Here is a 72,089-nt window from a genome sequence, read left to right as displayed (position 1 = left end):
AGGAGCTGGGCTTCAGCTCAAATTCGCATAATGAAGTATGCAAATTTCCTCAGGCCCTGTAGGTACAAATGAGGTCACATTCATGACCTTGTTTCTCAAGTTCTTGCCAGCATCCTCCCCTGCAAAGTGCCTGTGCCCCATGAGAATTTCTGGGAGCGCCTGGGGGGTGTACTCATGAACACGCAAAGGTCTACTGGATGCTGTGCTTCCACCGGACCACACTGTGGTAGATGTCTTCCACTTGCCCCTCCAGACCACCTCCCCACCCTCCGGCCATGCCCAGTGTCCTGCAATGCTGACCTTTGTGAATGGGCTCATCCAAGGCTACTTTGCCCTGGCTTCTGGTCAGGTTCAGCCAATGGAAGGCACTGGGAGCAGGAAGTTATTGCTTCCTCGAACTTGCAGTGAGTTGTCTAATTCTCCTAACAAAGGCTGCAGCTCTGACCAGGTGGCCGTATTCTAACCACTTCAGCACTTGTGCCTTCAGGTCTAGGAGAGATGAAGCCTGCTCACCCTGGGATTCCTCACCACTTGTAAGTTTCCCTTCATACTGCCCATGTGCGCTTAGTTGCTCAGTCGTGTCTGACTTTTTTGCGACCCCATGGACGGTGGCCTCCCAGACTCCTCCTTCCAGGGAATTTCCCAGGCAAGAATACTGAAGTGGATTGCCATTTCCTCCTCCAGGGGATCTTCCCAACCCAGGGATCAAACCCATGTCTCCTGCATTGGCAGGCAGATTCCTTACCACTGTGCCACTTGGGAAGCCCCTCACACTGCCCACATCTTTGTACGTGGTCCTTCTTCAAACTCTCCTCAGTTTGAGATGCATTTGCTTCCTGTTAGAACCCTGACCACTGCTGTTTCCACTGGATATACGTCCTCAGAACCACCCCACCTCCCTATGGGCATCACCAACAATTCTACCCAGTCCTGCCCAGTCTAGTGCCTACAGCAGCACGGGAGAGAGGCTGTGCCCTACTCTGTCCCTCTGTTAAAGTGGGTCTGAGCAATGTACCTCTTGCACTCCAATGTCTTCTAGAATTTTAAGTTGAAATAGCTCTTTTTTGACCTGCATGAGGCTGGAGGAGGAGTCCTGAGAGGTCTGAGTCTGGGAGCTGGGTCTGCTACTAAATGGCTCTGTGTCCTTACGAATGTCACTCTCATATTTAGCTCTCAGTTTCCTCATCTGTAATACAAGAGTTGGACTTAGTGTTCTTTTTTTTTTTTTTTTGCATTGCTCATTTTCTCTCTTTTTAAAAAATTCTATTTATTAATTTTAAAATTTATTTTTGGCTGTGTTGGGTTTTTGTTGCTGTGTAGAGGCTTTCTCTAGTTGCAGAGCACGGGCTGTAGAGCACAAGGGCTTAAGTAGTTTCAGGACGCAGGCTCTGTAGTTGTGGCACATGGTCTCAGTTGCTTTGAGGCATGTGGGATCTTAATTTGATCTCACATGATCTTGAGCAGGGATCAAACCTGTGCCCCTTGCATTGGTAGGCAGATTCTTAACTACAGGACCACCAGGGAAGCCCCTGGTCATGGTCATTTTCATTTATTCATTTTTTGGTTTTTAATTGAAATGAAGCTGTGTTCGTATCTGATGTATGGCAAAGTAATTCATATATGAATATGAACATACATATTTTTTCATTATAGGTTATTATAAGATATTGAATATAGTTCCCTGTGCTATACAGTAGGAACTTGTTGCTTATCTGTTTTATATATATAATAGTTTATATCTGATGAAATTAAAAGATGCTTGCTCCTTGAAAGAAAAGCTATGACCAACCTAGACAATGTATTAAAAAGCAGAAACATTACTTTGCCAACAAAGGTCCATCTAGTTAAAGCTCTGGTTTTTCCAGTAACCATGTATGGATGTGAGAGTTGGACCATGAAGAAAGCTGAGCTCTGAAGAACTGATGCTTTTGAACTGTGGTGTTGGAGAAGACTCTTAAGAGTCCCTTGGACTGTAAGGGGATCAAACCAGTCAATCCTAATGGAAATCAATCGTGAATGTTCATTGGAAGGACTGATGCTGAAGCTGAAGCTCCAATACTTTGGCCACCTGATGGGAAGAAGTGACTCATTGGAAAAGACCCTGACGCTGGGAAAGATTGAAGGCAGGAGGAAAGGAGACGACAAAGGATGAGACAGTTGGATGGCATCACCGACTCAACAGAAATGAGTTTGAGCAGGTTCCAGGAGTTGGTGATGGACAGGGAAGCCTGGTGTGCTGCAGTCCATGGGATTGCAAAGAGTTGGACCTGACTGAGCAACTGAATTGACTGATATCTGATGATCCCAAACTGTTGATTTATTCCCTACCCTAACTGTTTTCCTCTTTGGTAATCACATATTTGTTTTCTGTGTCTGTGTGGACTCAGTGATTCTTTAGCTGCCTTGGGCCTTCAATATCACTTTAGCCAGAGTGTTTCCTGTTTGATCTATTTTTAGAATTTGGGCTTTCATGAAGATTTCCTTTAAAGCAGGGGTCCCCAACCTCCAGGCCTCGGACTGCTACCTCCACTCAGATCAGTGGCAGCTTTAGATTAGAAATAAAGTACACAATAAATGTAACATGGTTGAATCATCCCCAAACCATCCCCCCATCCAGCCCTGGTCCATGGAAAAATTGTCTTTCACGAAATCTGTCCCTGGTGCCAAAAAGGCTGGGGACCACCATTTTAAAGCGTGAATTCCAAGGCTTTAAAAATGCTTGACAAAAAAGTGGGCTAGATAACTCTAAGATTCCTTCCAGTCTCAACATTTTTTTTTCAGTCATGTCATGCAGCTTGTGGGATCTTAGTTTTCCAACCAGGGATTGAATCCTTCCCTCAGTAGTGAAAGCACAGAGTTCTAACCACTGGACTGCCAGGGAATTCCCAGTCCCAACATTTTTGAGCATAAAAATCAACCTTTCCTTCCTCACCACTGTGCCACAGAGGGTCTGGTTCCAAGAATTAATGGAAAACTGATGGTTAAAGGCCCATCTCCTGCCAGGCTGTGTCATGGCAAATCGACCATGACCCTGTAAATGGCTTGCTCCCATCCCATCCATCTTTGGCATCTTCTCACTTACTTCTTGTTTACTTCTGCCAATATTCCTAGGCAAAGGGGGAAAAAACTGATTTAAAACCAATTGCATAAAATGCAAACCAGCCCAGCAAACGCAAATGTGGAAAAGATGGCAGCTTTAAATGAACTGGCTGCCGAGGTTTGCAAAGGCATGGTCCACAGCAGTGGAAGCTGGCACTCCCTCGGTGGTTTGTCCCAGACATGTGGTGCTGGAGAGGATTATAGTGCGGTGATTAATAGTTTGTGTAGCATCTGAGCCTGCTTCCTGATTATGGGGAATCTGCTCTTGCGTGAGGGTCTGGCTCTGGAGCCCAAAGGGGTGAAAAAGCTCCCCTTGAACTCTGGTAGGGGGAACAAAGACACATGAACTAAGAACAACCCATCAGAATCTCACTTGATATTTTCAATCCAGGCTGAACGATGTAATGGAAATTCCTTCTGATGGGACTGATGGCTAAGGCATTCAGTGTCTGGTGGCATTGGTAGTACCCGGGCTAGCAGCGGCCACAGTGCAAGCAGAGGGTCTAGCATCCAGTTACCTACAGTCCGTTTTGAAAGAGGCCAGATGTTACAGATGATGTGAAGGGATGTTAGTTTTTCCAGAGTTTCTGCATCTTGCCAGCCTGTGCCTTTTCCAACATTCCCCTTCTTTCTGTGGTTTCTGAGTTTCCTTGACATTCAATCTCCTTCAAACTCTCCCAAGGGATTCCCCTCTCAGGCTCTTCTCTCCATCTTCTCAGCAGATGTTTAGGCAGCTCTTGTTGCCTCTCAGAAGAGCAAGCAACACCTCTTGTGCCTTTCTCCCCACCTGCATCTTTCTACTGCCCATTTTATGCCCCCAACTGTGCCCATACAGAGCAGTGGGTACTCTTATCTTGCAAATGAATCTCCCAGAGTGAGCCTTCTTGTCACACATGTGTGTGCTGGTGGTGAAGACTGATTCATCTTACATGAAGAAAAAAGGCGTGGGACCTCCCTGGTGGTCCAGTGGTTAAAAATCTGCCTGGCAATGTAGGGGACATGGGTTCGATCCCTGGTCCGGGAAGATTCCACATGCTGCAGGACAACAAAGCCCTCGTGCCACAACTACTGAGCCTGTGCTCTAGAGCCCAGGAGCCTCAACTACTGAAGCTCGCACACTTTTGAGCCCGTGCTCCACAACAAGAGAAGCCACTGCAATGAGAAGCCCGAGTTCTACAACTGGAGAGTAGCCCCCGTTCACCACAATGAGAGAAAACCCTGATGCAGCTATGAAGAGCCCCGTGTGCTGCAACGAAGACCCAGCACAACCACAAGTAAATTAAATAAATAAACGAGAAAGTGGAAAAAAATTTTTAAAGAAAAAAAGACCTCTGAGTGACCTGGCAAAGATAAGCTTTCATTCATTTCCTTTTCACCCCCTTTCTGAACATCGCTGCTCCAGGTCTGTGGTAGACCCCATGGGGATACTGAGAAATAAATGGGTGTGTAAAATAAGGAAAAGGATGTGGGACTTTGAATTGGGAGACCTGGGCTGGGACCCTGGCCCCAGGGTCACTCACACTCTGTAAGAATTGGGTAGGTTCCCTAACCTCACTGAGCTTCAGTTTCCTTATCTATAAAGTGGGCTTATCAATGCACATATTCTATGGATTGTGGGGAAATTTGTTAGATGCATCTAAGCATTCATCAAATTTACCAGTTTGTAGGAAAACACCCATACATGTGTGTTGCTGCCAACTGAAAACCCCGCAGATGATGGAGGGGCTTTCCACCTCTAATCACCCTTAGTGGTGGGGGAGACACACTTGGGAGTTGGCTACCTGGCAATGTGGGGAAAACTATTTGCAATTATGTCATATGTTAATTTATATCAGCCAAATATCTTCTTATATTTCTTGACAAGAATGCTTGTAAAATAGAGTGGGCAGAGATGCTGAACAACTAGGACAGTTGACAGAAGAGAGGGTGGCCAGAGGGAAGAGAGTGCCAGAGGAGAAAGGATATGGTCTTATTCCTCAGGATCCAAAATATCAGCTGGAGCTCCAGCCATTATATCCTTGTTCCAGAGAGCAGGATGCAGAAAGGGATAACCATTGCATGTCGTTGGCCTTCAAAGAAAAGTCTCAGAAGCTACCACACAACACTTCTACTAGCATCTCATCGACCATAACTCAATTACATGACCATATCTAGTTGCAAGGAAGGCTGGGGTATTTAGCTTTATTCCAAAGAGCCAGTGAAAACTTTGTGACCCCACAGATTGTAGCCTGTCAGGCTCGTCTGTCCATGGGATTCCCCAGACAAGAATACTGGAGTGGATAGCCATTTCCTTCTCTTGGGAATCTTCCCAACTCAGGGATCAAACCTAGGTCTCCTGCATCACAGGCATTTTCTTTACAGTGTGAGCCATCAGGGAAGCCCAAATGAAAACTGGGATTTGCCTTACTGTGAAAGAAGAGGAGAGCAATATTAGTGTTATGCATCAGTCGGCAAATGCTATAATAATTCTGCATAACAAATCACACAAAACTCAATGGCATACAACAACAAACATTGATTTTTTTCTCTCAGATCTGTAGTTTGGCTGGGAAAGCTCTGCTTGAAGCCACAAACCTCCCTGGCGCGGATTAAGCCTTCAAATTGGCTTACATCCACCTTCCTCATTTTCCTTGGACTAGCCCTGCCAGGGCACGTTCCTTTCATGGCAAGTGGCAGGAGCCCAGGAAGTTGAGCAGAGACCCTTGATGCCTCCTGAGGCCTCGTGAGTACCTCTTGCCCACACTTCATTGATTAAAACTGGTCACGTGGCTATGCCAACATCAAAGGCAGAAGTATATTTCCTTCATGCTAATGTGTACCACCGCAGAGTCACGAGTTAGGATGCAAGTATAAAACTCTAATACGTGAAGGGTCTGAAACACAGTAAACAATGATTCATCCCATGACAGAGAACAACTAACATTGCCAGGAAAGGCAGTATCCGTGGTTTTGGTCCCCTGAGACCTCCCAGGAGCCTACTGATGCTGCGGTTTCTCTAACTGTGGTTTCATGCTCTACTTTCCTACTTCTGACGGCCCCGCTTTGCAGGTGGGAGAACAAGTCCAGCCTCTCGTATAAGCTTTCCTGGCCACACTTCCTGGCTTCCCACCTCACCAGCTACCCTGTAGTTGTTTGCTTGGAGGTCTTGCAAGAGAAGCAGGGTCTCCACGGGGTTCAGGACTCCCCTGTGTGGGATGCCATCATTTTCCCTTACTCCAGTTCCCAAGGGGCCAGCCAACGTCAGATCCATTTCTCCTGTTTAGTCCCCCAAATGCAAAAGCTTCCTAGAGCTGCTGTCTCATAGAATAAGGGTTGACAGTACATCTGGCAGACAGTGAAGGCCCAGTTATCCAAACCCTCAAATCACAGAAAAGCTTGTTTATCTTTCCTGGGGTAAGACGGAATCTACAGAAGTGAAAATTTAGAACTCAGATGAGCTTTTCAAAGTGTGACATTTCCAGAGTTTACATTCTCAATAAATCAACCTGCTAAATTGTAATTGGTTGGGCTTAAGGCAAAATTCCAAAAGGTTTGGTCAACATTTTGGCACAAATAACCTTCTGTGTATCTCAGTATTGCCACTCTACTTAGTCCATTTCCATTAGTAATGTGAACAGCATTTTCTTGAGTACAGCCCAAAGTTAGCGCATATTCGGGAGTTGGTTAAAACAGCCATTTTCCATAAAGGCTGTGACCTCTCTCTTACCACCTTCTCCTTGTAGAGACTTTTTTGATGTGGTTTTTGCAAGCTGATTTCTAAACGTCCCTTCACAAAAGTTATCTATAAAACAAGCCATATTTTTATTGTAAAGTTAAATATCCACCTGCTTTATGGCCCAGTAGTTCTACTCCTAGACACTTTTACCTTAGATAAACAAAACTTATATCCAGCCCACACAAAGAAATCTGTGTAAATGTTTATAGCAACTTTATTCTTGGTAGCCAAATGCTGGAAAAACCCAATGATTCATCAATGGATGAATGGATAAACAAATTGCGGACTATACACACAATGGGAAACTCTTCTGCAATAAAAAGAAAAGGATTACCAATATATTAAACAACATAGACGAATCTCATAGACATTATGCTGAGTGAAGGAAACAAGACACAGAAGATTAGGTACTGTTTGATTTCACTTATATGACAATCTTGATTTGTCTGGGCTGCTATAACAGAATACCACAGACTGGGTGACTTAAAAACAGCAGAACTTTATCTCTTATAGTTTGGAGGCTGGGAAGTCCAAGGTAAAAACACCAGCAGTTTTGGTGTCTGGTGAGGGCTTTCTTCCTGGTTGATAGAGTTCCCATGCTCTCACTCTCTTACATAGGATGGGTGAGGGAATCTCTCCAGGATCCCTTCTATACGGGCACGACCATTCATGAGGGCTCTACCCTCATGACCTGATCATTTCCCAAAGACCTCATCTCCTAATACCATCAACAGATGAATTTTGGAGGGACATAAACATTCAGTCTGTAATAGACACTAGAAAAAAGAAAAAAACAGTTTATGGTGATAGAAGTTAGAAGAATTGGATTGACTGGAAAAGAACAAGAAGGAATTTTCCAGGAAATAGAAATGTTTTATGTCTTCATTGGTGTAATGGTTCCACTCTGTAAATATACGTCAAAACTCATCAAACTCTATAGGTTAGATCTGAGCATTTCACTGTGTGTAAATTATATCTTGATAAAAAAGATTTTTTTAAAAAATCAGGCTATTCCTCAAATGGTCTAAGAGTGAACTTGGGAGAACTGTGTCCTGAACATTTACAGAGACATCAAAGACCTTTGAGCTGGAGAGATGGTTGAGAACGTGGTCGGCAACCAGCTGGAAACATTTTCATTTTATATCATCAGTTAATCATTTAGGAAAAGGTTTTCCAAAAATGGAGAATGAGGCCCATTCAATTAGTTTCTTAAAATAATTCTACAAGTGAAAGTGTTAGTTACTCAGTTGTGTCCAACTCTTTGTGACCCCATGGACTGCAGCCTGCCAGCCTCCTCTGTCCATGGAATTCTCCAGGCAAGAAGAGTAATGGAGTGGGTAGCCATTCCCTTCTCCATGGGGTCTTCCCAACCCAGGGATTGCACCCAGGTTTCTTGAATTGTGGGCAGATCCTTTACAGGCTGAGCCACCAGGGAAACCCCTAATTTTACAAGTGGACCTCAGTAAGCTCAAGTGTCATTACTGGTGACTTTTATGTCAAGGCCTCATGGTGCTCCCTTGCTGAGGACCAAGACAGTCCAAGCCCTCACACCTGGGGCTTGGAGAGACCATGACAATTGGGTCACAGCCCCACATGATCCATGAGATTCTAAAGGTGCCAGAGAATTAGAGGATCCTGTTAGCTGGGGGTCAGGGAGCCCGGAGTGAGACTCTGCTCTTCCAACAATCTACCTTGGATTCTCCCGGCGAGAATACTGGAGTAGGTTGTCATTTCTTCCTCTATGGGATCGTCCCCACCCTGGGATCTAACTGATGTCTCTTATATCTCCTGATTTCGCAGGCAGGTTCTTTACCACTAGGGCCACCTGGGAAGCTCCCAATCATCTATGCTGACCAGTAACTCCACCCCAGCCCTGCCAATACTCAATCAGAGAGAAGCTGTGCAGTGACCTTGGACAAGGTGTTTGTTGCCTCTCGTCGGATCTATCAGAGTCCTCAGGCTCCTAGAACAGGTTGTTCATTATGATACTCCCATGACCAAAATCCTTTTTAAACCCTGTGCTACTGTCACTGCTGGGAAAGGAGAAAATCTCCTCTGGGCTGAAGGCTTTGCTTTGTCTGATGTGGTCTGAGACTGACTAAGGCCTTAAGTTTTCCTCATAAGCTCTCTAGGGCAAGTTCTTTTGGCAAAAAGCTATACTGAAAAAAAACAAAACAAAAAAAACAGCACACTAACAAGAAACAGTAGAGAAGCTACAAAGGAAACTGGGATGTCCTTTCTCTCCTTTTTTGTCAAAATGTTCTTGCAGAGGTAGGGAGCCCACCCAAGCAGGCGGACCATCACTGAGTGCTGTCAGTTGCTAGGTGGTCCCAGCCAGTCTCCTGTTCAATCGGCCTCCCGGGATGATGGTGTACAACTCACTCTAAGGACTTGGCTAAGAGATGGCTCCCTCCATTCTTTTCTTCCCGCAGACTCCATCTTCGCAGTCCCATCCAGAACGCAGGACCATGTACACACAACCACACCTTCATACCACAACCATGGCAGTTTAGAAACTTTTATATTACTCCCCACATCACACACACAGAGACCACACATCACACACATACAAACACACACACTCTAGACACATATCTAGACACATATCTCTAGACACATATCTAGACAAACACACACACTCAGTTCTTGTCAACTCTTGTTCTGGGCAGAAGCTGAGTCGGTACTAGCTTTTGTATTCCCACAGTGTGTTTCTCAATCCCCAAGTCACAGGGAAACATCACCAGAGTGGATTGTTCATTTCCCCATCTGAACCACAAATAATTTGCTGAGGCAAACGGATGATGCTATTTTAGACAATAGTAGACAAGCTGTCCTTTCAATCATTCAACCCAATCACTCCAGTTCTGTATCATCCTGCTGATGACCACGGTCACTGGTAGAAGAAACACATTCAGCTAGAACACACCAAGGTGCTATTATGGGTTGTGAAGGTATTGAAATTATTCTATACTGGTTGCCATACACCTGCTGTCCTGTTCCACTTTAAGACCAAACTCGCTCAGCTCTGGCCCCTCTCCTGGGCTCCCCACATTCAGCAACTAAAGGGTTATAGCTTTGCCTAACAAGAGAGCCCCAAACTCTGGTCCTGGGTTGTGTTCAGCTGGGAGTTCACAATGTATCGGTTATTCGTATTTCCGTTATTCGTCATTCCCGTTCTCAAAGAATGGGTGAAAAGTAGCTTTGCCCTCTTTTCAGTCTCTTGTGATTGTCAAATATAGATTGTTTATGTATGGATTAAGTCCATCTCTGTGAATGGCGCCATAGGTGGATACTCAGTCGGATACCGCCCAGAGTCCCAGGAGGGACTTTTACCTGCCAGACCTACTCTCCAGGTGGGGCAGACGCGGGGCACAGAAAGCGCATCCAGTCCAGCAGACAAACGATGGGTCTGAGGGCGGGGGTGGCTGGACAGCAGCAGGCAGGCTCTGGGTCAGCAGTCAGCACCAAACAACAGTGGGCCCCATTGCCATGTTGAGCAATGAACATTGCTCATCCTCATCGCGCGGGAACCCAGAGAGCCTGCAGGTGGTCGAAGGTGAAGGGAGGCAGGGCCAGGCCGTCATCGGTTATTTCCTTCTCCAGCAAGTACCTATGGGATGCCTATGTGCCAGGCACTGTACTAACCACTCAGTATACTTAGAGAGCAAGACTAACCCCTGGGGGAAATGTAGGCAGCACTCATGCTAACTGCAGGGTAGACAGAAATGTAACAAGGCAATTCCAGGGACTTCCCTGGCTGTCCAGTGGTTAACATTCCATGCTTCCAATGCAGGGGGCCTGGTTCCACCCCCTGGCTGGCGAAATAAGATGCCTTATGCTGCCCAGTATGGCCTAAGGGAAAAAAAAGGCAATTCCAGTCCAAAGCAATGAGCCCCACAATAGGGGAAGTGCTGCAGAGCCCAGAGTAGGTACACTAAGTCAGACCCAGAGTGTTCAAGAAGTGCTTCTCCAGAGGGCATATGGTCTAAGCTGAGACCCTGACAATTGGGAAAGTTGTTCAAACAAATTCTTTTCTTACATATAACTTTATTTATTTATGGCTGTGCTGAGTCTGTTGCTATGAGAGCTCTTCTCTAGTTTCAGAGAGCGGGGGCTACTCTCTGTTTGCTGTACATGGGCTTCTCATTGTGGTGGCTTCTCACTGCAGACCACAGGCTCTAGAGCACACAGGCTTCAGTAATTGTAGCTCCCAGGCTCAAGCACAGGCTCGATAGTTGTGGCCCACGCATGGGCTCAGCTGCTCCATGGTACGTGAGATCCTCCCGATCAGTGATCAAACCTGTGTCTCCTGCACTGGCAGGCAGATTTTTTACCACTGAGCCACCAGAGAAGCCCCTCAGGTAAACTCTTAATGAAGAGGAAGGAACAGTATGTGCAAAGACCTGGAGGCAAGAGACAAATGGGTTTATTCAGAGAGTGGAAAGGAATTTCTCAAATTTGAATGCTTGGAGCACATGACAGCCGTGGTAGCCCACGAGGCAGTCGTGGATCAGGAGGGAAGCACATGGGCAGGCAGGTTTCCAAGGGCAACAGAGTGAGTGAGTCAAGTGCAAGGACTGAGGGATAAGCCTCCTAGCTGTGTGACGTTTGGAGGGTCATTTGACCTCCTCTACCTCAGTAGAATGGGTGTAATGCTGACTTCTGCAGGATGGAGACAGATAATGCATGTAGCACATCTAGAACTTAATGGCATGTGATGTGTCCATTCACATCAGCCATTACTGGGCCCCTAAATCCCAGGTCAGGAGTGGTTCCAGAAAGGGGGAACAGGCTGGGCCTGTAGGCCTGGACTTGCAGCTAGTCAACAGGCTTCTACCTTCAAGGAAGCACTTGAAACAAATAAAACAAATAACACAAATGAAAAATACTGGCAGTCCAGTGGTTAGGATTTCTGGGGGCCTGGCTTCGATCCCTGGCTCAGGAATTAAGATCCCACAAGCTGTGCAGCCAGTCCAAACATAAATAAATAAATTAAGACTACATTCAACACAATCACCAGGATAGGTACAATGCTCTTTCAAGTAGCATTTTGAGAGCGGCAAATTAATTTCCACAGTTTGGCTTGCCAAAGTCTTAAAACTTTTCCTGTGAAGGAAGCACAATGTCCTCCTTTTTAGAGAAAAAAGACTTCACCTGGAGAGTCCATGGCCCAGAGTGGGTCAGTTTCTCTGTTTCCTCCATCCTACCTGGGCCTGTAAGCTTGATGCCCCCTGTCACTGTGCCCAGCCAAGTACGAGAATAATAACTCCTCCCTTTCAAAGGACAGTTTTTTGAGCAACCTGACTGTAGGCACACCTACTGGCCCTTAGGGCTGCTCCCCAGAGGGCTCATCAACCTCCTGGGAGGTCCCCAAGTCACCAGGATGCGGCTGGGTATTGGGTGGATGCACGAAGGATGGTCTCTCCAGCTACAACCTGACGTCTCCTTGTTAGGGCTGCCCTGACCCAACAGCTTCCCCAGCATAGTGCTAGACACTTGAGGTTACTCAGTAACCCCTTAGTAATCATACACCTATGATGAGCAAACATACCTAGGTAGGTGTGTATTCCTATGTCATGATGTCAAGGGCAGTTCTCAGAAGGTTGTTTGAGTACTGTGAAAAATGAGCAAAAAGAGCTGGACTTGGGCAGTTGTTTCATAGTCTTGGTCAGGATGGGTCCATACAAAGAGGATTTATTGTAAGGCTTCCTTGGTGGTTCAGTGGTAAAGAATTTGCCTTCATTGTAGGGGACCTGGGTTCAATCCCTGGATTGGGAAGATCCCCTGGAGAAGGGAATAGCCACCCACTCCAGTATTCTTGGCTGGAGAATCCCATGGACAGTGGAGCCTGGTGGGCTACAGTCCATGGGGTTACAGAGAGGCCACAGGACTGACTAACACTTTCACTTTCACAGTAACCTCAGGGAGCACACCTGCTGGAGCCAGAATTCTAATCTGGTGACTTGAATCCCATCCCCCACCCCTCCACAACCCATCTCTCCCTGAGTTCTTTCATCTCTGCTTCAAAGTTAAGAATTTTTTCTGCAGGCTTTGGACATCTCCTGCTTTGCAGTAACTCATTGTTTTGGGGTTACCATGCTACCCCGAACCACTTCAACCCTGGATGATCTTACAACTCCTGTGGCCCACAATATAACACAATAGATTGGTTTCTGTGTCTCTTTCTGTGAATGCCTGAGAATCTAATTGGCTCAGCTTGGATCATCTCTTCCTTGTGATCTAATTGGTTATGGCCAAAGGTGGGTCTCCCAGGAAAACATGGTCACTCAGGCTGCCCCCACCTTTCTGGAAGGGTACAGAGTACCTCCCAATTAAAAGGTCTTTGGGGGTTACACATCCCAAATCTGCTGAACACACCGAATTCCCAATCGTGCGAGCGCCAACAGTAAACTCTTCCTCCACATGTACATTGGCCCAAGGTTGTTCATTTTAAGAAGGATTTGGGGGGCTGCCCACATAGGGCTTCCCTGATAGCTCAATTGGTAAAGAATCTGCCTGCAATGCAGAAGACCTTGGTTCAGTTCCTGGGTCAGGAAGATCCGCTGGAGAAGGGAAAGGCTACCCACTCCAGTATTCTTGGGCTTCCCTTGTGGCTCAGCTGGCATGAAATCCACCTGCAATGCGGGAGACCTGGGTTCGATCCCTGGGTTGGGAAGCTCCCCTGGAGAAGGGAATGGGCTACCCACTCTAGTATTCTGGCCTGGAGAATTCCATGGACTGTATAGTCCATGGGGTCGCCAAGAGTCGGACATGACTGAACAACTCTCACTTTCACTTTCCTCTACCCCCCACAAAATATTTAAGGCCCTGGAAGAAGAGAGAAAATTTTGAAGTAGAAGAGTCCTGATCTCTGAGATCAGTTTCTAGTGATAGAGACTCAATCAGTCAATTACACAGTGATTGAGTCAAACGTTTACCTTTGACTAGGTAAAAGTTAGACTATGGAGTAATTTTAGGGGCAGGACCGTGGGAACACAAGCTTGGAAAGTGAGCCAACAAGACTGGATCAAAATCAGCAGCTATCTTCAACCATCAAATTGACAAATATTAAAAAAAAGTGACAACACCCAAGTTTGACAGGTTGTGAGTGAACAAGCACAGTCATCTACTGCTGATGGGAGTAAAACTCAAATGGAGTGATACTGCTGTAGGCTATCTGGCAGTCTCTACCAAGAACATAAATATGAATCCCACCAATTCTAGGTCCAGGAAAGACGAAAGCCACAAAGTGTTATAAGACAATGAGGATGTGTGGATGACTTTGATGACATGAGCCAGCACTCAGAAGCATTTATACCCTTTCTACTGTGTAATGACTCCTCTCCTAACCCCATATCAATAGCATAACGGAGACCATCAATAACTTTTCCTGATTAATTGTGCCTTTCTCAAACGAAAGCAGGACATGAGAGCAGACAAAGCAAATAAGACATAAACCAACTATCCTGAGTTAGTAACTGTACTCTTTCTCAGAATCATTCTCAGTATAACCTACACAGTCCTTCCTAATAAAGATACAACTTTTATTCCATTTTTTATTCATACCTGCTTGCTCCATCCCTGTCCCCTGCCCTGCTCTCTGGACAACCCTGTGGGATTCCTCAAGTCAAATGGCACTATATTTGTAAGGATATTTATTCTCTTTTTTCTTTCTTTTTTAAAAAAGATTATTTATTTTTGGCTACACTGGGTCTTCTTTGCTGTTTGCACTGGGTTTTCTCTAGTTGTGGCGAACAGGGGCTGCTTTCTAATTGTAGTGTTCAGGCTTCTCATTGTGGTGGCTTCTCTTGCTGTAGAGCACAGGCTTCAGTAGTTATGGCTTCAGTAGTTAGGGCTCTTGGGCTCCAGAGCATGGGCTCAGTAGTCACAGCACATGGTCTTAGTTGCTGCGGGACATGTGGGATCTTTCTGGACCAGGAATCAAACCCATGTCCCTGCATTGGCAGGCTGATTCTTTACCACTGAGCCACCAGGGAAGCCCTCTCTTATTTTCTTTCTAACCAGTCAAGTGGGCTTAATGCTGCCGATCAGATTTTCAAGTCATTATTCAATTTTCCCTTCCCCGGAAGGGAGACCCTGCAAGGACGACCTTACAGGCTGACACAGGTAGAGTCTAAGATGGAGCCCAGGGAGTGATCCTAGGAGCGTTTCTTACCCACAGCCTGACCCACAGTGCTGCAAAGTCAGGCTTGTGTTTGCATCTCTAGCTTTTCCGAAAGTCAGAAGAAAGTTATTTGGTTACATTGATCACACTCTGATACGTTGACCTTGCAAAATGCCACAAGTAGGATTTCTCTGGTGATCAATCCAGTGGTTAAGAATCCACTTGCCAGTGCAGAGGACATGGGTTTGATCCCTGGTTCGGGAAGATTCCACATGCCAAGAGGCAACTAAACCCATGTGCCACAACTACTGAAGCCTGAGCACCCTAGAGCCTGTGCTTGGGGACAAGAGAAGCCACTGCAATGAGAAGCCTGAGTACCACAATGAAGAATAGCCCCCACTCATCACAACTAGAGGAAGTCCACAAGCAGCAATGAAGACCCAGCACAGCCAAAAATAAATAAAAATTTTACAAAAGAAATGCCACATGTTTTCATACCTAGAAATTTAACTAAAGTTGTTTCTGCTTTGAGTTGCATAATTTACTTGAAAATTGCAGTCTACTTATGGTTTTATCTGAAAGTTTTATGTCAACTTTTGACCCAGAATACTGGAGAAAATGATGAAATGAATGGTACTATCTTCATCTAACACATTTAACACCATGCCTGAAGCAGAAAAGATGGTCTGTCAATGGTAGCAATGTTCATTTTCCTTCATCCTTTTTTGACAAATAAACATTTTCAAAGTTTATATCTAAGTCAGAGGAGTTAGAAGAAATAGCAGTCATATCCTGTACTTGAGATAGGAAGATTTTTAAGAGACATTATAGTTATTTTCCAAAATTTCTTTTGACATTTGGGGCCAGATCATCTTTGTTGCCTAGGAGCTGTATATCATAGGTTGTTTAGCAACAACCTTATGCCAACATGGGTTTTTTAGCAACAACTGGATGCCAACAGCACCCCCTTCTTAACTGTGACAACCAAAAATGTCTTTGGATGCTGCCAAATGTCTCCTGTAGGGAAAGAAGGTACAAAATTACCCCCCTCTGAGAGCAACTCATCATTGTCAAATCATTTGTATGAGCTGTAACAGCAGGGGAAAAAATTCTATGGTCAACCACAACTGCCTTATAAAGAAGAAAATCTGTTATGCAATAGGCCTTTTGGTTCAGCTCTGATCACCTGATAGATTTAGACATGCTCAGGTCAACTTGGAGCTGGATTTGTCATCAGGCAGCCATCAAAAGTGATCATTCCCAGGAGAAGTGCTAGAGAAATCTTGACAATTAGACCACCCAGAAATGCTGGATACAATATTTTCACAAACATCTTTTAAAATATAGAGTTAAAGTAGAGGGAAAGTAAGAGAAATCTACAGAGGTTCAAGATAAGAAAACCAAAATACAGGGCTAAGCAAATGCTAAAGTTAGAACTCATCCAGAAGACACCTGCCAATCCTTGAGGGCCTAGAGCTGTGTATTGTCCTAGGTCTTGTGTACTGGCAGTAGGAGCAAGTTCTGGAATCTGTGTGGTCTGGACAGTAGGATTAGAGACTCTTTCGTCAAACCAGTACCTCTGAAAGGTAAAACTCTTGGTGGGTGAACTAGAAAAACAGGCAGGTTTGATTCCTGGTTGGGGAACTAAGAAGCTGTGAGGCCATTTAAAAAAAAAATTATCAAATCACAAATAAAGAGAGCAAAAGAAGAAGAAAAAAAGAATTATGAAAACACCACCAAAGCAATTAGCAAAATGGCACTATGTAAATAGCTATCAATAATTGCTTTAAATGTAAATTTCAATAATTGCTTAAATGTAAATGTTCTAATCACATAGAGAGGCTGGATGGATACAAAAACAAGACCCACATATGTGCTGTCTACAAGAGACTCACTTCAGATCTAAAGATACATAGAGAATCAAAGTTAGGGTTTGGAAAAGGGTATTTCATGTAAACAGAAATGAAAAGAAACCAGGGAGGGAGTTCCCTGATGATAGTAGTTAGGATTCTGGGCTTCCACCGCCATGGCCCAGGTTCAGTCTCTGGTCAGGGAACTAAGATCCTGCAAGCTGCATGGCCAAAAAAAAAAAGAGAAAGAAAACTGAAGGAACAATACTTACATTAGAAAAAAATAGAATTTAAAACAAGAGACAAAGAAAAACATTATATAATGATAAATGGATTAATACAAAAAGAAGATAGCACTGGAAAATATATATGCACCTTAAATAGGAACACTTAAATACACAAAGCAAATGTAACAATATAAAAAGAGAAATTGAAAACCACTAAAGAAAATCAAAGAGAACATTTTAAAAATACACAGAGACAAATGAAAATGAAAACAGAACAATACAAAATCTATGGGGTGCAGCAAAATCATTTCTACGAGAGAATTTTATAATCATACAACCCTACCTCAAGAAACAAGAAAAACCTCAATTAAATCATCTACTCTTACAGCTTAAAGAATTAGAAAAAGAAAAACAAACAACACCCAAAATGAATAGAAGAAAATAGATAATAATAAATATCAGAGCATAAATCTTAATAAATGAAATAGAGACTGAAAAACAATAGAAAGCATCAATGCAACTAAGAGCTGCTTCTTTGAAAAAAATGCAAAACCTTTAGCCAGACTCATCAAGAATAAAACAAAAAAGTGTAAGTCACTCAGTCATGTCTGACTCTTTGTAATCCTATGGACTATCTATAACCCACCAGGCTCCCCTGTCCATGGGATTCTCCAAGGAAGAATACCGGAGTGGGTTGTCATTCCCTTCTCCAGGTTATCTTCCCAACCCAGGGATCAAACCCCGATCTCCCACATTGCAGTCAGATTCTTTACCACCTGAGCCACCAACGGTAGCTATCAAGGGAAAAAAAAGAAAAGGTAGCTATCAAGAAAAAAGAGAGGGCCCAAATAAATAAAATCTGGAATGAGAACAAAGACTGCTACCTCTGTCTGTTGCACACGGTAGGGTGTCACTCCAGGGCCTTGTGTCAGATGTGTAAGTTCCCCCGTCTATTTACCCATTTACGTCTCTGGAGAATAAAAAAAAAGAAGCAAAAGAGGAGAAGTTAAAACTGACAGTATAGAAATACAAAATATAGTGAGATGACTATAAACAATTATATGCCAATAAAATGAACAAACTATAAGAAATGGATAAATTCTTAGAAATATGCAGTCTCCTAAGACTGAGTCTGGAAGAAATAGAAAATATAAACAGACAGGTTCAGTTCAGTTCAGTTCAGTTGCTCAGTCGTGTCTGACTCTTTGCGACCCCATGAATTGCAGCACGCCAGGCCTCCCTGTCCATCACCAACTCCTGGAGTTCACTCAAACTCACGTCCATCGAGTTGGTGATGCCATCCAGCCATCTCATCCTCCGTCGTCCCCTTCTCCGCCTGCCCCCAATCCCTCCCAGCATCAGGGTCTTTTCCAATGAGTCAACTCTTCACATGAGGTGGCCAAAGTACTGGAGTTTCAGCTTTAGTATCAGTTCTTCCACCAGTAATTAAATTGAGTCAGCAATTTAAAAAGCTCTAAGCAAACAAAAGTCCAAGACCAGATGACCTCACAGGTGAATTCTACAAAACATTGTGATTCTTCTTAAAGAAGAATTAACCTCTATCCTTCTACAACTATTTCAGAAAATTGTAGAGGAAGGAATTCGTCCAAACTCATTCCATGAGGACCACATCACCCTGATACCAAAACCAGAAAAGACACACAAAAGGAAAATTACTAGCCAATATACTGGTGAATATAGATGAAAAAATCCTCAGTAAAATAATAGACAACAGAATTCAACAAAACATTAAAGGTTCCATACACCGTGATCACCCTGGAGGAGGGAATGGCAACCCACTCCAGTATTCTAGCCTGGAGAATCCCATGGACAGAGGAGCCTGGCTGGCTACAGTCCACAGGTCACGAACAGTCAGACACGACTAAAGCAACTTAGTGTGGCACAGCACACCATGATCAAGTGGAATTTATCCCAGGGATGCAAGGATGCTTTCAACTTTTCATTATTAACATTATGTTGGCTGTGGATTTGTTAAATATGGCCTTTATGTGTAGGTAGGTTCCCTCTATACCCACTTTGTTGAAAGTTTTTATCATAAATGAATGTTGAATTCTGTCAAAAGCCACAGAGCATGGCCACAAAAATAGAATAAAATAAAATCAGACTGTCACGCAGCAATAGATAACTGAAACAACACCCAACACAAACATGTACATAAATTAATTAAAAGATAAATATGAGAATAGAAACACTATTTGTACTAGCTCCAAGCTGGTGACCCTCAAAATGCCCATCAACAGTGGAATACATAATTTGCAGTATATTCACACAGAGGAATGCTATACGACAAGAAGAATAAACAAATCATGGCCACAGACAACAACATACATGATATCCACAAACATTTAGGGCTTTGAACAACAGAACCCAGACACAAAAAGAATGTACATGGATTATTCTATTTATACATAATCTTATATAATTTTAAAATAGGCAAAACAAACAAATCTATGATGTTAGAAGTCAGCATAGTGGTTGCCCTTGAGGGGCGTACTGACTGGAAGATTTATACTATGGATAATGTTCTGTTTCTTGAGTTGAGTATCAGTCACACAGGTGTGATCAGTTTGTGAAAATTTGTCAAAATGTTTACTCTAACTTGTATGCTTTTATATACATATGTTACCTTCCAGTGAAAAGTTCAAGAAAGTTGTTCCTGGGAGGCAATGAAATGGAGTCTTTCAAGGGGAGAAATATGGAGAGAACAGAGACAGTAACTGAAAGATGATGGTCTTGAGGTTTAAAAGAAACAATCTTGGTTCCTAGAGAAAGCTAAAAGAGCCTGGAAGCCTACTAATTTTTCAAGGGAATTTTATTGCCAAAAAAAAAAAAAAAAAAAATCCCAAGACTTGCCTGGTACAACCTCTGAGAGTTAATCCACTCCCTTCCAAAGTACACTCTAAACCTCAAGTCTGTACCAGCAGAAGCAAACCGTGAAGGCAATGAAGCTTCAAGAAGCAGACCTTCCAGTGCCCACCCAGATGTGGACATGGAGGATGAGAGACAGGGAAGAAGCTGAGAAGGCAGAGCTGTGAACACAAAGGATCTTTATGTGATATACAGTCTCTCCCTCCCTTACACCATCCAACTGACTGGAATAGAGATGTGAGGGTTGGAGCTCCAGAAGCCAACTTGGACCTTGAGTAAGGGAACCATGGGTTATAAAGCAGTGGAGTGATGAGATAAAAGGAGGGTTTTCAGGACAGTGAAACAATCCTGTATGAGACTCTAATGGTGGATACATAGCATACATTAGTCCAAACTCATAGAATATATGACACCAAGCTGCACTAATGTAAACTATGGACTTTGCATGATGATGCATCAATGTAAATTTATCATTTGTAACAAATGTACCACCCTGGTGGGATATATTGATGGTGGGGAGACTGTGCATGTGTGCAGACAGTGGCTATATGGGAAATCTCTATAAATTGCCTTCTGCTCAATTTAGCTGTGAACTTAAAACTGCTCTTAAAAAGTAGTTGTTTTTAAAAAATGGAAAGCAAGGGACTTCCTGAATGATCCAGGTGACTAAAACTTTGTGCTATCAATGCAGGGAGTGCAAGTTCAATCCATGGTTGGAGAACTAAGATCCCATATGCCTTGAGGAGTGGCCAAAAAAAAAAAAGATTAAAAAATGAAAAGCAAAAATTAGAATAATAAGAAGAAATTGACTTATCTGTCATTATAGTAGATTTTAATACATTTCTCTGTAATTTACAGGCCAAGTAGATAAAAATTAAAAATCAGTAGGACTATTGATGATTTGCACAATGCAAAAATGCTTGACTTGCATAGTATTCTGCACTAACTGATATAGTGTTCACTCCACTAGGTGAAAAGAAGGCAAAACCATGCAGAGCAGCTCCTAGAATGCTCCATGCTCTAAAGGGCAGAAGCAGGGACAGCCCAGGCAAAGCAGTCAGCATCTAGGCCAGCCAACCCAACTGCCCCCCTTCCTACTAACTGTAAGGACACCCCTTGTCTAGGGATTTTTCCAAGGCCACTGCTGAGTACAGTGTAGGGGAGGATTCCCCATCAGAGGCTGCTTTAGTGGCCCCTTCTCAGCGTCCTTGCAGGGCTTGGACTGCCCTGGGGTTTGAGCAATCACAGATCACTGTTCGCCAAACTTGGGGGTTTTCTGGAAATACATCCCTGCAGTCCTAGTGGGCATGTATTCTATTTGAGTTCACAAACTCTGTTAACTAATAACTAACTCCAGAGGTCTATCCAGACCATAGATCTGGAACTGGACTTGCCCTTATGGTTTCTGACTCAGAGATAAGCATTGCCCCTTTGGTCTCATGCTCTAACTGAGGGCTGTCTCGGGAACTTGAAAGAAGAAACAGAGCTACTCTGACCTTTACCTCCAGTCTGAATCCCAGTGCATGTTGGGGAAAGAGACAATTTATTAACTCCAATTACAGGTAGATTCAGGGATAGACCTGGCTGTGTATGAGTGTGTGCTAAGTTGTTTCAGTCATGTCCGACTCTTTGAAACCCTATGGACTGTAGACAGCCAGGCTCCTCTGTCCATGAGATTCTCCAGGCAAGAATACTGGAGTGTGTTTCCATGCACTCCTCCAAGGGATATTTCCAACCAGGGATCAAACCCATGTCTCTTATTCCTCCTGCATTGGCAGGGGGCGGTTCTTTACCACTAGCACCACCTGAGAAGCCCCAGACCTGATTATAAGCCGAGCTAGATCCTGAAGCTCAAATGATGTCCAGACTCTTATCTTCCATCTCTCAGTTCTGCTTGCTTCTTCTTGGCCTGACGCTAAATCAGTCTGTGTCCAGATGGTGGGGAAAATAGTTCCTGGAAGCCTGAGATTCCTACCCTTTCAAATTAGCCGATAGCTAAGAGAACATCTGTCTCCCTATATCCATTTCAGGTAATTCTCTGATTGGTTTATCTTGAGTCACATGACCATCCTGGTAACCATATGACTAGGGCACTTGGGTCAGCATGTAACGAGGGTAGGAAAGGGGCCCTGAAACTATGATTGACAGCTCTGTAGGGACTATATGAAGGTGAGTAAAGTGCTGTCAAGGAAGGGGTGCTGAATAGACAAAGACAATAAAAGTTCACAATAGAGGGGCAAGAGAAAACCAAGGCCAAAGGGTAGGATGAGGCTTGGGGAGTAATCCCGCATGAGTTCCTGAACATTTCTTATAAGGGACCTCCAATACAACTCTGAGTTTCCTGACAATGAAAACCAAGAAGGAAAGATGATCAGTGATACAAACAGATACTAGTCCAGGTCTCCAGGCCCTAGGAAGTCCACAGCGTGTCCCAAGTTTCCTTCTGTTTCCCTGGAGCCTCCTTTCTCATGGCTCTTGATCCCACAAGCTCTACCTCCCCTCCACATGGCCCCAGACACAAGGCTTACCTTTTATTTGACTTCTACAAAAGATTCCACTCACACAAAGTAGCTAGTGAAGATTTTCACAGGAAGACAAGGTTGGGAGGATGCAGGGTGGTGTTCAAATATCCTTTGGCTCTGATTATGGATTGAACTTTGCTAAACCCCCCTGCCCAAATTCATATGTTGACGTCCTAAGCCCAGTGCCTCAGAATGTGACTCTGTTTAGAGATAGTGTCTTTAAAGATGAAGTAAGGGGTGGTGGTGGTGGGATGAATTGGGAGATTGGGATGGACATCTATACACTATTGATGGGTGGTGGTTTAGGTTTAGTCACTAAGTTATGTCCAACTCTTGAGACCCCATGGATTGTAGCCTGCCAGGCTCCTCTGTCCATGGAATTATCCAGGCAAGAATACTGGAGTGGGTTGCCATTTCCTTCTCCAGGGATCTCCCCAACCCAGGGATAGAACCCTGGTCTCCTGTGTTGAAGGCGGATTCTCATTCTAACCAACTAAGCTACCAGGGATGCCCTATACACTATTGACATCAAGCTTCCCTGGTGGCTCAGGGAATAAAGAATCTGCTTGCAATGCAGGAGACCCCGGGTTTATCCCTAGGTTGGCCCTAGAGAAGGAAATGGCAGCCCACTCCAGTATTCTTGCCTGGGAAATCCCATGGATAGAGGAGCCTGGTGGGCTACATTCCATGGGGTGGCAAAGAATTGACTAAACTAAACTAAAATTTTCACTTTCATACATTATTGATACTATGTATAAAATAGATAACTAATGAGAACCTACCATATAACTTTGGGAACTCTACTCAGTGCTCTGTGGTGACCTGAGTGGAAAGGAAATCCAATGAAGGAGGGATATGGGTGTATCTATATAGCTGGTTCACTTTGCTGTATAGCAGAATCTAATACAATATTGCAAAGCAACTATACTCCAATAAAAATTAATTTTAAATAAAATAATTTTTATAAACAATAAAAAATAAATACACAGTGATGAAGTTTAAAATGAGGTCACTAGAAGGGGCCCTGCTCCAGGATGACTGGTGTCCTTACGAGGAGATTAGGACACAGGCATATACCAAGGGAAGATCATGTGAGGGCGCAGGGAGAGGGCAGCCACCTGCAAGCCAAGGAAAGAGGACCTAGAAGAAATCAACCCTGTGGCCACCTTGATCTCAGACTGTCAGTCTCCAGAACTGTGAGAAAATTAAATTTATTTTAAGCCACCCAGCCCACAGTACTTTGTTGTGACAGCCCTAGCAAATTAATATAGGCCCCCAGCCATTGGCCTTCACCTCACCCACTACCTTACAGACATCCCTCCCCATACCTCCTCTGGCTTTGCTGAATTTCCTCTTCTCTTTCTCAGAGGTCAAAGTCCTCTCTTTATCTCAGGCAAAACAGCCTGTGCCATATCTTAAGTTACTTGGCCGTATATTTGGTAACTCACAAATCTTGGACTCCTACCCCATGTCTCACAGTTTATCAAAATATTTTCCCAAACAAGGATTATTTTCAGCCTAAGCAATACCAGCAACTGAAGCTCAAAACAGTTGCCCTCCTTTTAGCATTGTGCCTTTGATGAAGACAACACTTGTGTTAGAGAAGTGTCCCTGTGACCCTCACATAAAGGACACTGAGTCATGTTCAGGGCGTCCACCACCGATGCCCACAAGAAACCCAGTCATCTCAGGTACACAGTGTGGACCCTGAACCCAAGGGCAACAGTCGTGGAAGCAGGTGGGAGACTTGTAGGGAAAGTCAGTATCCAAAAAAAGGAGTTCAAGTGCATAGCCTTGAACTAAAGTGCACAGTCTGGCTCCATCAAATCTGAAGGATACATACCTTGAGTGTTTTCAAGAAAATTCTCTGTGAGGGTTGAGATTAGAGCTGGCAGCAGTAGCTCAAATCTAAAAGCCTCACAAGGCCACCACACTCTGGCATTGCAGCTGTAGAGTAGAGCAGATTTGCAGTTTTAAAATCACCCTGATGGCTCAAACAGTAAAGAATCTGCCTGCAAAGCAGGAGACCCAGTTCTATCCCTGGGCTGAGAAGATCTCCTGGAGAAGGGAATGGCTACCTTGCCAATAGTATTCTTGCCCGAAAGAGTCCACGGACAGAGGAGCCTGGCAGACTATAGTCCATGGGGTCATGAAGAGTCAGACACAACTGAGCACCTAAAACTTTAAAACTTTTTTTAAAAATTGAGTAAAATACTATTACTGTGCTCATTTTAAAAAGATTTTTAAAAACTATTTTATTTTATTGGCTGTGCTGGGTCTTCTTTGGTGCTTGAGGGCTATTCTTAGCTGTGGTGGGAGGGCTGTTCATTGTGGTGGCTTCTCTTGCGCAGCACGGGCTCTCGGCATGTGGGCTATTGACAAACAGGGGCTATTCTTAGCTGTGGTGGGAGGGCTGTTCATTGTGGTGGCTTCTCTTGCGCAGCACGGGCTCTAGGCATGTGGGCTTCATGCCTAGAATTGTGTTGCATGGGCTTGGTTCCTTCAAGGCAAGTGGGATCTTTCCAGACCAGGGATTGAACCTGTGTGCCCTGCGTTGGCAGACAGATTCTTAACCACTGGAACACCGGGGAAGTCCCTAAAGGTTTTTTAAAATATTTATTTATCTAATCTATTTATTTATTGGCTGTGCCAGGTCTTAGTGGTGGCATGCACAATCTTTAGTTGTAGCCTATGGGATCTAGTTCCCTGACCAGGGATTGAACCCGGGCTCCCTTCATTGGAAGCTTGCAGTCTAAGCCACTGGGCCACCAGAGAAATCCCTGTGCTCCTTTTACATTTGAGGAAATTGAGGCTTAGTCTGGTTGAGTAAGGTCAAGATCAGAACCAAAATTTTTACTCTCGTCCATTTGCTGCTGAGAGCTCTAAACTTCTAAAATCGAGTTCTTGACCATTCTTAGTGTGAAAAGCCTTATATGTGAGTGGTTAAGAGTGGAAACTGTGGGTTCAAATCCTGGCTTTATTATTTAGTAGCTGAGAGATTTAGTGTGTTATGTACCCAGTCCTTGCTTCTTTAACTGTAAAATAAGGAGTGGAATGGTACTTGTTTCATGGGGTTGTTCTGAGAATTAACTGAGCGCAGAATAATGCCTAGCATATAGTAGGTACTTACTGCACTTAAAAGAACATCTTTATTTATTCATTTATTTTTTGTTGTGCTGGGTCTTCACTGCTGTGTCTGGGCTTTCCCTAGTTGTGACAAGCTTGGGCTACTCTTCCTTGCAGGGCACAGGCTTCTCATTGTGGTGGCTTCTCTTGTTGCAAGCGCAGGCTCTAGGGCATGAGGCCTTTTGTAGCTTCCAGGCTCTAGAACACAGGCTCTGTAGTTGTGGTGCACCGAGGCCTGTGGACTCTCCAGACCAGAGACTGAGCCCATAAGCCCTGCACTGGCAGGCATATTCTTATCCAGTGCACCACCAGGGAAGTCCCCAATTTTTTGCACTGGGTCTTCGTTGTGGTGCAAGGACTTTCTCTAGTTGTGGCACTTGGGCTTCTCTTGTTTTGGAGTATGGGCTCTAGAGCACATGGGCTCAGTAATTGTTAGCGGGTGGACCTAGTTGCCCCTCGGCATGTGGGATCTTAGTTCCTTCACCAGGGATTGAACCCATATTTCCTGCATTGGAAGGCAGATTCTTAACCACTGGACCACCAGGGAAGATCCCTTGATGCACTGTTATCTTCTTCTCTAAATAGAGCTTCTTAGTATCTGTCTTACAAAAAAGATCTTAATGACCCAGATAGCCATGATGGTGTGATCACTCATCTAGAGCCAGATGTGTTGGAGTTCCAAGTCAAGTGGTACTTAGGAAATATCACTATGAACAAAGATAGTGGAGGTGATGGAACTCCAGCTGAGCTATTTCAAATCCTAAAAGATGATGCTGTGAAAGTGCTGCACTCAATATGCCAGCAAATTTGGAAAACTCAGCAGTGGCCACAGGACTGGAAAAGTCAGTTTTCATTCCAATCCCAAAGAAAGGCAATGCCAAAGAATGCTCAAACTACTGCACAATTGCACTCATCTTACACACTAGCAAAGTAATGCTCAAAATTCCCCAAGCTAGGCTTCAACAGTACGTGAACCAAAAACACGGAGATATTCAAGGCGGATTTAGAAAAGGCAGAGAAACCATAGCTCAAACTGCCAACATTCGCTAGATCATAGAAAAAGCAAGAGAATTCCAGAAAAACACCTACTTTTGCTTCATTGAGTATGCTGAAGCCTTTGACTGTATGGATCACAACAAACTGAAAAATCCTGAAAAAGATGGGAATACCAGACCACCTGACCTGCCTCCTGAGAAACCTGTATGCAGGTCAGGAAGCAATAGTTAGAACTGGACATGGAACAATGGACTGGTTCCAAATTGGGAAAAGAGTACGTCAAGGCTGCATATTGTCACCCTGCTTATTTAACTTATATGCAGAGTACATCATGCAAAATGCTGGGCTGGATGAAGCACAAGCTGGAATCAAGATTTCCAGGAAAAAAATCAATAACCTCAGATATGCAGATGACACCACCCTTATGGCAGAAAGCAAAGAGAAACTAAAGAGCCTCTTGATGAAGAGAAGAGTGGAAAAGCTGGCTTAAAACTCAACATTCAAAAAACAAAGATCAAGGCATCCCATCCCATCACCTCATGGCAAATAGATGGGGAAACAATGGAAACAGTGAGAGACTTTATGTTCTTGAGCTCCAAAATCACTGCAAATGGTGACTGTGGCCTTGAAATTAAAAGACGCTTGCTCCTTGAAAGAAAAGCTATGACCAACCTAGAGAGCATATTAAAAAGCAGAGACATTACTTTATTGACAAAGGTCTGTATTATCAAAGCTATGATTTTTCAGTAGTCATGTACCGATGTGAGAGTTGGACCATAAAGAAGGCTGAGAACCGAAGAATTGATACTTTCGACCTGTGATGTTGAAGAAGACTCTTTAGAGTCCCTTGGATAGCAAGGAGGTCAAACTAGTCCATCCTCAAGGAAATCAGTCCTGAATATTCATTGGAAGGACTGCTGCTGAAGTTGAAGCTCCAATACTTTGGCCCCTGATTGGAAGAACTGACTCATTGAAAATGAGAAAGATTGAAGGCAGGAGGAAAAGGGAATGACAGAAGATGAGAAGGTTGGATAGCATCACCGGCTTGATGGACATGAGTTTGAGCAAGCTCCAGGAGTTGGTGATGGACAGGGAAGCCTGGTGTGCTGTAGTCCATGGCGTCGCAAAGAGTTGGACACGATTGAGCAACTGAACTGAATTCAACTGAGCCTTGTCTTATCTGTAGTAATAGGTAAGTAACAAGCACCTACAAGGTGCGAAGCTCAGCCCCTGCCTTCAGGCTGCCCTGGAAGAGGGCATGGGGGGCAGACACTATAGAGCTGAGGCACTGAGGCCCCATGTGGAAGTCACAGCAAGCTTCTGAGAACAGAGTGGCAAGCATGCTCATGGAAAGAGAAGGTGCAACCACTTCTGCTTTGGATCTAGGAGGATAGGGACCAATTTTCCAGGAGAGGCACGGTTTGTGCACACAGGATGTCATTAGGAACCAGTGCTGGGTGCAGTGCGTGCTGGCAGGAGGGAAGGTAGAGTCATTCTGAGCAGTTTGTTGGGGCAGAATAAAGGGCAATGGAGATGCAGATGTAACAGTGAAGATCAGATATGCTTATCGACTGGACAAATGGCTCAGATGGGCATTTTAAGTAGTTCTGACCAGCCTGGGGGTGGTCGAGTACATAAGGGAGGCTAATAATGTGTCTGTGGTCTAGAAAGACTCCATTCAGGTCTCGACACACCAGGGCATGAGTTCCACAGGAACTATATGGGCTGAGTGTGCCCAGCCATGGTGAGAAGGCTGGTTCCACTCCAAGCAGCTAAGCTTCAGGCAAATATCACCCTGTGAGAATGTGATGACCCAAGGAAGAGCCTAGAGGCAAACAGAGTTCTGATGCCTGTATACGTGAGGGATGAATCAATCCACGTAGTCCAGAGTGTCACAGCAACACTCCAGGGAGTTGGATAAAGTTTGTGACATTCCAAGGAAACAATCCACCTTAGAGATGGCTGCATGCTACTGATGAGACCTGGGGTTTCCTGTGGCAGGACATGTCCTTCCAAAGTCTCCCCCAACCCTGGGGTAGGAGTCAACTGACATAAGATCAATAGAAGCCTGAGAGGCACAGCTGCTCATTCACCTCAGAAAAAATGATTTTGAACAACCAAGGAGTATTGAAGAACTGGAACCATTGGGGTGGCTTTATTTGTTTGGGAAATAACCGAGTCAAAAGCTGCTAGACTGGGTCTAGCAGCTAAGACTGCACTGCCAATGCAGGGACCCAGGTTCAATCCCTGGTAGGGGAACTAGATCCTATGTGCCACAATTAAGATCCAGGGCAGCCAAATAAATATATAAATATAAATAAATATTATTTTTAAAATAACTGTTTTAAAAAAAAAAAAAAGCTGCTGAATCAAAGGAAAAAAAGAAAAAGGGGAAGAGGAAGCATGAGGGGAGGGAAGGAAGAGGGTTTGATCCTCAGGAGCCATAAGCAAGCAGGGGCCCTGCCCCTTGTCAACTGCCTGCCCCTCATATTCCTGATGGAGCCTTTGTCACCCTTTGGTGGCCGAGGCTTCCTTCTGCTGGATCTGCCCTGTCCTGATCTGGTGTTTTCCCTCAAGCTAACTAATCTGTCTCAACCTCCAGAGGACCTCTTCCATGTTGGCTGGGAGCTCAGGCCATCCCTCTGGTCACGACACCAGCGATGGGCCTGGAGGTGAGCGTGCACGTGCGTGCATGCCAAGTTGCTTCAGTCGTGTCTGACTCTTTGCAATCCCATGGACTGTAGCCCATAAGACTCCTCTGTCCATGGGATTCTCCAGGCAGAATACTGCAGTGGGTTGCCCCGCCCTCCTCCAGGGGATCTTCCCAACGCAGGGATGGAATCCATGTCCCTTATGTCTCCTGTATTGGCAGATAGGTTCTTTATCACTAGCGCCACCTGGGAAGCCTGGCGGTGAGCCTAGTGGCACCTATGTTACTTGGTGACTTAGACGTAGGGAAGCCCCTCTCCAGGGTTGGGCGTGCAAAAACAGCTGTTTGTTATGAGCAGCCTGTGGCCACAGGTCTTTCTCTTGTGTCTGTGGTTTCACAAAGCAGCAAGTACTGGGCAGGTACATAGAATTACATCCTGTGTGAGGCTTGGAATGCATTGTTAGACTACGGGCCCTACCATCTTTTGATGGAGCCCCTGCCTCAGCTCTAGGGAGAGCCCACAGCTAGATAGTAGGTGGGACCATTTGGTTCAGCTGGGGCTCTGACGCAGGGTTGGTTGTGCCTTGGACGTGTGATGAGGAGCCAAGGAAGGGAAAGAAAGTTCTCTTCAGCTTCCTTCCTTGTTTCCTCTTCTGTTCCCTGCTACTCTCCATGGGCACTCACTTCTGAGTTGCTTCCATCCTATTCCCTAGCCAGCTCTGAGAATTCCTGGCCGCCACTTCAGTTTTCCCTCTGGACGCAGGCAAGGGACTTCTAGTGTCCATGGCAACAACACTGCTTTGGATCCCAGACAGAAAGCCAAGCCGGGCTTTCAGAAATGACTGCTGATTACCAGGCTTCGTGCCTGGTAATCTGACCCAGATGGACCACCTGTTTCTCATCCTGGGTCACAGACGGCAGCTCCGACACCCTGGAAACCCCGTGGGCCGAGGCAGGGTGGTAATAGCAGGCACCTGCTCGAGACCCTGCTGTTTATGAGGCTCTGTCATCGCAGGGTTTCTTCCATTCTCCACGGCTGCCCCCTGAGAAAGCATGGCCACCACGTTCAGAGTGAAGAAGGGGGCTGGGGCTTGTCCTGTATCACACTGGTTCAAGGCTCTCTGTACACAGACTGGACCACGTCGGGGGTCAGAAGTGATGGGAGCATCTGTCCCTTTGCTCTCCTTCCCAGGGGAGTCCCCTCTCCTTCACTTCTGGACAGAGCAACACACGATGGCCACCCTGGTGGCACGTGACTCACTGGTTTTGAGCTTGACATGAAGGAAATTCAGGGCAGTCCCTGTAAGAGTGGTCCATCCTCTATCCTGAGAAAAGACATTCAAGGTGGAAGCAGAGCCCACGGTGCTCTGAGCACAGGGCAGAGTGGAGCAACAGGGTGGTGGGGTGTGGGTTCCCTATCCTTACCTCTTAGAGTTCAAGTAGCTCCTGTCCTGAAGTGTTTAATCAGCCAGCCAAACTGTGCATGAAAAATAAAAGCGTAAAAGTAAACAGTTGCTCCATTTGTACACAGCTAAGAGCTTGCAGAAGGGCAATTTCTGGTTTTTCTACATAGTTTCAGGTCACAAGTAGACTTGTAACCCTTATTACTGAGCCCAAGTTAAATTCCAGGCTCCCTTTGCTCTTGAACAAAGCCCTGCCTTTCAGACTTCCTGGGGCCACCATAATTAATGTCTTCCGTGCGAACTGTTTTTCCTTTTGTTTAAATTTGAGAGCTCCTTCTGGTCTGCCCTTCTCCTTAGATTCAAGCCACATTGTGTTAGGTGTTTCCGCTTGCACAGTCTCATGAAATTCTTCCAGGCAGCCCACGTGATTGGTTACTTCTCTCGGTTTTCCAGTTAAGAAACAGTTTTTGAGTGATTGAATCACTGAATCATCTGTTCGAGGTGACCAGGCACTGCTGGCCAATGTCACACTGGCATGTGCAGACATAACACGAGCCCATCCAAACCTTTCCTAATCCCACTCATAGCATTCTCAATTGTCCTGATTGTGCTTTTCTTAAAACTGCCCCCTCCCCTGACCTCAACCACATCTTTCAAGTTATTCAGTTAGTCATGTGTCTGGATTTATCAATCCAGCTTCTTCACAAGGCTTGACCTTCCCCAATACCCCTTCTCATCCTCTCAGGACAAGGAGCTTCATCACAGACTCTAGAGACTCTCTGAGGATCTGTTAAGAATAGTATACGGACTTCCCTGGTAGTCCAATGGCCAAGACTCCATGCTCCCAATGCAGAGGGCCTGGGTTCAATCCCTGGTCAGGGAGCTAGATCCCAAATGCCACAACTAAGAGTTAGATCCCGCATGCCACAGTGGAGATCAAATATCCTGCATGCCACAACTAAGACCTCGTGCAACCAAATAAATAAAAATAAATAAATGAAAAAAAACGGTATTCTGTCTACATGAAACATCTCTCTCTCTGCCCCAGTTACTCCTGCTATAGTAGTTGGAAGTACCTATAAATTTTATTTATTCAGTAATTTTTCTCATCCTCATATTCTGGTAATAGTAGTCGTCTTTTTTTTTTCCCTTTGGGGGAACTGCCCTTCTCCTAGTCCTAATCCTGTCCCTCATGGTTCTCCTCCGTCCCCTGGCAACAAAGGAGAGATGCATGACTGAGGTTCAGCCAGCCAAAGGACCTGATCCCTCTGGTTGTCATAAGGGCACATGACCCAATCCAGTGCTTACAACTTCCCCCTCTTTGAGTAATGATGCAGTGAATATACTAAACTGGCACAGACATCTTTTTTCATTTGTCCAGTCATTCCCATAGGCCTGGTTTGGAATTGTTGAGTCATGTGTATGTGCATTTTCAACACGGGTGCATTGCATGAAGTTGCCCTGTGGAAAGACTGGCCCAAATTTACACCAACCCAGCAATATGTGAGTGTTGGCTCTGCACATCCCAGCAACACCTGGTGTTGTCAGTCTTTAAATGTCTGCCAGCCTGAAAAGAGAAGACAGCTGTTGAAATCTATTCCATTCTGGGCCACTTTATGGGTCATGCTTGTGCATGCCTGCCCCTAAAGTTACCTACCCCCAACCTTGCTTCTAAATTGCTTGTCTGGTCCTTTGTCCAACTTTATCAGTCTCTTCTGTTCTGGTCTCACTCTACTAGATTGGAACGTGAGTCTTTCTCTCTCTTTTCTCTTTAAGGTCCTTGCCAATGCTAAGAACTGAACTATCTAACATGCATGCATGCTAAGTTGCTTCAGTCATGTCTGACTCTTTGCGACCTTATGGACTGTAGCCCACCAGGATCCTCTGTCCATGGGATTTTCCAGACAAGAATACTGGAGTGGGTTGCCATTTCCTTCTCCAAGGGATCTTCCCAATCCAAAGATCAAACCTGTATCTCTTAGGTCTCCTGCACTGGCAAGCAGGTTCTTTACCACTAGCACCACCTGGAAGCCCTAGGAACAGTTTAGAACTTAATAATTATTTGTTCAATGAATGAATGAACACCCTTCTATCATCCACCCTTTCTCTGTTCAATTTTGAGTGGTACTATGTGTTTGAGTCCAGAGAAGGCAATGGCACCCCACTCCAGTACTCTTGCCTGGAAAATCCCATGGACGGAGGAGCCTGATGGGCTGCAGTCCATGGGGTCGCAAAGAGTTGGACACGACTGAGCGCCTTCACTTTCACTTTTCACTTTCATGCATTGGAGGAGGAAATGGCAACCCACTCAAGTGTTCTTGCCTGGAGAATCCCAGGGACGGGGGAGCCTGGTGGGCTGCCGTCTATGGGGTCGCACAGAGTCGGACACGACTGAAGTGACTTAGCAGCAGCAGCAGCATCAGGAACCCTGTAATATTTTTAGATACCAAGAGAAATTAGACAAACAAATCCCTGGTGGCTCAGACAGTAAAGAATCTGCCAGCAAAGCAGGAGACCTGGGTTTGATCCCTGGGTTGTGAAGACCTCTCAGAGAAAGGAATGGCTACCCACTCTAGTATTCTGGCCTGGGAAACCCCATGGACAGAGAACCCTAGTGGGCTACAGTCCATGGAGTAGCAAAGGGTTGGACTCAACTGAGTGACTAACAACCCAGGTTAGCACTGATTCAAATACATGCTGCTGCTGCTAAGTTGCTTCAGTCGTGTCCGACTCTGTTCGACCTCATAGACGGCAGCCCACCAGGCTCCCCGGTCCCTGGGGTTCTCCAGGCAAGAACACTGGAGTGGGTTGCCATTTCCTTCTCTAATGTGCGAAAGTGAAGTCGCTCAGTCATGTCCAACTCTTAGCGACCTGATGGACTGTAGCCCACCAGGCTCCTCCATCCATGGGATTTTCCAGGCAAGAGTACTGGAGTGGGGTGCCATTGCCTTCTCCGACAGGGTTCCTAGGTGGTGCCAGTGGTAAAGAATCCACCTGCCAATGCAGGAGATGCAGGTTCAATTCCTGTATCAAGAAGATAGATCCCCTGGAGTAGGAAATGGTAACCCACTCCAATATTCTAGTCTGGAAAATTCCATGGACAGAGGAGCCTGGCAGTCTACAGTCTATGGGGTTGCAAAGAGTCAGACACGACTGGGCACGCACACACACTCAAGAACCTGGGTTGATGAATGCCCAAGAACATCACATTTCAAAGATCCTGATATCTTAACCATTATATTGGGTATTTAGAATCAGAACACAACTATCCCATTTCAGGAATGACACTCTCCATGGGATGTCCTTGACTAACACATTTTTACTGAAATCTTCATATCTTTAGTGTGGAATCAAAAGACACAGTCCCTGATCTGCAGTAACTTAATCTCTGTGAGAAGGAAAACTAACCAGAAAAGGATTTGAAGTGGGAGCTCTGTCCTGTGACATTTAGGAAAAGCAATCCCTTGGGGAAAGGGGAGCCTAATTTGAGCTGGAAACATTTGAGAATATTTTATCAAAGAGGCAGCTGTTAAAGGGACATTCATGAGGATTAGAGAGCTGCTGCAGGCACCCCACTTACCTCTGGGAGGACCTGAAGTCACAGCTCTTCTAATTTGAAGCACTAAAAAGTCTCTAGCATTTTTTTCTGTTTCTTAAGCTGAGTTATTCATCTTCTTGGTTCTTGGATTTGGCTACTTGATGGTCAAGAATTCAGTGTTTTTGTAGGAATGTCACAAATTGTCAAAAGCTCACCAGGAGAGGAAGCAAACATTTCTAAGTTAGGAGTAAGTGTTGGAGTAGCCAGGGCTTCCCAGGTGGCTCTAGTGGTAAAGAACCTGCCTGCCAATGCAGGACAGAGAAGAAACGTGGGTTCAGTCCCTGGGTCAGAGAGGTACCCTGGAGGAGGGCATGGCAGCCCACTCCAGTATTCTTGCCGGGAGAATCCCATAGACAGAGGAGTCTGGCAGGCTGCAGTCCATAGGGTCACAAAGAGTCAGACATGGTTGAAGTGACTTAGCATAACACACATGCTGGAGTGGCTGGGATTGCTCACAGGTTTCCCAGGTAATAAAAATTCTCAAGCTGAGACTTCTCTAGTGGTCCAGTGGTTAAGACTCTGAGCTTCCAATCCAGGGGTTGTGGGTTCCATCCCTGGTCAGGGAATTAAGATCCCACAAGCAGCATGGGGTGGCCAAAAAAAGAGAAAAAAAGTACAAAACAAAACAAAAAGTCCCAAACTACTTCAAAGGAATCTGGATTTTGTCTTCTCTTTACTGGTACCAGGACCCAAAGGGCTATAGCTGCTAGAATAGGGGACTCTAGCACTCTTAACAGGGAACTGGGGACTTCCCTGATCATCCAGCTAAAACTCCATGCTCCCAAAGGAGGGGGCCAAGGTTCAATCCCTGGTCAGGGAACTAGATCCCGAATGCTGAAATGAAGATCCCTTGCAGCCAAATAAATAAATGAATAATAAGTATACATACTGCCTACCATCAAACCAGTCAATCCTAAAGGAAATCAACCCTGAACATTCATTGGAAGGACTAATGCTGATGCCTTACAAATAGCTTAGGAAAGAAGAGCAATGAAAGGCAAAGGAGAAAAGGAAAAATATACCCATCGGAATGCAGAGTTCTAAAGAATAGCAAGGAGAGATAAGAAAGCCTTCCTAAGTGATCAATGCAAAGAAATAAAGGAAAACAATAGAATGGGAAAGACTAGAGATCTATTCAAGAAAATTAGAGATACCAAGGGAACATTTCATGCAAAGATGGGTACAATAAAGAACAGAAATGGTATGGACCTAACAGAAGCAGAAGATATTAAGAAGAGGTGGCAAGAATACACAAAAGAACTGTACAAAAAAGATCTTCATGACTCAGATAATTATAATGGTGTGACCACTCACCTAGAGCCAGACATCCTGGAGGTTGAAGTCAAGTGGGCCTTAGGAAGCATCACTATGAAAAAAGCTAGAGGAGGTGATGGAATTTTAGCTGAGCTATTTAAAATCCTAAGAGATGATGCTGTGAAAGTGCTACACACAATATGCCAGCAAATTTGGAAAACTCAGCAGTAGCCACAGGACTGGAAAAGGTCAGTTTTCATTCCAATCCCAAAGAAAGGCAATGCCAAAGAATGTTCAAACTACTGCACAATTGCACTCATTTCACATGCTAGCAAAGTAATGCTCAAAATTCCCCTAGCCAGGCTTCAATAGTACATGAACTGAGGACTTCCCAATGTTTAAGCTGGATTTAGAAAAGGCAGAGGAACCAGAGATAAAATTGCCAACATCTGCTGGATCATAGAAAAGGCAAGAGAATTCCAGAAAAGTATCTACTTCTGCTTCATTGACTATGCTAAAGCCTTTGACTGTGTGCATCAAAACAAACTATGGAAAATTCTGAAAGAGATGGGAATACTAGACCATCTTACCTGCCTCCTGAGAAACCTGTATGCAGGTCAAGAAGCAACAGTTAGAACTGGATATGGAACAATGGACTGGTTCCAAATTGGGAGAGGAGTACGTCAAGGCTGCATATTGTCACCCTGCTTATTTACTTATTTGCAGAGTACATCATGTGAAATGCCAGGTTGGATGAAGCACAAACTGGGATCAAGATTGCTGGGAGAAACACCAGTAATGTCAGATACGCAGATGACACTGCCTTTATGTCGGAAAGCAAAGAGGAACTAAAGAGCCTCTTGATGAAAGTGAAAGAGGAGAGTGAAAAACCTGGCTTAAAACTCAACTTTCACAAAACAAAGATCATGCCATAGATGGCAGCCCACCAGGCTCCCAGTCCCTAGGATTCTCCGGGCAAGAACACTGGAGTGGGTTGCCATTTCCTTCTCCAATGCATAAAAGTGAAAAATGAAAAGTGAAAGTGAAGTCACTCAGTCGTGTCCGACTCTTAGCGACCCCATGGACTGCAGCCTACCAGTCTCCTCCATCCATGGGATTTTCCGGTTAAGAGTACTGGAGTGGGTTGCCATTGCCTTCTCCTAACTAGACAGCATATTAAAAAGCAGAGACATTACTTTGCTGACAAAGGTTGTTCTAGTCAAATCTATCGTTTTTCCAATAGTCATGCATGGATGTGAGAGTTGGACCAAAAGGAAAGCTGAGCACTGAAGAATTGATGCTTTTGAACTGTGGTGTTGGAAAAGACTCTTGAGAGTCCCATGGACTGCAAGGAGATCCAACCAGTCCATCCTAAAGGAAATCAGTCCTGAATATTCATTAGAATATTCATTAGTATATGCTGAAGCATATACTTTGGCCACCTGATGCAAAGAAATGACTCATTGAAAAAGACCCTATGAGTCTGGGAAAAGACCCAATGCTGGGAAAGACTGGAAGGTAGGAAGAGAAGGGGAAGACAGAGGATAAGATAGTTGGATGGCATCACTGACTTGATAGACATGAATTTGAGCAAGCTCTGGGAGTCAGTGATGGATAGGGAAGCCTGGCATGCTGCAGTCCAAGGGATCCCAAAGAGTTGAACAAAACTGAGCTACCGAACTGATGCTGATGCTGAGGCTCCAGTACTTTGGCCACCTGATGCAAAGAGCCAACTCACTGGAAAAGGCCCTAATGCTGAGAAAAATTGAAGGCAAAAAGAGAAGGTGGCAGCAGAGGATGATATAGTTATATAGCATCATCAACTTAATGGACATGAATGTGAGTAAACTCCAGGAGACAGTGGAGGACAGAGGAGCCTGGCATGCTGCAGTCCATGGGGTCGCCAAGAGTCAGACATGACTTAGCGACTGAACAACGTAATAACATGCTACCTAACTCCATAAAACAAACAAAAAAGGCAGGGAATTAGACCCAGCCTCTGAATGGGGGATAGAAATTGGATAAAGGCTGGGGATGAGGGGACAGTGAATTCCAGGTAGATGAACGAAGAGCATGTCCAGGGGATTTTGATGTTTATGAGCGACCTTAGCCAACAGCCTTCTGTATAACCCTGAAGTGGTTGTTATTATCATTATTATCATCACTGTTCTAGGCTAAAGAAAACCTGAGGTTCAGAAAGGTTAAAAATCTTCTTCAAGGTGTGTCAGTTACAATTCAAGAATAGCCTCAAATTTACATTCTCTGCCTGGACTTGGCATCCAAAATAATTAACAGTGAAAGTGGTGCGATTTAACCCATTTCCTCTTCTTCTTGGATGGGCAGCTAGACTAGATTTCCCAGCCTCCTTGTACATTAGAGTGGTGTGGGCCATTTCCCAGCCAACCTCCAAATCTTTCACACAAAGTCCCTTTGTGGTCTTTCTCCCTCTTCCAGCTTGGAACAGTGACTCTGGAAGACATGCATTCAGAGGGCAAAATGTAGAAGGAGGAGCCCGGGCTCCAGAGGAGACCCAATCACAAATCAGGAATAGCCACTTGGTTGTCTTCTTCTTTTTTTTTTTCGGTCAAGCCTGTGGCATGTGGGACCATAATTCCTAGTGAAAATATTAGTTGCTCAGACATGTCCAACTCTTTGCAACCTCATGGACTGTAGCCCACCAGGCTCCTTTGTCCATGAATTCTCCAGGCAAGAATATTGGAGTGAGTAGCCATTTCCTTCTCCAGGGGATCTTCCCGACCCAGGTATCAAATCCAGATCACCTGCCTTACAGGCAGATTCTTTACAGTCTGAGCCACCAGTACTTTATCCTAATTAATTCAGACCCCAATCTACTGGAACAGAGGTCAGCTGTAGCACTCTGTTAATTGTTAGGGGAAAGTAAATTCCCAGGCATGTTCAGCTCTCCATAGCCTCAGGATGGCCATCTGAGAATGAACTGCAGGTGCTGGATGTTGGGGGTGCGGTGGGGGAAGGAGAGCAAAGTGATTTTAAAAAAAGTCAAGCTGAGCACTGGCATTGTCCAGTGGGGCCAGATTACAGCTAGAGAGGAATTTGAGCTTAATGCTCCGTGCAGAGGGGACTGGAGTAGGTCACTGATTTGGGGTCTTTGGGATGGACTTGGGGGTGCTCCATGGTCTCATGATCTGCTCTCCCCACCCACACACACACTGAGTGAGTCTTGTTTCTAAACTATAATGGCTCTTTTTCTTATGAGCTCTCACCTCCAATCTCTTCCTATCTCTTACCAGGGAAGCCCAAGAATACTGGAGTGGGTAGCCTATCCCTTCTCCAGTGGATCTTCCCGACCCAGAAATCAAACCAGGGTCTCCTGCCTTGCAGGTGAATTCTTTACCAGCTGAGCTACCAGGGAAGCCCTACCTCCAGTCAGCTCCCCTCATCTCAGTGGCATATTTAGTTCAGAGAAATGTCACACTCCTTCCTGAGCATTTCTGTCAGTCCAGCCAATCCACTAACACCATTGGATCAAATTCAACTTTTGATTTCTGTGACCCTGAGTTCTAGCCATGCATGGAATCTGGAAAAATAATTAACGTCTGTTAAATGCTATTTCCCAGACTTTGTGCCAGGTGTTTAAAGTAGTTCATTAGCCACATGCTTCATGGTCCCTGTGAGGTCCAGAGGCACTTCTAAAAAGAATTCCCCTCGTAGCCATTCCTGAATGGGGGGGAGGGGCACACAGGGAAAATGCTCTACACCTCAGTTTGTTTCCAGCAGTAAAAATTGTATTGTTTTTATTTATTTTTAAAAGTTACTTTGTTATATTTTCATTTATTTATTTGACTGTGCCAGGTCTTAGCTGAGTCATGCAAGATCTAGTTCCCTGACCAGGGATTGAACCCAGACCTCCTGCATTGGGAGTCCAGAGTCTTAGCCACTAGACCACAAGGGAAGACCCATATTGTTTTTAAATTTAAGTCTTCCACATTTCTTATTGGGTCTATTCTTAGTTTTGTGTGTAGTAAATAGGATTATTTTTCTGTGTTGCTTTGAAATGGGCTGTGGTGTGGAGTGTTCAGGCATGTCCAACTCTTTGCAGCCCCATGAACTGTAGCCCATCATTCTCCTCTGTCCATGGGATTTCCCAAGCAAGAGTACTGGAGTGGGCTGCCATGTCCTTCTCCAGGGGCTCTTCCCGACCCAGGGATCCAACCTGTGTCTCCTGCATTGCAGGATGATTCTTTACCTGCTGAGCCATTGAAATTGGCTACTAGTTTTTAGGTTTGTTCTCTTTGGTTTTCTAAGTAGAGAAGTATCTTCTAAGTAGTAAAATCTTGTTGTGGAGGAGATATTGATTTTTAACAGCTTTGGGGGATATAATTCACATACCACACAATTTGCCTATTTAAGGGGTATAATTCAATGTTTCTTTAGTATATTCACAGAGTTGGGCAACCATCACCACAATCAACTTCAGAACAATGAGTGGCAATTTAAATGAAAAATTTCCCCTTATTGAATTGGGTAGTGTCACCAGTAGACTGTTAAATAGTGATGATGATCATGGTCAACTTTGTCTCCTTCCTGATTTTTCTGGAATGTCTGATTTTTCATCATCAAATAGGGTAATTACAAACAGTTTTTGGTAGTTAGGCTTTATCAAGGTAAGAAAAGTTCCTTCTACCTCAGCTTCCCAAGAATTTTATGTTCTTACTTACAAATAGGCGTCTATGTTATCTAATTCATTTATCAAAACATTTATTGTAACGGGAATACATTTGCTCCCTTTTAATCTATTCCTATAGCAAATTAATTGTTCTCTGCTTAAAACCATCTTTGGATTATTTACGTATAATCCTTTTAAAATACCACTGGATTTCCTTGACTAATGGTCTGTTGAGAATTTTTGCCTCTAAGTGTTTAGTATGATTAGTTTCCTTCTTACCTCCCTTGCTTCTATCTTCCCTTCCACCCTTCCTTCTTTCCTTCTATCTTTCCTTAATGGGATATGGTGAACCAAGGTTATGCTTGTCTCAGGGTGCTTCCAGGTAATGATTAAGCAAGGCTAAAAAAGGCACAGGTGCCTGGTCATTTCTGTAGGACCCTCTAAGGCAGCAGTCCCCAACATTTTTGGCACCAGGGACTGATTTTGTGGAAGACAATCTTACCACGGACTGGGATGTGGGGGTGGGGTGGGTTGGCGGGATAGTTTGGGGATGATTCAAGGGTATTACATTTATTATGCACTTTATTTCTATTATCATTACATCAGCTCCACCTCAGACCACCAGGCATTAGATCCTAGAAGTTGGGGACCCCTGCTCTAATGCAGTCTTTGCTCTGGAGCTTCTTGTTAGGCTAGCAAAGACTTGGTCAGATCTACCTCTTGGTCTGACAGCTTTCCCTGCCCAGTCTGGATTCAGCCCTTTCCCTTTCACAGCTGTTACTTGCCCTAAAATTGCACACCCAATTCCAGTCAGCATCTGCTTCCCAGAGGCCCAGCTGACACACACACGCTAACTTTTCCAGCTTGGTGTGAAGTCTTGTTCATTTCTAGACTGGAAAAAGTTATGCATTGTAGAAATGATCAGATCCTTGACAATTAGATGTAATTCACCAATAAAACCATCTTAGCCTTTGAGGTTTTTTTTAAGGGAAAGAACTTTGACAACAGTTTTAATTTCCTCTGTGTTTATTGGTCTATTCAAGTTTTCTATGTCCCCTTGTATAGATTTTGGTAATTTGTGTTTTCTTAAAAAATTTTGTATTTAAATCTAGATTTTTAAATTTTTCATTAATGCAGAGGCCCCTTCTCTGCTAGCTGGAGGAGAATTACAGATATCTAAGTAGTCTTCTAAGACCTGGTTTATTGCTGGAACCCTGGAGGTTCCAGGGCAATGTGAGAAAGTTCTGGAACCCAACCTGGTTCCTAAGCCCTAAGAAAAAATTAGTAGAGTGCAGACATGTTAGCACCAAAGGGGCCTTAGACGCCAGTGTACCAGTAAAGGAACAGATCCAGACAAGGGAAATGGCTGGTCCATGCCCACACAGCTCTGTGAGAGCAAAGGCAGTGCGTGTGTGTGTGTGTGCGTGCACGCATGCTAAGTTGCTTCAGTCATGTTCAACTCTTTGCAACCCCATGGACTGTAGCCCACCAGTCTCCTCTGTCCATGGGATTCTCCAGGCAAGAATACTGGAGTGGGTTGCCAAACCCTCTTCCAGGGGATCTTCCCAACCCAGGGATCAAACCCACATCTCCTATGTCTCCTGCATTGCAGGCGGATTCTTTACCACTGAGCCACCTGGAAAGCCCAGCAAACTCAGTACTGCATCCCAAGTCTCCCCTCTGCCAGCCCTATTTGGGGCTGCAGACAGTCTGACAGTTTACTAAGAGACACTGATGGCACCCCAGAGGTACCATAAGAATAATAGTATCTTCCTCCTTGGGGTATTGTGAGATTTAAATGGAACAATGTCTATGGAACAGTTAGCACAATGCCTGGACCCCATAGGCGTTCACTCCATAGTAAATGGACAGCAAACAAATCTGTCTTTAGTGGCACTAACTGCAAAGGGAAAGGCATATTTCTGCTTTGAGGGGTGGTGAGCACACAGGCAGGGTTTACAGCCTCCTTAGGACCTGAGACACCACGTGGGAAGAAGTGAATCCCAAGAATTCTGGATCTTGATTCAGAAAATGTCAGGATCCTGTATTTTTGACTTGAACTTGACTTTGATGTTTAGCTTCTATTTTCTGCCACTGATAGAATTCATGAGGTGGTAACAACCTTATCATGGGCGGGACCCCTGGCTCTGAGACCATGGGCACGTTATTTAATCTCGCAGCTTGGGCTTCTGCAAAGGTGCTAGAAGACTAATATCTTCCTCCTTGGGGTAATGTGAGGTTTAAATGGAACACTGTCTGTGGAGCAGTTAGCACGGTGCCTGAACTCAGTCCATGGGAACCACTGATACTGTTGTTACTAATACATGCACTGTTCTGAGATTCTGAGAAGCCAGATTTGGGCTCTGGTGCTTCACTTAGTATTTGTGACTTTAATCCTAACAGTTAGGTAGTAGAATTTTTTGTATATTACTAATAAGGAAACTAATATGCATGTCCAACCTCAAGTCTTAAGATCTGGGTCACACACAGCTACTGTTTTCTAACAAACCTTTTTAGGTATGGTCTCAGCAAAATGATTGTTCAGCAAGTTTGTTTGAAGAAAAGAAAGGTGAAAGCAGTCTGATATTCCTGAGTGAGAGTAACATCCTAAGGAACCACATTTACCAGGAGCCCTCAAGACTATCTAGAAAATTATTCATTCTCCCAGCACTGGCAGACAAATCCAGCCAGGACGCAAGAGGGTCCACTTATAATTGACCTAAGGCCGGGCCACTCAGTAAACTTGCTGACTAAGAGCTAATGGACAGGGAGGCCTGACGTGCTGTGATTCATGGGGTCGCAAAGAGTCGGACACGACTGAACGACTGAACTGAACTAAAGAGCCAATGTGTAGATGAGGAGAAAGTCCTCAACCCTCTTAGCATCTACTCTGACTGGATCTGGAAATTAAATGGACAAAGACAGATTTATAGGAGATTAAATTCATACAAAATTTATTGAACTTTTACATGCACATGGAGCCTTCACAAGAGAATGAAAACACAAAGAAGTGACCAGAGCAAGAACTTCTATGTCCTTAGACAAAGAAATAATTTGTGAAGACTTGACAAAACAAAGAGGTTGGGGCTAGGGGCAGTAAGTGGTGAAGAATTGGCTAGGAAGATAAGGGTTGGTTTAACAGTGATTTCTTGGCCCTGGTTCCCTGTCTCTGGTGATGAGAATATACTCCTTCTTCCTGGGGACCTTTCACATAGGAGTTTCATGAATTGTTTCAGGCACGAAGTAGGCAGTGATCAGAATGACCTGCCTGTTTCTGCTATTTTCTCAGACTCAGTTTAAGATATTCAACATGTCAAAGTACCATATTTTGGGCTAGTATGTCCTAAACTGAGGTAGTTCAGTGGTAAAGAGTCCACTTGCAAAGCAGGAGATTTGGGTTCAATCCCTGGATTGGGAAGATCCCCTGGGAAAGGAAATAGCAACCCACTCCAGTATTCTTGCCTGGGAAATCCCATGAATGGATGAGTCTGGAAGGCTACAGTCAATGGGGTGGCAAACAGTTGGACATGACTTAGCGAATGAGCATGTACACACATCCTGAACCCCATTATATACATCTGGGAGCTTGTCAGAAATGATGATTCTAGGGATTCCTTGGTGGTCCAGTGGTTAGGACTCAGCTTCCACTGCAGGGAGCACGGGTTCTATCACTGGTCACGGAACTAAGATTCCGCATGCCTCACAGTGCAGCCAAAAAAAAAAATGATGATTCTTCCCCACCCAACCCAGACCTATTGAAACTTCAGTTTGGAGGTGGGGGGCCAGCAGTGTGTTTTAGCAGCTCTGCAGGTGCCTCGTTGGCACAACAAGGTTTGAGAAGTGAACAAATAAGAGCACATATGTCTGGACAGCGTCTGTAATCTTGCCTTTCCCAAGGCGAGACCACTGATCTGCGCTCAGGGTCTTTGCCAAGGAGGAAATAGGATGAAAAGAAGAAATTGCATCAAGAATGTGGTTATTTTTTTTTTGGTTATTCTCCCAGCTTTCATCCAACATGTTGTGTTTTTTTTTTTTTTTTTTGGCCTTCAACAGAATGCCAAAGTGAACATAATGGGTGTGGTGTGTTTGGCAGCATGGAACAAATCTGAGAGGGGTGTGAAATGAATTCACACTCCACACGTGCAAGCCAGGCAGGAAAGCAGCTGGACTGGAGGACTTGGCGGGTATGACAGGGTCTCAGAGGTGGGCCTCGGTCTGTGAAAGAAAGAAGGAAGGAAGGAAGGAAGAGAAGAAGGAAAGAAGGGAGGCAGGAAGGGAAGGAAAAAAAAAGAAGGCTTCATCTGTGGTACACACATCAGCCTGAATTCAGCCGCTGCCCTGTTATGTCACTTGCCAGGGAAACTTAGACGGGGGATGTGGCTTCTCTCAGCTGGGGGAACAATGTGTGTAAGAGTGCCTGGCACCCAGCAGGCAGTCAACAAGGTCAGAGTAACCCCAACTTGGGCTCTTGCTGTGAAGGGAGTGGTGGCCCAGGGCACAAGCCAAACCATCTTTCCACCTGGCCTCCATCATGCCACGGGCTCCCAGGATCCCTGGCTTCAGGTGTCTCCCAGAGAAGCCACAGAGTATCAGGGTTTGCTGTGACCCCTCCATCCCACTCAATGTGTCCCTATGGAAAATGTGTCCCAGGGTGGAAAACTCAGAGCACTTGATGTGGCCACAAGCATACCTTCTCATTCCTTTGGAGTCCCTACTTCTTACTCTCCCTACACCTCCAGCCCCTGGGTCCTTTTTATGTGCTTCCCACTGTGCCTGGCCTCCAGTATGGATGGCAGGTCCTTCCCAGCCATGTTTGGTTCCATGGCTGGTTAATGGGCAAGGAGAGGTAAGAGGTGGGATGGTGGGTTTGACTAGGTCTTGTAAGGATCAGCTTTGTGGTGGTACATCTATAGCATTAGATGTTCAATCTATTATACAAAGAGTAAACCTCCTGCCAGCATTTCTTCTCTACTTTTTTATGCTAAAATTGTATTTGTCTCCGCTCAGTGGTAAAGAATCTGCCTGCCAAGCAGGACACTTGGGTTTGATCCCTGGGTCAGGAAGATTCCCCTGGAGAAGGAAATGGCAACCCTCTTCAGTATTCTTGCCTGGGAAATCCCGTGGACAGAGGAGCCTGGCAGGCTACAGTCCATAGGGCCACGAAGAGCTGGACACAACTGAGTGACTAACACTTTTTTTCACTTTCAGCCTTGAGTGCATTGTGGAGGTCTCAGGAATTCCCAGACTCCAAGAAAACAGGTGTAGAGATGGGAAGAATACTTGCCTCTCCAACCCTATTATTATTGATTTTTCATTTTTATTATTTTTAAAATTTTTGGCTACGCTGGATTTTCATTGCAACATGAGTGCTTTTTGTTGCAGCATGTGGGCTTCTCCTGTTACTCCAAGGCATGTAGGATCTTGGTTCTCTGACCAGGGATTCAAACCATGTCCCCTGCATTGGAAGGCAGATTCTTAACCACTGGACCACCAGGGAAGTCCCTTCGCATCATTATTATTGATTGATGTTTCCTAGGGCATCCTCAAAAATGCTTGTAGAGCCTCACTCTGAAAGTTTCTTCTCTTCGTCTTGCTGGAGAACATAAGCACTCTGGTCATCAAATGAGGATTGTATCATACACTCAAGAGCCAAAGGGATGGCTTGTGAGGACTCTTCCCCAAGCCGTAGTCCTGTGCCCTCATGGTTGAAACAGTGCTTCATGGAACCAAACAAAGCTACTCAACCCCACAGGAGGCTCCAAAATGAGCCATATATTTCCTTGATGACAACCACCTCAATATGATTTGGGGCATCCCTGGTGGCTCAGGTGGTAAAGAATCTGCCTGTGTGATGTGGGAGACCTGGATTCAATCCTTGGGTTGGGAAGATTCCCCTGGAGAAAAGAATGGCAACCACTCCAGTATTCTTGCCTGGAGAATTCCATGGACAGAGGAGCCCGACGGGCTACAGTCCATGAGGTCACAGAGAGTTGAGCAAAACTGAACGACTGACATTTTCACTTTCACTGTTCAGAAACTCATTGTGTATTATCAGAATGTGCAATCTCAGAACTCTCAAAGCCAACTCTACTGCAAACAATTGCTTGCTGAAATAAAATCTATATTTTTAAGGTAGGACAATAAAACAATTAAATATCAAATTTTCTGTGTGTTTGGGCCCCCTCTCCCCCTAATCTGCAGTGTGTAACTGCATTACCCATTAACCAGAACTCCTCAAAGATGGGGGCCTGATCCAACATACAAGATCCACTTTTTTTTCTTCCTTCTGATGTTAGCCATATAAATTCTTTTTTTGTTATATTTATTATTTGTATACTTTATTTATTTTTAATTGAAAGATAGTTACACTATTGTGTTGGTTTCTGCCGTACATCAACATGCATCACCCACAGGTATGCATATGTCTCCCCTTCCTCTTGAGTCTCCCGCACACCTCCAACCCCATCCCACTCCTCTAGGTCATCACAACACTGATTTACTTCTTAAAGAGGGTTCGTTCCCAGCTCTGTAGCAGGTCATGAGCAGCAAGGTGACTTGCTGCTTGCTTTGTACCTACCTACTTGGACTATGTATCCTTGATGGACTTTATGTAAAATAGCAAAATGTCATTTTAATGTGTGATGCTTTGACTCAAAGATGTATATGATTGTGCCTTTGACTTCTAACAAGTGGAACAGTTCTCAGAGCTTTCTGAGAATCTACTTCCTAGGTTATAATCCTGAGTTTGGCTCAATTAAAGTTCTCTTTTTTTTTTGCCCCTTATATTTCGGTAACACTGTGTGTGGCACGTGGGATCTTAGTTTCCCCACAAGGGGTCGAACCTACTCCCCCTGCAATGAAAGCACAGAGTCTTAACCACTGGACTGCTGGGAAGTCTTTCTCTTTTTTCCTTCTTAACTTGATAGTTCATTGAATTTTCACTGACAGCCTTCCTGGAGAGAGAGAGGGTGTTAGGGGCATAGAAGGTTGGAGGGGCTTTTAGCAACACAGTTTATTTTCTCCTCCTCCTGTCCAGACCCAGCTTCTCTGACTGCCCTGTTATGTTTTATTGACATCTTTCTTTTTTAAAAAAATCACTTATTTATAGCTGGGTCTCTGTTGCTTTTCTCTAGTTGCAGCAAGCAGAGGCTACTCTCTAGTTGCAGCGCACAGGCTTCTCATTGTGTTGGCTTCTCTTGTTGTGAAGCATGGGCTATATGGGGTGTGGGCTCAGTAGCTGTGGCACATGGGCTTAGCTGCTCTGCCGCATGTAGGATCTTCCCGGACCAGGGTTCAAACCTGTGTCTCCTGCATTGGCAGGTGGATTCTTTACCATTGATCCACCAGAAGCCCTATTTACATCTTTCTATTATAGCTCCTGCCTCATCAAATCCCTCCCAGTTGAGATGGCTTCTAAACTCCATCACCAGCTTCCTCAATGCAGATGGAAAACATTCTGGAGTTGTTGAATCCGGCAGTGAAAATCTCACCTTTTAATCATACTTCATCACTGACGGGGAGAACTTTCTTCCAAACCTGGCCCTCTGCCCAGCGGGGTCCAGAGCCAGCGTGTGACTGGCGCAAGATGGAGTTCTGTAATGGATTAACAGGAGAGTTGCATTTAATAAAAGCCAAAGAACTTCTGAACACACATGTTGGAGGAGAAAAGAAGCAAGTTAGAGCTCAGCAACTGACAGACATAGCGCATGGGGTGGGCGTTGGGGAGAAGATGGTTCTCTCAGGACCATAGGCACAAGGTCCTAAGGGCCAAGAAGGAATCCTTGCTAGGAGGTAATATTATTGTGCTGTGTGTTCAGTTATGTCCAACTCTTGGTGACTCCACGGACTGTAGCCCACCAGGCTCCTCTGTCCGTGAAATTTTCCAGGCTAGAATACCGGAGTGGATTGCCATTTCCTTACTTCAGGGGATCTTCCTGACCCAGGGATCAAATCTGTCTCTTGCATCTCCTGCTGTGGCAGGTAGATTCTTTACCACTGCACCAATAGTAATAATTCATTCTTCAAATAGGCACTGTTCTAGACACTGAGCTGATAAAAATGAGCACCAAAGATGGATGAATATAAGGCAAGGATGTTTTTTTCTGAAAATGATTTCCCAGAAAAGACTAACTCCAAGGAGTCTTACTTTGGAGTCCTTGCTTGTATGCTGCCTTCCTTCCTTCCTACCCCTTCCTTCATTCCTTCTTCCTTCCCTCTTTTTTTTTTTCCTCCCTCCGTCCCTCCTTTCTTTCTTCCTTCCTCTGCTTAAGTGATGACAACTGTCTGGAGAGGCTGCTTTAGCCTGAAATGACCTCAACCAGTGTTAGTGTCTGTTTAGAAAGGTATTCTGATGACACTGGTAAAAAAAAAAAAAAAAATAGGCAAAAAAACTTTAAACACAAATAGAGTGAGTCTCCCTGGGAGACCTCACCACAAAAAGAGTGGTGTATTTTCATAAACAAGGTTTTTAAAGGTCATTTAAAAATACAAGCTCTGAAGATGACAGCTATATATATACCTACTGGGTAAATGCAGGAGAAAAACCATCCTAATGCTATGTGGAGGGGTAATTGTTGTTTGGGGTGAGATTTCCAATGTCAGCATCACATGTGTGTTCACAAAGTACCACCTCCCAAGCAATTTAGATGATGTGAAAACGAGATATAGAAAACTGAGTCAGAGGCTCAGAAAATGCTCCTTGAGAGGCTGTTAGTTTCCCGCAGCCAGTCAAGTTCTGTTCGCTTTCCAGCTCTCAGACCTCAAGTCTCAGGGGAGGGAAGGTCGATGTCATCTTAGCTCCTCAACGCTGCTTCCAAACCATTCTCCCTCCTTCCTTCCTAAAAAACTACCCAGTTAAATCTCCCTTTGAGTCTCATCAAACTTCACTACTGACCCCTTTGCTTGTTGCCAGCACGTGCTGACCCCAGGCTCCATGAGGGCTTTGAGTTCACACTCATTCACTTCAGCACTACTTTTCTTTACTTTCTTTTTTTGTTTTTGGCTGTGCCAGGTCTAAGTTGCAGCACGCAGGGTCTTCAGATGTAGCATGTGGGATCTAGTTCCCTGACCAGGGATTGAACCCCAGCCACCTGCTTTGGGAATTTTAATCACTGGTCTGCCTGCTAAGTCGCTTCAATCATGTCCAGCTGTTTGTGATCCTATGGATTGTAACCCACCAGGCTCTTCTGTCCGTGGGATTCTCCAGGCAAGAATACTGGAGTGTGTTGCCATGACCTCCCTCCCAGGGATGTTTCTGACTCAGGGATCGTACCTGCTCTCGTAAGTCTCCTGCATTGGCAGGTGGGTTCTTTACCATGAGTGCCACCTGGAAAGCCCCTTAACCACTGGACCGCCAAGGAAGTTCCATCTCCAGCATTACTTTCATTTATCTCATGATGATTTCAACACCCACATAGCAGATCCTCTCCACGTCCCAGTGACTTTGTCTGTCTGAGTTGATGTAACAGAACCACAGACTGAGTGGCTTATAAACAACAGAAATTTATTTCTCACATTTCCAGACACTGGAAAGTCAAACCGTCCAGCCACACACAGATGATAACCCACTTCCTGGTTCCTAGAACCAGGCCATCTTTCTGTTGTGTCCTCACCTCGTGGAAGGTGCAAGGGAATGCTCTGGGTCTTCTTCACAAGGACACCAAACCCATGCATGATGGCTCCACTCTCATGACCTAATCACCTCCCCAGAGCCCACCTCCTAACCCCATCACCTTGGGGACTAGGTTTCTATGTAAGGATTTAAGGGAGAGCTTCCCTGGTGGTCCAGTGGTAAAGAATCCACCTTTCAGTGTTAGGGGACTAGATAGAGCTCAATACCTGGTCCTGGAAGATTCCACATGCCTTGGGGCAACTAAACCCATGTGCCACTACTACTGAAGCCCAAGTGCCTAGAGCTCGTGCTCCACAAGAGAAGCCATCACAATAAGAAGCCCAAGCACCACAGCTAGAGAGGAACCCCCACTGGCTGCAACTGCAGAAGGCCCACACGCAGCACCAAAGACCCAGTGCAGTTGTAAATAAATAAAATAAAAGTAAATAAATCTTAAAGAAAAGAATTGAGGGGGCACAACCATGCAGTGTCTTTCAGGTCATGACCTACTCTCCACTCCTGACCTTGACACCTCCAACCCTAGCACTCCCTCCCACCTTCATACCCTGGAACCTGTCACCACCACTGACTACAGCTCTTCCTTATCTTCATTGCTGGCGGCCCGCTCTCCAGCCACTGCACCCTGTCTTTCCAGCTCACTCCTTCTCGGATTGCAATAACTCTTCTTCCAGCTGAGACCTACAATCTCTGACTCAACCATGTTTTCACTGATAACTTGCCCCTTCCTTGCCTCTTTCCCCTTCTGACCCAACCTAGAATTCACACTCATCATTACAGAATTTCCTGCCCACACCCACATCCTCTGTTGTGTGTGCCTGGCAGAATCTGAGCACAGCTGGTCTATTCATTTACAAGATGGAGAAACAAAACAACACAGAGGTCTCTCCCTTTCTCTCTTATCCCACTTGCCACTGTTTCCTTTCTCTGCTCCCCCAAGACAATTATCCATTTACTATCGCCAATTCCTCCTCTCCCCTCCTGCTGGAACTCTAATGTTACCGGCTTTGCTACCTCACTCCACTGAAGAGCTTGTGTCAAGACCTCTGAGGCCCTTCTGTTGCCAAATCTAATGGGTGATTCTCTGACCTCATCTAGTTTGACCTTTTGATGGAGCAGCTCACCCGACCCTCCTGACACACTCCGGGTGTGGACATGCACCCTCCCCCGCCAGATTTTCTTCAACCTCATTGGCTAATTCTTCACATCTCTCTGACCCTAAACACTGGGACGCACCAGGATTCAGGCCTTGGCCCTTCCCTCTACCACTCCTTACTGCCTCATCCAGCTCTCAGGGACTGAATGACTCCCAGAGTTAGATCTCCAGCCCAAACCTCTCCCTCAAATTCCAAACTTCTATCTCCAACTTACAACGTGACCTCTCTACTTGGATGTCGAATGGACATTCCAGACTTACCATCTCCTATCCCTCCAAAGTGTTCCTCCTGACTTTCTTCATCCTTGAAAAGGGCAATCCCAGGGGAATCAATGCTCAGGCGAAACAACCCTTGAAAGTTATCCTTGATTCCTCACTTCCTCTCATGTCCTACATACAATAATTACTAAATCATTTTGGCTTACCTTCAAAATACATCAGAACCCAATGCTTCTTTCCACTGCTTCTAACATGGTCCAAGCCACGACCATCTCTCACCCGATTTATCGCTGTAGCCTCCTACCTGGTCTCCCTGTCCCTGCCCTCATCTTTACTGCTACTGCTAAGTCACTTCAGTCGTGTCTGACTCTGTGTGACCCCATAGACGGCAGCCCACCAGGCTCCCCCGTCCCTGGGATTCTCCAGGCAAGAACACTGGAGTGGCTTGCCATTTCCTTCTCCAACGCATGAAAGTGAAAAGTGAAAGTGAAGTCGCTCAGTCGTGCCCGACTCTTCTCGACCCCATGGACTGCAGCCCACCAGGCTCCTCTATCCATGGGATTTTCCAGGCAAGAGTACTGGAGTGGGGTGCCATCGCCTTCTCCAGCCCTCATCTTTACCATCCACTCAAATAGCTAGAGAAAACCTTTTAAAGCTCAAGTCAGATCAAATTACTCCTTTGCTCAAAACCCTCCTGTGACTTCTCATCTCATATGAAACAAAAGCCCAAGTTCTGGGACTTCCCTGGTGGTCCAGAGGTTAAAACTCCTCAGCCCCAATGGAAGGGGTGTGGGTTCAATTCCTGGTTGGGAAACTAAGGTCCCACATGCCACTCAGCATCACCCCCGAAAAAAGCCCAAGTCCCTACAATGGCCCACAGGCCTTATATTATCTGGTCTCCACCAACCCACTGACCTCATCTCTTCCTTCCTCCCTGCATCACCCTGCTTCAGCTTCACGGGCCCCTGTTGGATGCACTGAGCCTATTCTTGTCTTAGAGTTTTTTTCATTTTCCTGCTCCTTATTCCTAGGACAATTCCTCCCAGATCGTCACATGTTCCTTTACTTTTGATGTCACCTTATCGAAGAGGACTTCTCTGCTCTTTATCAAGAAGTGTCAAGCCTACCCCTGCCCCTGTCTCCCTGTCCCCTTCAAGTCTTGCTTTACTCTTTCTTCTCAGGGTGCAGCTCCCAGGCACTAGACAGAGACAGAACAGGGAAGGGCAGGGTCCTTGATGTTCCGTCAGCAATGCTGGAACAAAAGCCAAACCCTGGCACTTCTCCAGCCTCACCTCATGTCTTATGTTTCAAGCCGCCCAGCTTCCCTGCACATCTCCAGGTGACTTTCTGCTCAGGTATCCTCATCACTCTCTTCCCAAACACCTGGAGCATGGGGAAGGTCAAAAGGAGAGAAGACACCAGCTCATATGTCCTACCAGCCTCCCAGAATCCTTCTCAGTGAAATCTATCTTGGCTGAGCCATGCATTCACCACAAGGAAGGACCCTGAGTCAGAATGATTGGCCAGAGACAACCCAGAAACGAACCCCATTACTATAAAACTGAGACTGTGAGCCACATGGCAGAGTAGTCTTTCTGGGTTCCTTTACCATGCTGTTCTCAGTCTGGGCGCTTCTTCCTGATAAAGTCTCTGCTTTGTCAGCACACATGTCTCCTCAAACAATTCATTTCTGAGTGTTAGACAAGCGCCTGCTCTTGGGCCCTGGGAGAGGGTCCCGCCATCCTGCAATACCACCCTATGTTTCGCTCACCTTCTCCTAGCATTTGTTGATGGTGAGGACCTGTCTGGCTTTCTCCTCTGGTCTGTCTGCCAGCTCCTTAAAGATGCCATGGTGTCTCATCTCTCACCTGCATCTCTGATCCCCAGTCCTTCACACTAGGTTGGTCCTCAGTGTCCATTAGTTTTCCTATGAATGGTTGACTCACAGATCTCACCGTTCACATCGTTCTGGGGTTAGGTGGGACACGAGAGGCTTCTTGAGCAATTGTCAGCAACAGGGAACTAATTGCCACCACTTACTGGGCGGGACTTTCTACATGGAATATTTTACTTGCATTTCACAAGAATCCCTTGTGAGGGAATTCCCTAGCAGTCCAGTGGTTAAGGTTTGGTCTTTCAATGAAAAGTGTACAGGTTCAATCCCTGGCCAGGGAGCTAAGATCCTACATGCCTCATGGCCAAAAAACATAGAGCATAAACAGAAGAAGTACTGTAATAAATTCAATAAAGATTTTGAAAAAGGAAAAAAAAAAGAATCCCTTGTGAGTGAAACGTAACCATCTCCATTTACAGATATGGACAGAGGTGGTGAACACATGTCACCGGCCTCGCCTTCTGGGGTAGCCCACTCCTCTGAGGGTAGGCCTCCCTGTGAAAGCTCTCCCAGGATCTCTCATTTAATTTAACCCTACATTTACTCTAGGAGGAAGAGGCTGGAGTTCTCACTTTATAGAAGAAGTAAAACCAAGACTTTCCTACAGGCAAATGTGTGAGCATGCTTAGTCATTCATGTCTGACTCTTTGCAACCCCATGGACTGTAGCCCGCCAGGCTCTTCTGTCCCTGGAATTCTCCAGGCAGGAATACTGGAGTGGGTAGTCATGCCCTTCTCCAGGGGATCTTCCCAACCTAGGGATCAGATCGGGTCTCCCGCATTGCAGGCAGATTGTTTTCTGTCTGAGCCACAAGAGAAGCCACCAACTTTGGAGTCATTTGTTGTGCAGCCAGAGCTGGGACTAGGGTAAAGCAGGTGAGGACCCCAACTCTGAAAACAAATGCCTCCTTAACTCTGAGCCCTGGCTTCCTCATTTGCCTCACCTTAGTCCAAGTTCTGTGTCTGTATTTAGTTGCTATGTCATGCCTGACTCTTTCCAATCCCATGGACTGAAGCCATCCAGGCTCCTCTGTCCATGAGATTTTTGAGGCAAGAATACTGGAGTGGGTTGCCATTTCCTACTCCAGGTGACCTTCCCAATTCAGGGATGAAACTTGCATCTCTTGCATCTCCTGCTTGTCAGGCAGGTTTCTTACCACTGTGTCACCTTAAGGCAAATCCAGGATTTTAAACACCATCATCTCGGACTAGGATTCAGATGGAAGGACTGGATGAGAGGAAAGCAAAGCCTACAGTCATGGGGGGAACACTACCTAGAGGAATTGCCACAGCTCAGACAAGAAGGAAGTTTATATTCCTGGAGTCTAGGATCTTCCTGTCCTCAGCCCTCAGGGACACCCAGCTTGAGCCTTCTGTCACCCTTCCAAGAGGTGTTACATATGTATCTTAAATGCGGGGCATGCTGGTAAAGATGTCTTGGGCTTAAAAAGTCAACATTTGGGTCTACAGAGAGCTGCTTTGTTGGGACGGGTCAACCAAGGAGCAGGAGGGGACACTGAGCAAAAGCTTCTGAGGTAAATTTCTGGCTTCTGGTGAGTGCCAGCGGCTTTTCCCAGAAGCCTCACCTCCCCAGGTGTGCATTCCAAACACGGGAAGCGATAGCAGAAACCGGGTTTCTTACAATCTGTGCTGAATGCAAATAAATTTCAATTGTGTGGAAATGCAGCAGCTTGACTCCTTAGTTTAAGAAATATTTTTAAAAAGAAAAACAAAATTGTAGCACTTCCCAGAAATGTTCAAGATGCAAAAAGAAAGCATGCAAATGTGCTGGTTGTACTAGAAAGAAAGTATCACTCTGTCCCCAAGGCCTAGATAGTTCCACCTTCCAAAGAAGGAGGCCCAACTCAAAGATGTAACAGAGGCCAGTGGCTCAGAAATGCCAGCAACAGTGACTGACACCCCTTAACTTAACACTACTTTTCTACAGCACCCCAGTCCCTCTGGAGGTCTGGCCCAGACACAACAATGATCAGGGTCTCCATATTAAAAAAACAAAATCATTACGTGTAGTAGGACAAATGATTTCAGATTTGTGATTAAATGTACAGAGGTATTGTTGGGCTTCCCTGGTGGCTCAGTGGTAAAGAATGCTCCAGGGGAGAGTGGGGACCACACTTCAGACTTGTCCCACCCGAGAGGAAAGGGATGGGGAAGATGTCCTCCCATACCCCTTGACTTCCGGTGAACCCCAGGACAAAGCCCTGGAATGGGGGTGGCTGCCTGCATGTGGATGTTCCTGGCAAGTGTGGGCAGGGTCCCAGGAGGGCCTCCTCCACTGGCCTTCCTCATCCAGACAACCAGCCCTAGGCAACAGAGCAAAACCCCAACAACTTGCTCCTCCAGAAACTTAGACCTGAGCCAAAGTTGACCAGGGGAGGTGGTGCAGCCCGGTGGGGCAGACATGGGCTCTGGAGTCAGCCAAACCTGGGGACGACTCCCACCCAAGTTGTATGACTCCTGGCGAGTTACTGAAGTTCCCAGCATCCCCCTAGTAACCTAATGGCCACAGTTTCTGCCCACAGGGTCCTAGGGGGAATCCCCTGAGGCTTTCTCACCCAGGAATTTCTCTAACACTCAACTAAGTCAGCATCTTTTGCCCCCATATCCAACTCTTCCGTGCAGCTCTGCACACAACTCACTTTCCACACATGTAAAACACAAACTGCCTAGAAGCCCAGCCCCCTTCTACTTGAGAAGATCTGGGAGGACAGTCCTGAGCTGCCATGGGCAACATAGAGAGAGACAAGAAGTGTCTAGGTATAATATCAGGCTCCCGGGCTCCAACAGAGACAAGATAGCAGCCCACTCTGGGCTGAAAGAGGACTTTAGAACTTCTTTTTATCCTCATTTGTTGTTGGTTAGTTGCTCCGTCGTGTCCGACTCTTTCACGATCCCATGGACTATACAGTCCACCAGGCTCCTCTGTCCATGGAATGCTCCAGACAAGAATTCTCCAGACAAGAATTCTCCAGACTGGAGTAGGTTGTTATTTCCTTCTCCAGGGGATCTTCCTGACCCAGGGATCAAACCCACATTTCCTACACTGGCAGGTGGGTTCTTTACCACTGAGCCACCAGGGAAGCCCATTCTCATTTTCAGTTATCCTTTTATTTTTAAATTTCTGGCTGCTTCACACAGCTTTTGGGATCTTAGTTCCCCAGCCAGGAATCAAACCCAGGCCCCCAGCAGTGAAAGACCAGAATCCTAACCACTAAACCGCCAGGGAATTTCCCAGTTATCCTTTTAAAAGTTGGTTTTGCTTTTGTTTCATAACAACCATAATAGAATTGTGCAAGTGCATAATTTATGCATAAATAAGATACAGATTTTAGGGTGTGAACTCAAAAATATCTTATTAGTGTGTGATCCAATAAGTTTGGGGACACTTGGAATAGATCTTTCTTTCTTGTCCTGGATAACATACATCTGGCCTCTTTCCTCTCTGGACTCTCGAAACACCCCACCCTGCCTTTAGTCTCATTGTCTCTTCATAGAGTTACCTCTTGCTGCAATTCAGTTCTTAACCTCTCAGGGTTTATAAAGAAAAATGTAACTTGTGGGGACTTCCCTGGTGGTCCAGTGACTGAGACTCCACACTCTCCATGCAGGTGGCCTGGGTATGATCCCTGGTCAGGGAACTAGATCCCACCATATCCCTCACACCACAACTAAAACCTGTTAAGAAAGAAAGAAATAGACACACATTTTTTTTAAGTGTGAGACTTCCCTGGTGGTCCAGTGGTTGAGATTTGCCTGCCAGTACAGGGGATGGGGGTTTGATCCCTGATCCTGGAGGATCCCACATACCTCAGGGCAACCAAGCCTGAGAGGTACAGCTGCTGAGCCCGCGTGCCCTGCAGCCCATGCTCGGCAACAAGAGAAACCACCACAATGAGAAGCCTGCCCACCGCAACTAGAGAGTAGCCCCCACTCACCACAGCTAGTGAAAGCCCACTCGCAGCAACAAAGACTCAGCATAGCCAGAAATTAAAAATAATTTTTTTAATTGGAAAAAAAAGTGTAACTTGTTACTTGTATGATCAACACAGGAGGCCTGATCTCGCCCCTTCCCAGCCTTGGATCTCCTTTTCTAGGCCTTTTGCCAACCCCACCATCACATTTCACATCTGTTATCTCCCTCATCAGAAACTATCTGGGTCTTCCTGTCCGTGACCGCAGACCAAGCCCAGTTCCTGGGATTAGTTTCCAGGACCCCACCCACTTCCTGAGTCATGTCCCATGGTTCCTGTTCCCTGGCTAGTGCTCCAGCCAGACCATGCCTTTGCAGTCCCTGGAGCAGACCCAGAGTTTCCACCTCTGCTCCTTATCTTGATGTTGCCTCGCCCCAGCCCTGTAGGTCTAAAATCCCATCTGACTCCGAATCCCAAAGCAGTGACTCCGTCTACCTTGATGCTTCCCTGGAGCCTCCAGCCTCCAGCAAACATCTTCCAGTGCCCGCCCAGCACCCCCCCGCCCACCGCCCCAGAAACTACCTGCATGGCCCCAGCAAGACGTCCCAGGCACTGCTTTGGGTCAGGACTGGCTGCATGTTTGTGGGCTCAGTGTGTGTGTGTGTGTGTGCGTGTGTGTGCGTGCGCGTGCACAAGTACTCAGTTGTGTCCAACTCTTTGTGACACTGTTCTATAGCCCACCAGGCTCTTTTGTCCATGGGATTTCCCAGGCAACAATACTGGATTGAGTTGCTATTTCCTCCTCCAGGGGATTTTCCCAGCCCAGGTATTGAACCGGCATGTCTTGTGTTTCCTGCATTGGCAGGCAGATTCTTTACCACTGTGCCACGTGGGAAGCCCTGTGAGCTCAGTACAAAAGGAAAGCATAGCAGCCCCTGTTCAAAAAAAAAGAAAAAGTATCATTAAAGGTACTAAAATATAAAGTTTTTCTTTTCTGCTGAAAGCTCTTTCTTGACCTGTCATGGTGTTTATTTTTTTCTTTTAAAAATTGAAGTGTAATTGCTTTACAATATAGTGTTAGTTTCTGCTGTGCAGTAAAGTCAATCAGCTGTATGTTAACATATATCCCCTCTTTTGGATTTCCTTTACAATCTGGTCATCACAAATGCATTAAGTAGAGTTCCCTGTGCTATACAGTAGGTTCTCATTAACTATCTATTTTATATATAGTATCAGTAGCGTTAGAGGATGAGATGGCTGGATGGCATCACCAATGCAATGCGCTTGATTAACTTGGGCAAACTTTGGAAGATGGCGAGGGACAGGAAGGCCTGGTGTGCTGCAGTCCGTGGGGTCACAAAGGGTCAGACATGATTGGGCAACTGAGCAACAACATCAATAGTATACATACGTTGGGCTTCCCTGGTGGCTCAGTGGTAAAGAATCTACCTGACAACGCAGGAGACGAGGGTTTGATCCCTGATCCAGGAAGATCTCACATGTGTTGGAGCAACTAAGCCAGTGCACCACAGCTACTGAGCCTGTGCCCTAGGGCCTGGGAACCACAACTACTAAAGCCCATGCCTAGAGCCCATGCTCTGCAACAAGAGAAGCCACTACAGTGAGAAGCCTGTGCACCACAACCAGAGTGTAGCCCTCGCTTGCTGTAACTAGAGAAAGTCTGGCAGCCACAAAGACCCAATGCAGCAATAAATAAATACATATATTTTTTTTAGTCACGTATATATGTCAATCCCAATTCATCCCATCCCTGCCTCCCCCCGCCCTTGATATCCATACATTAGTTTTCTATGTCTGTGTCTCTATTTCTGCTTTGCAAATAAGATCATCTATATGCCATGATGCTTTTGTTTTCTGTTTAGTGTTATTGGTCCCTCAGGCTTGGGGATGTTGATGGCAGATGCTCACAGGCATCCAGGCAACCTGCTCTCCTCAACTGGGTGCTCACACATCACTGGTTGTCTGATTCCCCTCCCACCATAGCTGCTGGATCAGCATGGAGAGCCATGCGTCTCCCTTCCTGTGGGCCTGTGCTCTGACCCCTGGCAGACAGGTGATCCTAAGGGGGATGTGCTAGGTACATGGATCAGGGGAGAGCAAGAGCCCTGCCCGAGCTGAGTGGCCCATGATACCAGCCCAGGGGAGAGATGGCTGCCCCCATCCCCTATCCCGAGACACAGCAGGGCCTAGGTGCCCAGAACCCTCCAACCAGGGCTGAAAGGGGCAGTGGTTTCTGGGCAGAGGTAAGAAAGGGAGTTGGAAGAGCTTAGGACACAGGTAGTCAGAGGAGTGGGCAGCCAGAACCACATCTTAGGGAGGTGGCAGAAGACAGAATGGTGTGTGAGACAAGGCTCCAAGCCGCTGGGACGTGCTTCATTATCTCATTGGACTTCACTTACAAAATGGAAACTCAAAGGGACTTCTCTGGTGGTCCAGTGGTTAAGACTGCCCACCACTGCAGGGGATGAGGGTTCGATCCCTGGTTCGGGAACAATGCCACAGGGCAACTAAGCCTGCATGCCATAATTAGAGAGAACCCCATGGGCCACAACTAAGACACTATGCAGCCAAAAACAAATATAAAAAATTTTTAAAAAGCAGGGGGGTCAGGCCCAATCCCTAGTCAGAGAACCAAGATCCCACACACCACGGGGCACGGTCAAAAAATTTTTTAAACTTAAAAAAAGAACTCAAAGATGAAATTATTAAAAACTTCATGCATCCTCATGTTCATTACAGTATTATTCACCATAGCCAAGATGTGAAAACAACCTAAGTGTCCATCAACAGATGAATAAAGAAAATGTGGTCTCTATCTACCCCTATCGATCTATAGATAGATACACAGCAGAATATTACTCAGCCATAAAAAGAATGAAATCGTGCCACTTGCAACAGCATGGATGAACCTTGAGGGCATTACGCCAAGAGAAATGAGTTAGACAGGGAAAGGCAAATACTGTGTGATCTCACTAACACGTGGATTCCAAAGCAAAAACAAAAAACCCACAAAACTGAGCTCACACATACAGAGAACAGACTGGCCAGAGGTGGGACCAGTAAGGGGGTGGAGTGGGAATGTGGGTGGGAGGAATGAGTAAAATGGCCAAAAGTTAAACTTTCAGCTATAAAATAAATAAGTCATGGGAATGTATAGCATAGTCACTGTAGTTAATAATACTGTATTGCATATTTGAAAGTTGATAAAGGCCTTAAGATTCTCATCTCAAGAAAAAAAATTAGTAACAAAGAACAGTGACTGATGTTAACTAGACTTAGCGTGGTGGACATTCTGCAATATATACAAATATAGAATCATTATGAAACTAACATGCATCACCTGAAACTAACATAATGTTATATGTCAATTATATCTCAACTTAAAAAGAAATTTAAAACTTCAAGACAATGCGCTGCAGCACTAAACCCCCAATACAGGACCCTTCTGACCATGGGGCCCGTGACTGCCCTGGTCTCACACCCATGAGTTGGGCCCTGTTTTAGGATATGATTATTAATACATATTGTGTGTATCAAATTTCCTCTACAAAGTCAGTGTTTCCTCAAGTGCTGTTCACACCGTGGCTGACACATAAGATACCTTAAGGTGATATGTGAGCAGGTATTTAGAATATTTTAGGGACTTCCCTGGCTGTTCAATGGTTAAGGGGGTGCAGGTTCCATCCCAGGTTGGGGAACAAGATTCTGCATGCTGTATGGCCACTTTCTATAGTTTTCATTTATTGTAATGTATATTAGAAAAATTATGACTACCACATTCAGTCTATAATTTCACAGCGATACTGCCTTGGTTCAGGCTGCTATAGGAAAAAACCCCACCATAAACAGAGTGGCTTACCAACAACAGAAATTTATTTAAAATATTTGTTTTTACTATTTCTTTGTTTGGCTGTTCCAGGTCTTGGTTGCAGGATCTTTGATCCTAGCTGTGGCATGTGGGATCTCATTCCCTGACCAAGGATTGAATCTCTGCCCCTGGCATTAGGAGGCCAGAGTCTTAGACACTGGGCCACCAGGGAAATCCTTGGACTGTGAATTCCCTGGAGTCATACATGGCTTGTCTACAAATATCCTCCACTTGTTCCATCAGCCTCCCCCAGCCCTTCCTTTAGGGGCAGCCAATGCTAAATAAATGAATAAGCCAATCCATCAGGGGAAAGTTGGACACCCAGAGGTGAAGCCTCTCCTTTGAAATTTTCATTTGCAGAACTTCCTCTGATTAATCAACTTACATAGTATTCATCTACACATTTTAGAAAAAAATTGCCAAAGAAATTAATTCTTTTAAAATATACAGAGCTTGTTTTGGGGTAACCTGCCTGCCTCCCTTTTTTGAGTCCTCTCTATGACCACCAAATTCAAAAACTTGCCTGGTGACAATCATAGCATAATGCAAAGTGCCATGGGCTCCCAGTTAGCCTGGAGGCTGTGTCCTGTGGGTGTTCGGAGATGACGTTTTGTGATGTGCATTTCCCCAGGGGGGTGGGTTAGCTTGTACAGCTCTCAGGGCTAGAAATTGTTAGTTGATATCCTTGGGAGGGGGCTTCCCAAGTGGCTCAGAGGGTAAAGAATCTGCCTGCAGTGAAGAAGACAGGTTCGATCCCTAGGTTGGGAAGATCCCCTGGAGGAGGGCATGGCAACCCACCCCAGTATCCTTGCCTGGAGAATCCCATGGACAGAGGAGCCTGGCGGGCTATAGTACACAGGGTTGCAAAGAGTCAGACACAACTGAAGCAACTAGCCATGCATGTACCCTTGGGAGGTCCTCAGTGAACAAATGGCCAAAGCTTTACCACCAAAAAGTTGTCAGTCCTTAGAGAAACGATCTCCAGCTTCACCTTTCAACCAAATCTCACCTTGTCAAACAGCAGAGCCACACATTTTTTAAAAGGACCAAGACTGAAATGTCACCCGTGACAAATATTTTGGAACCGAGGTTTTTGAAAATGGAGAAAAATGAGAAACACATTCTTACTGGTTACAGATCAAAGCCACGACCTACAGCTTCACTGTTTTTGCCAGGTGGCCTTTTTTTGAATTATTATTAACATATGTTTATATGGGTAATTTTCTGTTGATTTTTAATCAATGACAGAAAGGACATTTCTGGCATGATGTTTTCAATCTCCTGGAACATATCACTAATATTCTCTTTATTTTTTTGGGAAAAACTTTATTTTGAAGTTTCAAGGTAAGCATCTTGAGTGAACTGGCACATTTCAGAGCTTACTCATCACGTAAAAACAAGAGATGGATTAACAGGACTTCCCTGGTGGTCCAATGGCTAAGACCCCATGCCTCCAATGCAGGGGGCCTGGGTTTGATCCCTGGTCAGGGAACTAGATTCAACATGCAGCAACTAAAGATCCAGCATGTCTCAACTAAAAAGAACCCACATGCTGCAACTAAGACCTGGCACAGCTAGAGAAAGAAATACTTTTAAAAAGAGAGAGAGATGGATTTACATGCTCATTGTGAAAATCCAAACATTACAGATATGAGTGACTCAGAAAATGAAAGTGACCCCATAATTATGCTTTCTAGATATAATCAGTGTTTCTAGTCGTTGGTACATTGTTCCAGATTTGTCTGTGCTTGTGTATACAGATCTACCATGTGAGAGGACTTTTCGAAATGATTCCCTAGTAGTCCAGTGGTTGGAACTTCGAGCTTCCACAGCAGGGGCGTGGGTTCAATCCTGGTTAGGGAACTATTAATAGAATCCCTCATGCTGTGAGCCATGGCCAAATAAATAAATAATTAAATAAAATGATTCATCAGATTTGTATTTTTGTCAGACTCAGAAGAATGCTGTAATTCTGAAAGTCTGCTAAATCTGACATTTTCCTCATCACCACAGGACAGAAAAGTTGATTTTCACCAACTCCCAGGAAATGGCCATCTCTTTTCTGAGACCATCCCATGTTCACTGTCCACAACCCACAGCCTGTCTGCCTACCCCAGCTGTGGGCTCTGCTGTTGATCCCCACGGGCCTGACCGGGCCCACTCACCTGGCCTAAAAGGTGAGCCCCAGCATGCATGCTAAGTTGCTTCAGTCTTGTTCGACTCTCTGTGACCCTATGGACCATAGCCCACCAGGCTCCTTTGTCCATGGGATTCTCCAGGCAAGAATACTGGAGTGGGTTGCATGCCCTCCTCCAGGGGATCTTCCTGACCCAGGAATCAAACCTGCATCTCTTATGTCTCCTGCACTGGCAGGTGGGCTCTTTACTACTAGCACCACATGGGAAGCCCCTTTAAGGTGAACCCAGGCAGATCCAGTTTATCCACTGACCATTATCCTCACAGGAAAACTTTGCATTCTAGGGAAAAAAATTAATTTGCTCCAAAGTATATAAAAAAAATAAATAAAACCCTGTATAATCAAAATGAATACAAGCTTAATTAAATGCCTACAAAGTGAACCATTATGTCAGCTACATCAATCAGTAAATTTAGTATTTATAATAATTTCATTACATTTGAAAAATGAAAGTAACATTTTCTCCTCTGCAAGAGTGTGTGGAGATTACCAAGAAATAACATGTGCTGTTCATATCCTATTATTTTAAAAAGCAAAATTATTAAAGCCAGTTAAAAATACTTTGCAATAAAAAATATATACAACATATATGTGAGTATATTGTATGTATATATATATGCATACATCTATTGTAGTCACTGTGGGTTGTATTTAACATGTTTGATACATTATTTTTCAAATGTATTTTTTTTTTGGCTGTGCTGTATCTTTTTTGGTGTGAGGAGCTTTTCTCTAGTTGCCGTGCACAGGCTTCTCATTGCAGAGCATGGGTTCTAGGGTACTCTGGCTTTAGTGGTTTTTGCACAGGGGCTCAGTACTTGTGGCTCCCAGGCTCTAGAGCACAGACTCAATAGTTGTGACACACAGGCTTGGTTGCTCTGCAGCACGTGGGATCCTCCTGGATCAGGGATGCAACCCACATCTCCTTCATTGGCAGACGGATTCTTTACCACTGAGCCACCAGGGCAGCCCTTGATATGTTATTGAACAGAGTCTTTAAAAGTAAGCACAGGGCCCAGGGACCTCCCAGGTCTTCCTGAGGTGCAGACCACCTGCAAGGAGCCTTGTGCTCAGTCAGCATCCCTTTCTGCAGGCAAGAGATAGGAGGAGCCCAGAGGAAGCTCTTCTTGAATCATCTCTAAAAATAGTCCCTATCATGTGGGGCAGGATATTAATGGTCTGGGAATCAGGAAATTCAGAGGCAGAGTTTAGAAAACTGGCAAAAATGGAATCCCACAGCCTAGAAGGGGTCCTCAAATCTCTGTTGGCCATCTTGAAAAATGTCAAGTTCTTTCATTAGAGCCAGTGCCTTTATTGGCCTAGATCCCCACTGAACTTAAATGAAAATTCAGAAGAAAATTGCTCTTTTATTGTCTTTTTTTTAAATTCTAACACAACATGTGTAATCAAGAGCATATTTTTTTTTTTTCTTTTGGCCACACTAGGTCTTGGTTGTGGCACATGGAGTCTTTGTTGATGCGTGCAGGATCTTTAGTTGAGGCATGTGGGCTCTAGTTCCCTGACCAGGGATCAAACCCTGGACCCCAGCATTGGGAGCATGGCGGCTTAGCCACTGAACCACCAGGGAAGTGCTAAAAGCATGCATCAAGAGTATGGCCGAATGACTTATTACCTAGATGGTAGATAGACAGATTAGACAGATAGATAGACAGACGATAGATAGATCCCACTCCCCAGGTTAGCACCATCCAGATCACCACCAACTATTTCCATCACTTCAGAAGTCTCCCTCTGCTCCCTCCCATGTCAATCCTTCTATCCAAGGTAACCTCCACTCAGATTTCCATCATAGATTAGTTTTGCGGGTTCCTGAATTTCATATAAATGGAATCCTGCAGGATGTACACTTTGGGGATGTCTAGCTCAACATGACATCTGTGAGATTTGTCTCTCTGCCTGAGACTGAGTATAGGCCTTTCGGGTGTTCAGAGTCATGTAGCCCCACACACCTATTACCGCCTGTCCCACAGTCCCTTCCGAGACCATGCAAAAATCTCTCACCTTCCTCCTCCCTGTATAAATGGACAAACAAAAGTCGATTTTTTACAAGGTAAATGTAATTTTTTTCCTAAGTACAAAAATTACACATGCTCATTTTAAAAAGAAAGAAATTCTAGCCTTGAGAATCTTGCATGGCTTACCCAAACACAGCCAATAGATCCGCTGGCCAGTGGCCTTTGACCTGTGTAGCCTGGCTCTGAAAAAACAACTGGGTCAGTCACATTCTGCATGTCAGGAATGTGACCTCTCGAACTCAGAGGGAAGTTGCATTTGCCAGTGACGCTGGTCCCACCTGGACTGTGTGTGGTACCAGTGGGACCCTCCTCCAGGACCGAGGGGCCTATTTCTCCAGGTGCCATGCTTCTTGGTCCCAACTCAGGACAGCTCTCAGAGGCCAGCCCAGGAGAATAAATCTGTCACTGCTTCCACTTTTTCCCCTTCTATTTGCCATGAAGTGATGAGACTTGAGGCCATGGTCTTAATTTTTTGAATATTGAGTTTCAAGACAGCTTTTTCACTCTCCTTTTTCACCCTCATCAAGAGGCCCCCAGCCCCAAGATTCTCTAAACATTCCCACCTCCTCACCTTTGCTTCTACCCACTCTACCTGCTGAGGTCCAGCTCTTTTACCAGCTCTTCTCCAAACCCTTCCGAGAATCCCCAGGCCACTGTCACAGTATTTTCTTTGTATAATGATAGCATTTGCCATTAGCTGCCTTGTGCTAAGGCTTAACTAGGTGAACTAGCTGCAAAAACGCCTCTTTGGTTTTTTAAAAAAAGTGAGTGGCATGTCCTCAAGGCTTGGCAACTTGTAAAATGCCTCTCATTCCTCCAACTTGGAGAAACTTATCATTCCTATAGATGAGTCAGTAGAGGGGAGAGTTAATTGATTGGCTTAGATTTGGGGAAAATGCAGAGAAGTGATTTGTGTCACCTGGCTGTCCCTCTCCTGGGATGAGCAAGCCTAAATGGAGACCCCACACAGTGCCGTCCCAGGAAAGCCCTTCAACATCCCCCCACTTTCCCAAGGTGGAGGAGGGGATAGGGGAGACAGTCCCTCTGCGCAGCGCTAGGGGCCATTCACAGGGCCATTTCCCCTCCCCCACCTCCACCCCCCCCGGAGAGAGGCAGGAGACAAGGACTCCCACACAATGTCCCCATTGACACTTGTGGCCAAGTCGGGGCTGGGTGCCATGGAAACCTCTTGGGAGCAGAGAGGGAAAGCAATAACCCAGGCCTCCCACACTGAGCCCATTGTCCCCTGAGCCGACCTCCCTCAGTGGGCCCTTATCACTGCTCCCCTCTGCCAGGCCTCGGCTCCAGGCTCCGCACCCCACTAGAGGCACCCACTTTCCCCCTGCTGGCCCCCCAGGGGAGCCACCACCCATCCTGCTTTCCCTACACACACCCCGTGAGTGAGGCCAGGGAGCTCATTTCCCAGCCACCCTGAGCCCTGAGAGTGGAGAAGACGCCAGGCAGGGAGGCCCGGGAGGCAGGTAGGTCACGGCACTACAGGCTCTGTCCTCTGGTTGGGGCAGTTTTATGCCCAGAATGTGCCAACTGCTGTGTTCTGTTGGCCTAGAGGAGGAAGACCAGACTCCGGAACTGGCCTTGGGGCACTAGAATAAACCCATCTGGGCCACCCAGGCCTGGGCTCAGCTGAGGCCCAGCCCACAATCTTCTCCTCACCTGAGTCTTGAAAACTGCTCCCTGGTTGTTGCTGTTCCCATCACCTCCCTCCCAGGGCTCCTGGAACCTAGGCCTAGCTGCATGAATCTAAGAAGAGGCCTGAGGGGTTCCCCTGGTGGCTCAGTGGTAAAGAATCCACCTGCCAATCCACAAGTGTCAATGGGGACATTGTGTGGGAGTCCTTGTCTCCCGCCTCTCTCCGTGGGTTCTATCCCTGATCCTAGAAGATCCCACATGTGGCGGAGTGGCGCCCCTTAGCCCGAGTGCCACCACTATTGAGCCTGTGGTCTAGAGCCAGGGAGCTGCAACTACTGAGCCCATGGGCCACGACTACTGAAGCCTTAGAGCCCGTGCTCCACTACAAGAGGAGACACCGCAATGAGAAGCCCGGGTACTGCAACTAGAGAGCAGACTGTGCTCACCACAACTAGAGAAAAGTCCATGCAGCGGTCAAAAAATAAATTTTTAAAAAATAAGTAAAAAATAAAAAGAGGCCTGAGAAGGGCTTCCCTGGTGTCTCAGTGGTAAAGAATTCCCCTGCAATGCAGGAGCCGCAGGAGACGTAGGTTCAATCCCTGGGTCAGAAAGATCCCGTGGAGGAAGGCACGGCAACCCACTCTGATATTCTTGCCTGGAGAATCCCAGGGACAGAGAAGCCTGGCGGGCTACAGTCCATGGGGTCACAAGAGTTGGACATGACTTAGTGATTAAACCATGAACAACTAGATGACAGAACTTGGTGACTGCAGCACCCCTTCTCACCAGCTGTCACTTGAGTGACATAATGATGTAACCAACAAGGGCACCGCCTTCAGGCAAAACCCTTGAAGCCCTCAGGCAGGGGGTGGGGTGAGGCGTCCAGATGGGCAACAGAGGAGCCTGGGCTTCAGATTGGTGCGGGGGAGTGGGAGAGCTTCAGTCCCAGCTGGATGACCTGGGAGAAGTTAGGTAACCTCTGTGAGCCTCAGCTTTACCATCTGTAAAAAAGAGCAGTAAAAACTTTTGACAAAGGACTTCCCAAGTGGTCCAGTGGCTAAGACTCCGAGCTCCCAAAGCAGGGGGCCTGGGTTCCATCCCTGGTCAGGAAACGAGATCACACACGCTGCAACTAAGACCGGACGCAGCCGAATGAACAAACAAACGTTAACAAAACGAAAACCAAAACTTTCGGCACACTTTACTAGGACGTGGAAAGGACTTGACAGGACAGTAAAGAGTGCACGCTAAGTCGCCTCAGTCACATCTGTCTCTTTGCAACCCAATGGACTATAGCCTGCCAGGCTTCTCTGTCCCTGGGATTCTCCAGGCGAAGATACTGGAGTGGGTCGCTATGCCCTTCTCCGGGGGATATTCCCAACCCAGGGATTGAACCTGCATCTCTTGCATCTCCTGCCTTGGCAGTGGGGTTCTTTACCACTAGTGCCACCTGGGGAGCCCAGCAGGGCACAGAGAGCACACTGGAGGAATGGACCAGATGCTACTGTGATCCATTTGACAACCTTTAACCCCCACAACTCTGGGCACTGCGTCGGGTGCTTGGGACTAAAAGAGCCACAGGGAGCAAGGGACAGCCATCAAGTGACCCCCCTGAGAGGCCCAACCCCCCTGAGGCAGGAGTCCCTGAGGGAGAACAAGGCAGCAAATGATGGGGTGGCAGGGAGCATGTGGTCCCCAGCAAGAGATCCGTCCTAACATTCCCAATGGGGTTTTACATGGGGTGGCTGGTTAGTTCCTGGAATGTCTAAGAAAAACAAACTGGTTATTCTGAGTGAAATTGCAGCCTGGCTAAGGCGGGTGGGTCTGCTTTAAATTAAACACAGCGTTGCTGAGATTCTTTTCATTTCGTGGCCACTGCTGATCAGCAGAGACGTTACCTCACCTCACCTTCCTGCTCTGAGAGGGGGAGGCTCACAGGGAGTGGTTCTGGGGCCGGGAGGAGCTGGAGGAGGCTGAGAGGCCCTTCCCCTCCAGGTTCCTGGGAGCCAGAGGTAGGAAGCCCACCCTCCTCCAAAAACTCAGTCTACCTCTAGGGCTGGGGGTTCTAAAATGTGGGAGCACAGAGATGATCTTAAGTGCATTCAACTTTGTCCTTGGTATTTAGCTGAGGAATTACGGCATTTGCAAATATACTGCTTTCCCAGGAGTACTTGAAAAAAAACTTGGCGGCAGTTTTACAAGTCCAAGGTTGGTCCCTTTCAAACATTTAGGCACTGGGTGGCCCGGCCTCCTGGCTCCTCCCAGGACTCCAGCTGCTTTAGCTGGCAAGCTGATGGAGAGGCCAGTGTCCCCATGGGGTGCCTTGGTCAAGGGTGGAGTTACCTTCTGGTTTTGGAAAGTGCTTTTGACCAGCCTGCCAGCTCGTGGAGTCCTAGAAAATTCCAGAGTGTTGGAGTCAGGCAGACCTGAGTGTGTGAGTACCAGACCCCTAGATAAAGATTGCCTAATGTTAGACCTAGAATGTGTGCATGCTCAGTCACTTAGTCTTTGCAACCCCATGGACTGTAGCCCACCAGGCTCCTCTGTCAATGGGATTTCCCAGGAAAGAATACTGGAGTGGGTTGCCATTTCCTTCTCCAGGGGATCTTCCTGACCCGAGAGTTGAACTGGAGTCTTCTGCGTCTCCTGCACTGGCAGGTGGATTCTTTATCACTGCACCACTGAGAAACCCTAAACCTTGAATAGACTCATCTTTAAAATGGCGATAAGAGCAGAATTCCCTGGGGGTCCAGTGGTTAGGACTCCATGTTTTTCAGTGCCAAGGGCCCCAGTTCAGTCCCTGATTGGGGAAAAAATAAAAATAATACAATAAAATGGGGGGACTTCCCTGGTGGCCCAGTGGTTAAGACTGTGCTGCCAATGCAGGGGGTCCAGGTTCAATCTCTGGTCAGGGAACTAGATTCTACATGAGCAACTAAGAATTCACAAGCCGCAACCAAAAGATCCTGCGTGTCACAACTAAGACCTGGCACAGCCAAATAAATAATAAATCAATATTAAAAAGTAATAAAATAATATGGGAACAAGGGAACCTACTTCTCAGGGTTGTTACATGGATTAAATGCAAATGTGTGCTTAATGTTCTTTTGTTTCAAATTAAATGTATCCCTAGTTTTTTGGTTGTAAGAAATAGAAACTTCCTCAAGTTGCTGTATGTAAAGGGGAAACTTTTTCTATGGAATTCAGGGACTTTCATGAAAACAGGCCTCCAGTCCCTCTCAGAGAGCTGAAACTAGGACCTGAAAATGGATTTGCTTTGTTCCTCATCCTGCTTTGTCTCCACATGTGCTTGGGTGGCCGCTTCTTGCGGTCTCAGAGCATCTCCTCTCCCTGCAGACCACCTTTCAAAGAGAAAGACCTGTTTACTCACCAGCCTTGGCTTGACATCATTTCCTCATGCTAGATCCATAGTAGTGCTCAGTAAAGAATAGACAGTTTCTACTGTGTTTCTTTGATTTAATAGTAATGCACTGGCACCCCACTCCAGTACTCTTGCCTGGAAAATCCCATGGGCGGAGGAGCCTGGTAGGCTACAGTCCATGGGGTCACTAAGAGTCGGGCACAACTGAGCGACTTCACTTTCACGCATTGGAGAAGGAAATGGCAACCCACTCCAGTGTTCTTGCCTGGAGAATCCCAGGGACGGGGGAGCCTGGTGGGCTGCCGTCTATGGGGTCGCACAGAGTCGGACACGACTGAACTGACTTAGCAGTAATGCACTATGTTATGGGTAACTAAGCCCCTGGGTCACAGGTACTGAGCCAACACTGTAGAGCTTTCGAGCCATGACCACTGGCCCTGTGTGCCTAGAGCCTCTGCTCCCGGGGAAGAGAAACCACTGCGGTAAGAAGCCTGTGCATAGCGACAAAGAGTAGCTCCCACTCGCTGCAACTAGAGAAAGTCCACGCACAGCAACGAAGACTCAACACAGCCAAAAATTAAAATAAATAAATACAAAATTTAAAAAACAAAACAAACACAAATAGTAATGTGCTGAATATTCCCTTCAACTCTCCAAATCCTTTCTCTCTTCTCCACTGTGCTCTGTCCTCAGGAGCTGACCTGCATCAGTTGTCACTGGATCTCCCTCCCCTTCTGGGCTCTGGCTGACTTCAGCCCACAGCAGACACCAGCAGGAAATGGAGGGGAGTTGGAAAGCACCAGCAGAGTGCTGACTATTCTAACGCCCTTACCAGTGGACGATGGCTTGGCAGCTGTAACCTGGTTCCGACACGGAAGGCCCCAGCCGCTTTTCAGCAACCCCATCCTTCAGCTACAGGCCTCTCAGGGTTCTTTTCACCACTTCCTTTCCCGGTCCCTTCAAGCTGACAGTGCTGATGGTGCTCCACGTTTCTATCCTGGAGATGCTGCATCATCCTTTTTGTTTTCCTTTCATCTCCTCCATGTGTCTAAAATTCTTCTGTTTATTATGTTCTCTCCAATAACACAGCTGTAACTCTGTTGCCATCTCTCTCTTGCTGGGACTCTGATGACACCATGAGTCAAGAAGGGGAGTTGTCTCCCTGCTCCACCTCCCACTCTGGCTCTGGCAGGAAGTGGATGAAGAACTAGAAGGTCTTTGAGATAAACATTATACACAAGGTATCCAAAATCGAGATCACCAGGATTCTTTTGGCAGGGAAAAATAATACATGTGCTGGGATGGGGTGTTTCTTCTTTTGGAAGAAACTCTCCATTTTCCTGGGAGAATGTGACCCCCATAGTTCAGTTCATTTCAGTTGCTCAGTTGTGTCCAACTCTTTGCGATCCCATGGACTACAGCACATCAGGCTTCCCTGTCCATCACCAACCCCGGAATTTACTCAAATGCATGTCCATTGAGTCAGTGATGCCATCCAATCATCTCATCCTCTGTTGTCCCCTTCTCTTCTTGCCTTCAATCTTTCCCAGCATCAGGGTCTTTTCAAATGAGTCAGTTCTTCCCATCAGGTGGCCAAAGCACTGGAGTTTCAGCTTCAGCGTCAGTCCTTCCAATGAATATTCAGGACTGATTTCTTTTAGGATTGACAGGTTGGATCTCCTTGCAGTCCAAGGGACTCTCAAGAGACTTCTCCAACACCACACTTCAAAAGCATCAATTCTTCTGCACTCAGCTTTCTTTATAGGCCAACTCTCACATCCATACATGACTACTGGAAAAACCATAGCTTTGACTAGGACCTTTGTTGGCAAAGTAATGTCTGCTTTTTAATATGCTGTTTACTTTGGTCATAACTTTTCTTCCAAAGAGTAAGCATCTTTTAATATCATGGCTGTAGTCACCATCTTCTGTGATCTTGGAGCTCAAGAAAATAAAGTCTGTCACTGTTTCAACTGTTTCCCCATCTATTTGCCATGAAGTGATGGGA

The 72,089-nt window shown here is 45.6% G+C and overlaps 1 long non-coding RNA gene across 1 annotated transcript; it reads right to left on the bottom strand.

The window, feature by feature from the left end:
- Nucleotides 1-17,552: 17,552 nt before the first annotated feature.
- LOC112448788 (uncharacterized) lies at nt 17,553-71,874 on the bottom strand. Its single transcript, XR_009496452.1, has 3 exons — nt 70,914-71,874; nt 47,590-47,692; nt 17,553-17,986 (listed from the first exon to the last, which is right to left on the bottom strand). It is a non-coding gene; the product is annotated as an uncharacterized lncRNA (long non-coding RNA).
- Nucleotides 71,875-72,089: the final 215 nt, after the last annotated feature.

This window comes from Bos taurus, chromosome 11 (genome assembly GCF_002263795.3).
Source record: "Bos taurus isolate L1 Dominette 01449 registration number 42190680 breed Hereford chromosome 11, ARS-UCD2.0, whole genome shotgun sequence".
Classification (NCBI taxonomy): domain Eukaryota; kingdom Metazoa; phylum Chordata; class Mammalia; order Artiodactyla; family Bovidae; genus Bos; species Bos taurus.
Note: the sequence above shows the minus strand (reverse complement) of the source record. Positions and strands in the feature narration are given on the sequence as shown.